Below are 72,089 nucleotides of genomic sequence, written 5' to 3'. Positions count from 1 at the left end.
TCTCCTTATGGAATTTCTATAAGTCAGCGGCTGTTTCTTTTGCTATTATTCATTAAATACCTAATATTTTATTCACTCTTTTCCATTACCTCTCATTTAATGATGTTGTCATTTGGACTGTCTTTGAGGTAACTGACTTCCATTTTCAGCTTCTTTCATTGTCTTACTGAGTTCTATTGTTTTTAGCTTTTTTTTTTCTTTGAATGAATCTTTTTTTATCACCCTTTCTTTGAACTTACTGAATCTTTTCCCAATGATTTCATTACTTCAGTGACTATTGAGAGCATTGTTTTTCTAAAGTCATTCTCAGGCAATGTTTAAATTTATGATGCACTTTCCTTGGCTTCTGACTTCATCAGTTGATTCAGCTAACCCCCTTCATTTTTCAGTTATTACTGGTGATTTGTACAGCTAAAGGTGCATTTACAAGTTCCCGGTGGTCTGGCAGTGGCTTGGTGCTATTCAGACCATCTGGTTTGTATTATTACAAACTACTACCTGGTTTGTAATATCAGGCTAGAATCTGATTTCTACTATGTCTGGAATCTCTCAGTGTTTTGAGATAATTCCTTAAACGCATGCAAGATCAACCTGATGTTTGTGGCTCTGATCTGTGTGTTTCTAGGTGACAACAGCAATGTCACTATTGCTCTCTAGGTGCTATAGCACCAAAGCCAAGCTGACCTGAATTCTGTTCCAGGGTTCATAGTTGCTGGTGTATTGCAGTTGATGTGGTATCACAGTCCATCTGAGTTGTGCAGTGACTGGAGATTATGAGTACATTGGACTGGAGTGATAGCACAGCGGGTAAAGCGTTTGCCTTGCACACAGCTGACCCGGGTTAAATTCCTCTGTCCCTCTCAGAGAGTCTGGCAAACTTCTGAGAGTATCCCGCCCACATGGCAGAGCCTAGCAAGCTACCCATGGTGTACTCAATATGTCAAAAACAGTAACAACAAGTTTCACAATGAGATGTTACTGGTGCCCGCTTGAGCAAATTGATGAAAAACAGGATGACAGTGCTACAGTGTTACAGTGCTATAGTACCCAGTACCCAGTCAAAGTGATTCAAGGAATCATTGAAGTTACAAGAGAACTCTTACATTTGTCACTTCCTATTTGGACATGACTACTCCAAATCATGATTTAGTGGACAGGGCTCACCTCTAGGTTGTCGGCCCTCTGTTGAACCCTTGTAATGTTATCTCCTAGTCACTTTCCTGAGAATGGCTGCTCCCAGCATTGATGTCAAAACATTCCTCCCTGCCTGTGGCAGATTCTGCCACCTCCTGATTTCTTTCTGACACACAGTATACAGGCACAAGACTAAAACATTTTAGATCTATTGCTCAGTGTCTACTGACAGTTGGAGATTAAGTGTGCTGTGTCCACTTTTAGGAACTTCCTTTGGTCCTGAGCTGTCTATGGCTGTAAACTAGCCAGATTGTAAGCAGCTGGCATTGTGAGGTGGAACATATTGAAGTGAAGCTAAGATTATGACCTTGTTGGACCAGGACTCTGACTGGGACCCTGTTTTGGCAGGGTTCCACTTAAAATGGGTCTTCAAAGTCTATGGCAGATGTGGTCACACTTTATGTTGGGTTTCACAAACCCTGAGGGTCTATTATTCCTAAGTATCAGCACAAAACCAAATTCTTTGAGATGCCTGAACACTCAACACCTCAGCATGAGCCTGTCTGTGGAGCCTGGTGGGGCCTGGCGAGCCTTCCAGGGAGAGCTGGAACAACAGCCATCCTGGGCCTGGCCCACCTCAGGGGTGTCTGCTCCCTTTATGAGCAGGACAGTGACCTGAGTCTACTTCTGCAGGTGCCTGGGTAATGTTAATATTCCCTCAGTTTTTTACATTCAGCACAGTTTCAAGCTAGGATAGTATTTTCTCTTCAGTACAAGCCAGCAAGTCTTGCCGGTCCCTTTTCCTTTCCAAGTCTCTGCTCCTTCCCACCCATAACTCTGGGCTTGCCTACTGAGTTTCTTTCAGGGAAAGATCTTATGGGGCCCTGTGCTCCCTTTAGTTATTATGTGTTCTCTGTACTGAAAAAAAACAAGTACTCTTACAAAACTGTTTCTTCTTGGTTCACATAGTATCACCCTTTCTCTAAAAGTGCCCTATCTTCCCCAAAGTTAACAACATGGAAATACATTGTTAGACTATGACCTAAGTTTTGTCTGTATAATAAGGACTAATTGGAGCTAAGAGATAGCACAGTGGTAGGTCATGTGCCATGCATATGGCCAACCTGAATTCTATCCCTAGCACTCCATGTGGTCCCTTGTTTTTTTATTTTGTCCCCTTTGCTAGAATTGATCCCTGAGTGCAGAACTAGGAGTACAGTGGGGGTGTGATCCCTCAAAAACAACAACAAAAAGACTAATATGGAATAGCCATTTAAAAAATTATTAACTGAAATTGAGAAGGTTGTGACATCTGGACTTCCCAGGAGAAGCCTCAGTGGCCAGCTCTGAGCAGTGGCCTCTCTCACTGCCAACAGTTAATTTCCCCTATCATATCCCATTAGAACCACAAATTAGGCACTTCTTTGGAACTCTCTAGTGCAGCTCAACCACCCAGATTTGGCCAATAGTCCAGTAGCCCCTACATCAATATTCATTCCTTCCAAAAAAAAATCTTCTGTGATCAAGAGAATCCAAACTGCAAAGGTCACAATGGTAAAGCAAAGCAAAACCCCACCAGGCATAATGAGCAGAGAAACTAGCCCAAGTGACCCAAAGAGTAATAATGAGCTATATGACCTCTTTGATAAGGAATTTAAATGAACTGTTAATGATGCATAAGGATCTCAAAGAAACAATGGAATGTATCACCAGTAAAATATAGGAGGATATGAAAGCAGAAATGAAGAAGATGCAAATGAAAATACAAGCAGAAATGACAGATCTGAAAAACCCGGTAGGCGAAATGAAAAACTCCCTGGAAGACCTCAGCAGTAGAGTAACACCTGCTGAGGACAGAATCAGTGAGCTCAAAGATAAGGTGCAGAGAATCTCCAGACTATAGAAGAAGATGGAAAAGATCCTCAAAATAAACCTACAGATGGCAAGAGAAAAATCAGGATGAAGTCAAGAGGAACAACATAAGAATCATTGGGCAGGAAGAAACCCTGATGAAGAAACAACCATCAAAGTCATCATTTCTGAGAAGTTCCCAGAGCTGAAGAGTGCACACTCCCAAATTCAGGAGGCCCAAAGGATACCAGATAAAAATAAATCCAAACAAATAGTACCCCAAGACACAGCTAGTCAGAATGACAAAAACCACAGACAGGGATAGAATACTGAAAGCAGCAAGATCAAAGAAGGAAATTGCTTATAAAGGAGCATCCTAAGATTCACAGCAGACTTATCAGACAAAACCCTCCAGACCCGAAGCAGTAGTGAGATTTAGTGAACAAACTCACCAAGAATACTTTACCCAGCCAGACTCTCATTCATATTTGAAGGAACAATACACAGCTTCACAGATAAAGAACTCAGGAACTTCATAGATTCAAAACCGTTGTTTACAAGAACTAAGTGGGCTACTTTAAGACAAGACACACCCCACAAGAACACCAAACTATTACATAAAGATGGTACAAATTCCCATCACAACAATCTCTCTCAATGACAGTGGACTAAATGCATCAACTCAGAGGCACAGAGCGGAAGGATGATTAGAAAATTGAACCCAACATTCAACTGCCTGCAAGGAACACATCTGAACAAAGCAAACATACTTTCAAAGGCTAAAACAATTCTCCAAACAAAAACCCCCTAAAAAGGTTAAAGGTGGCCATACTAGTATCAGACCACATAGACTTTGGGCTGAAGAAGGTTATAAGAGACAGTATAAGGAGGTCATTTTTTAATGATCAAGGGATCAGTACATCAGGAAGAAGTCACACTTCTTAGTGTATATGCATCTATGAGGGACCAGCAAAATACCTAAAACAACTGCTAATAGACATGAAGAAAAACATTAAATCAAGACAATAGTAAATTTGGAGATTTCAATACCTCTTTGTCACCTCTCAATAGATCAATCAGACTAAAGTTCAGCACTGATATACTTTATTTGAGGAAAAACATGGGTGAGAGGGGGGTTAGTAGATATATTTATATAGGAATCTTCATCCACAGAGAGATAAATATATATTCTTTTTCAGTGCACATGGGATATCCTCCAAGATAGACCACAAGCTCAGTCACAAAACATATCTCAATAAAATCAAGAATATAGATATTGTATCAACAATCCTTTCAGACCATGATGCACTGAAAATAGAAGCTAATCACATATGAAAATGGAGAATTAAATCAAACACGCGGAAATTAAACAGATCACTACTGAGCAACCGGTGGGTTAGAGAGGAAATCTAGATTTTTTGAAACAAATGAGAATGAGAACATGATCCACCAGAACTTGTGGGACACAGCTAAATCAGTGTTAAGAGGAAAGATTACAGCTCTGCAAGCATTCATCAGGGAGGAAAGGGTCCAATTCAATAACTTAACTGCATAGCTTAAGCTTTTGGAAAATGAACAACAAATGGTGCCCAAACCAGGCGGGAGGAAAGAAATAATAAAATTTAAAAAAAAGTTCAAAAGATCAAAGAAACTAAAGAAAAAATAAACAGGTTTTTTGAGAAAATAAACAGGATCGATAAACCTCTAGCAAGACTCATAAAAAAAGGGAGAGAGAAAACCCTAATAAACCGAATCAGAAATGAAAAGGGGGACATCACAAGAGAAACTACAGAAATCTGAAGGATCCTCAGATATTACTTTGAGAAGCTTTATGCCACAAAACAAGAAAACCTTGAGGAAATGGGTGAATTCCTAGATTCCTATAGCCTCCTGAGGCTCAACCAAGAAGACTTGGAATACCTGAAGAGACCTATCACCATCAAGAATATTGAAATGGTAATAAAACATCTCCCCAAACATAAAAGTCCTGGACTAAATGGATTCACTAGTGAATTTGTCCAAATCTTTAAAGAGAACTTACTCCCAATCCTCTTTAAGCTTTTCCAGGAAATTAAAGAAACACTTCCAAACAGTATCCAAACAGTTTCTAGGAAGTTTCTATGAAGCAAATATCACTCTGATACTGAAAGCAGACAGAAATACCACGAAGAAAGAGTTACAGGCCAATCTCCCTGACGAACACAGATGCAGATTCTCAACAAAATCCTAGCAAACAGATTCGAATGACTCATCAAAGAGATCAAAAGATGAAGTCATTAAATTTGCATATAAGTGGATAGACATGGAGAGTATCATGTTAAGTGAAATGAGTCAGAAAGAGAGAAACAGACATAGAGGGACTGCACTCATTTGTGGAATATAAAGTAACATAATGGGAGACTAACACCCAAGGATAGTAACTGTAAGAACCAGGAGGATGCTCCATGGCTTGGAAGCCAGCCTCACATGCAAAGGGGAAAGGCAGCTGAGATAGAGAAAGGACTGCCAAGCAAAGGGTATTTTGGAGGACTCAGTCTGGATGGAAGATGCAGACTGAAAGTAGACTATAGACAGAACATGATGGCCACTGATTACCTGCATTTCAAACCACAAAACCTTAAAGGAGAGAGAGAGTAAAAGCGAATGTGCCTGTCTTAGAGGTTGGGGGGATAGTGGGGTGGGGGTGGCGGGAGGGACACTGGGAACATTGGTGGTGGAGAATGGGCACTGGTGAAGAAATGGGTACTCAACCATTCTATGACTGAAATGTAATCACTGAAAGTGTGTAAGTCTGTAATTGTATCTCATGGTGCTTCATTAAAAAATTTTTTTAATTAAAATAAAAATATCATACACCATGACCAAGTAGGATTTATCCCGGGGATGCAAGGATGGTTTAACATTCGCAAGTCAATCAAAATAATTCATAATATCAATAAAATAAACAATAAAAACATATAATCATATCAATAGATATGCATTTGACAAGATCCAGCATGTGTTTATAATGAAAACACTCAGCAAAATGGGCATCTACCACAAGCCCATAGCAAGCATAATTCTCAATGGGGAAAAACTAAAAACCTTTCCTCTAAGATCAGGCATAAGACAAGGTTGCCCTCTCTTGCCACTCCTATTCAATATAGTGCTGGAACTGCTGGCCGTAGCAGTTAGGCAATAAAAAGATATCAAAGACATCCAGATAGGAAAGGAAGAGGTCAAGATATCACTATTTGCAGACAATTTGATACTATACTTAGAAAAACCTAAAGACTCTACAGAAAAGCTCCTAGAAACAATAGGTCTGTATAGTAAAGTGGAAGGCTGAAAAATCAACACCCCAAAATCCATGACTTTCTTATATACAAATAACAAAAGAGAAGAAAAAGACATTTAAAAAGCAACCCTGTTCACAACAGTACCTCAGAAAATCAAGTACCTCAGAATCAGCTTAACCAAAGAGGTGAAGACCTATACAAGGAAAATTATAAAAGACTACTTCAAGAAATAAAAGAGGACACTAGGAAATGCGGACACATCCCCTGCTCATGGATAGGGAGGATTAAAATGATCAAAATGGCCATACTGCCCAAAGCACTATACAGATTTAATGCGGTCCTTATCAGGACACCCATGACATATTTCAAAGAAATAGACAAAACATTCCTGAAATTCATATGGAACAATTAACCCCCACGAATAGCTAAAGCAATCCTTGGGAAAAAGAAGATGGGAGCATCACCTTCCCCAACTTCAAACTGTACTTCAAAGCAGTAGTAATTAAAACAGCATGGTACTGGGGTAGAAACAGACCCACATGCCAATGGAACAGAGTTGAATATTCTGTCACAGACTCTCAAATATATGGCCACTTAATCTTTGACAAAGGAGCAAGAAATGTAAAGTGGAACAAGAAAAGCCTCTTCAAGAAGTGGTGCTGAGAAAACTTGATAGCTACCTGCAAAAAGTGAACTTTGACCTCTGTCTAATGCTAGGCACAGAAGTCAGATCAAAGCGGATTAAAGACCTTAATAGTTGACATGAATCCATAAGGTAAATGGAGGAAAATGTAGGCTGAACCCTCCATGATATTGAAGCTAAAAGCATCTTTAAAGATGAAACACCACTGACCAAACAAGTGGAAACAAACATAAACAAATGAGACTACATCAAACTAAGAAGCTTCTGCACTTGAAAGAAACTAAAAGTAACTAAAATACACAGAGAGCCCACAGAATGGGAAAGAGTATTTATCCAATACCCATCTGATAAGGGATTAATATCCAGGATATACAAGACACTAGTAGAATTATACAAGAAAAAAACCTCCAACCCCATCAAAAGAGACCTCCTCAAAAAAGTAATACAATGGCCAAAAGGAACAAGAAAAATTGCTCCACATTGCTAATAATCAGGGAGATGCAAATCTAAACAACAGTGAGATAACATCTCACACCACAGAGACTGGCACACATTCAAAAGAACAAAAGCAGCCAGTGCTGGCATGGATGTGGGATGCTCTTTCACTGTTGGTGGGAATGCCAACTGGTCCAGCCTTTCTGGAAAACAATACTGACATTGCTTCAAAAACTAGAAATTGAGCTTACCTATGACACCACAATACCATTTCTGTGAATATATCCAGGGGGTGCAAAAAAGCTTAGTAGAAATGATATCGATACCTATGTGTTCATTGCTGCACTGCTCACAATAGCCAAAATCTGGAAACAACCTGAGTGCCCGAGAACAGATGACTGGTTAAAGAAACTTTGGCACACCTACACAATGGAATACTATGCAGTTGTTAGGAGAGATGAAGTTATAAAATTTGCTTATAAGTGAATAGACTTGGATAGTATCATACTAAGTGAAATGAGTCAGAAACAGAGGGACAAACATAGAAGGACTGCACTCATTTGTGGAATATAAATTAGCATAACATGATATGGACACCCAGGTACAGTAGACACAAGGGTCAGGAAGATTGCTCGCTCCATATTTGGAAGCCTGGGGGTGGGGGAAGGCAGCTGGAATAGAGAAGGGATTACTAAGTCAATGATGGTTGGAGGAAGCGTTCGGGATGGGAGATGTACGCTGAAAGTAAATAAAGAACCAAACATGATGGCCTCTCAGTATATGTATTGCATACCATAATGCCCAAAAGTAGAGAAAGTGTATGGGGGAAACTGTCTGCCACAGAAGGCAGGGGTAGGGTGCGAAAGGGGGAGTATACTTGGGACATTGGTGGTGGGGAATGTGCACTGGTGGAGAGTTGGGTGTTTGATCACTGTACAATTGTAACTCAAACATGAAAGCTTAAAACTGTATCTCATGGTGATTCAATAAAATTTTAAAAAGTGCTACATTTTTAATAACTATTGGGATTTTCATTGACACTCCTGTATGATCAATTCATGATTGTCACCTTGTGTAAGTTGATCAACCTACAATGTAGATGCAATATTGTAATTACATTAATTTTGACAAGAATCCATTTAGTGTGGCTTTAATATGAGAACCCTTTTTATCTTTCATTAATTCAATATAAATTCAAAGCTTGCAGATTCAGCAAGATTGCCTACAGTTGCTTAATTGGAAGTGCTGGTCAAGCACATTGATTCTTCTTCACTCACAGAAAGATGAAAGTAACTGCAACAATAGATATTGCATTTGAAGGTCAGTGAGTTGTAGTCAGGCAAGGGAGGAAGATAGTCACAAATATACACACATACACTGAAAGAAATGGAGTTTGAGTGACTTAGGATCTTTTGACCTTGAAATTTCATACATTTCTGTGACTCATAACATTTACTTTTTTGTTTGAGGAAGAAATTGATGCTTTTTAAAGGAGATGCATGTAGACAGATGATTGAAATACATAGAAAGTTTGTACTTGGTGTGATTTATTTGTAGACTTTATGGTAATATGTAAAGACTAGAGTCAATTTTTGATAATTCTGACTTAAATCCACTTTATTAGCTTTTTTCATCTCAAGTTTGCATGTAAAGGTCTGCTGGCTTCCCAATCTTCATTTCCAGCCGTGAGTCACTGGCTGCTTCATTCTCGAGGTGTACTTCACAGTACAGACTCAGTAAACTACTCAGTACCCAATTCATTCCTACCCTTCACACATTCCTATGCCATTTAAATATATTTTTTCAAGCACACTTCCAATGAGACAGCAAGTTTTGGGTATCAAGACTGTACCTTATTCCAGGAAGCAAGAGAACATCACCTATTTTGTATTCTTTTTGTTACAGTCTGTCTCAGGCAAAAAAGAACGGTAATTTGTATTGAGCAGTCATTCTTCAACAAAAAATAAGATCAGTTTGGAAGGAATACTGTGAGTGTTCAATAAAGTAAAAATCAGTCTGTCAGTGAGAAGATGAAAACCAAACGTTTCATATTATAAACATCTCACCAGTACCCCTGAGTCTGCAGAGATTTTCTACAGGGAGTTCAAACATGAATTGCTTTCTCTCTTCTGCCACATACATTAATGGTGATCTTGGAAGCTCATTGTTTCACCCACAATGCCAGAGAGCCTTATAATCAGAAGATTCCCATTGCAAGAGCATTTAAAAAATCAGAGAAATTAGCTTCAGTTTATTTAATGAGATTCTTACCCTCCTTCTGACCCTGTGGTTAACATGAGTGTCTGACAGTTCATTCTCCAGGGGGCTAGTTTATGCTTTCTCCTTTCCCTTTGGCAGTGACTTAAATAACCAAGTTCTTATTGAAATCTTTGGATTTAAAACTGAAATTTGGTCGTGTCTTCTCTGGGCATAGCAAAGAGACTATTCATCCCTAGCCAAATCAACTGTTTCCTCGAGTGACTCATTCCTGAAACGTTGTTCCTACTAACCAGCACAAATATGTATTTTCACTTTATATTTTATTTTACCTCCATTTCACATGTGTTGCTATGTATCATGCAGTTTCCACAAAGATCTGCCATTACATCATCATGTAAAGCATAACATGATGTTTATTTTAATTAAAATTTTACTTTTACTTATGTGATGGCTGAGCTTGAAAGTGTTCTTTATTGTTCTGGGGGTTTTACGCTAGGATACATGCATATATGTGTGTGTGTCTTTGTAGATTTATATATGTGTATGTGTGTGTATTGGGAGGTCTTCCCATTTTGTGAGATAATCCTTTGCCTGTTTCTCTTCATATAACAAGCAAATGCAGACAGAGTGGGAAAAATTGCCAGTGATGTTTTCTGCATGCAAAGATAAGCAAAGTTTACCTCTATCTATTTCAGTTCAAAGGACTACAGCAAAGTGACCTCTCTTTGCCCTTCCAATACACTTTCAGGAGTCTAGGAGAGGCACTGAATAGCAGGAATAAAAAAGCAAGACTGCAGCACCCACTAGGGAGCTTCTATAAACTACAAGAAGGGACAGCAGTATTTTGTAGTTTTTATAACAAGTCCTTTGGTGCTTATTTCAGGTTTTATTGCTTTTGCTTTGTGTTCTACAAATAGTCTATAGTGCAGTGAGCCACTGTCTAGACCAGAAGCAACTCTAGTTTTCTAAGATCCTTTCCACTCTCATCTGCAGGGACACTTTGCTTTTTATTCTATTTCTGGTCTTTAATATTACTGATGGTACATCTGATGAAAACCAGATGTGTGAATATGGCTGAAAGACCTATTGAATATTCTGTGACACCCCCCTCACAGCATGGGGTGGTCTTCTCCCAATGAGTTCCATTATCACTGGGACTGTCACTAAATTGTTTTCTTAAATGAAAGGATAGATGGATTGGTCATATGACCCTTCAGTACTTTTTGTACTCTTCCCTTCTTAAGTAACCACACACAATGCATGATCCCAGGTCAGGGTCTATGACTGAGGACAGAATTTCACTGTGTAGAATTTTCCACAGGAGTCATTTGCACTGAGCTGTATAATAGACCAAACATGGCTGCCATTTTTCTTACTACAATAGGATCATCCAGGCATAAGCTTCAAAAAGTATGTGTGGGATTCTCTAGTAGGTTGGGAAGCTTCTAACACATTCCCTGTCCTATCACAGCTGCCAAGCACAACATCCTGTCTGGTTCTGTATTGGCCTCTTTCTTGTTTGCTCAGCTATTCTGCTGCATCTGTGGTCTGTCATTTCTAAAACATATTCCCAAGAAGTTAAGGATGAAGGCAATTTTTACAGAAACAGTTAAGTCAATGGTAGAGGCAGATTCCTGCAAGATACTGTAGTTTACTATAAAAAACAAAAGCAACTGATGATTCAGTGTTAGGTTACAAAAATATCTTGCAAGTTCAAAGTACTACTGTAAAATGTGCTCATGTATTTCATAGTAGTACTTTGTATTTTAGGGAAAGAGTATTTTTTAAATGAGTCTATGTGGAAAAATGCTTATTTGGTGAAGAATAAAGCAATATGAGGATAAAATAAAAGAACAGATATAAGATGGAAAACAACACATAAAGAACAAAAAACGTAAAAGACATGAAATGCATAAACACATAAAACACAAAATGTGAAGACTGACCTTGATGTGTCATATCATGACTGGAGCCAGAGAGATGCCTCAAGATATTTTTTTGTTCTCTGAACTTGTGTAAAAATGAATATAATGTTGAGATTATTCTTTCTTTTTTTGTTTATATTCTGAACGTTTGCCCTTTTTCCTTCTCTAAATGTAGGAAATATTATTCAGTCAAAAGACTGTGTCATGTGACTGTCCTAAAAAGAGATCAGGAAGAAGAAAATAGTCTCATCAGTAGACAAGAAAACTGATTCTAACTTGTGAGCCAGGAACTTGATGGAAAATTCTATAAATTACCTACATATTAAGTATTTACCATGATTTAACCTCATCATTCCTGCAAAGCAATAAGTTTAGAAGCTAAATAGCTAGTAAATTTACTTGAACAATTTTTATTTGAATCAAAGAATCTATCTCCATTAACCCTGTTTGAGGTACTATCCTATGAGCCACCATGTGAATGATGCATTTGCATTTGCAAGTAGGGCTTAGTAAAAATATAAATGGAAAATGTCTGTTTCCAGGACTCTGAATTAATGCCCCTCATTCCTTGACTTGTTCTTTTTATTTTTTAAACTGGAGGAGAGAATGAAGAAAAGATGAGTAAGTGTTTATAATGCAAAGCCAAGATGTCAAAAATGACATTTTGACTAAGGTCCTAGTGGGTTCATCTCACCCATGAGATGAATATGTCATGTTTAAAGTAGAAAGCTCAGAACCATTCAGGACTCCCCATTTACCCACACAAACTGGTAATGATAGAAGCAATTCGAAGGAGAATTCCATTGGTAAGAATCACTGGTATGTTTCTAACCTAGAATCGCCCTTTCCACAACCCTTATTCTAAGAGAAAAGAATAAGAGATATTCCTCCAACACTCTAAAGCAAGTATGGAAGGTTCCTGTTCTCTCAGAGGTCTTAATGTTACCATGACAGGATATGATTGTGCCACCATATTGCCACTGGATCTAAACCAGCCAGGAAGAGAGGATATTGAGAGCAAACCAGAATTTAGTAAGTAAAATTGATTTGGCAGTTTTCCGAAATAGTGTCTACTGGATTTAATTGCACATTAAGATGAGCATAATTTGTCACTAAAGAGATGTTACTAGTCATTTCACAAGCCAGTGTGCTTTTCTGAAAAGTAGCTGATATTTACTCTTGGCATTAAGCTAAGATGCGCAGTGCTATTGATCTATATTTATTGAAAGGAAAAGTGAAACTCAGACATGAGGAACCACACAATTAATATCTTGCTAATTGAATGTTACCACTGGGGAACCCTGGAAGTCACTGGGTTCACAGATGAGGAATCTGTGCTGAGAGAAGCAAGTTCCTCTTTTAAAAGCCCAGTGTAACCCAAGAGAGGTCTTTTACAGTTGGAAAGCCAGTACTCCTTTCATTAGTCTTGATTTCAGGAATACCAAGAAGATTCAGGTCCTCAAATAACTCCCTATATCTTCGTATATCAGAGCCATAAGTGCTGAACTTAGATAACGATGTTATCTAAAGTATAATAAAGGTTTCTTTTTTAATATTTTTATTTTATAAGGTAGTTCACAATATTTGATTGCATTTAATATTCAAACACCAATCCAACCACCAATACACCTTCCCACCATCATATTTGGGATGCTCCCATCTCAGTCCCAAACCCTGTCCCAAAGCACAACTGAAATAATAACTTGTATCACTTGTCATCCCATTGCTCATTGATTTGCTTGAGTGCGTGCCAGTAACGTCTCCATTCATCCCTGTCATGTGCTAGTGTAGCCCAATGGCATCTGCTCATTCCAGGAGCATGAAGAACATGAAACCATTCATTCAGGGTCTTGACGAAAAAGACCAACCATCTTGTAGGTGGGCGGCCAGGTGTTCTTTTGACACCCCATGGAATCCAGTCGGTAACAGATCTAGTCCAGCAGTTGTCTCCAAATCACATTCTGTGTCCAGCCCATCTGATTGCGACACCTTGGCAAATGAGGCAGCGTCCCTGATTCTTGATTGTCAATGGAGCTTATTTTATCGATAAGATAAATATCAATACCGATAAAATTATGGTAATATTTTTTATTACCAAAGAAATAGCTCTGGATTTCTTCTCTCACTTGAGTGAAATGTGATACTCCAAGTATAGCTCCTTTGATTCCTCCTTGGGAGACCCAACTAGTGTTCTCATCCTGTTTTCATAGGGCCCAGGTCTCTGAGGCATATGTTAGTGCAGGAAGAATGGTGGAGTCGAAAAAATGTGCCCAGAGCCAGAGGTTCTTCATCCTCTTAACATCTTTTCAACACTCTCGAAAGTGTTTCAGGCCACTCTCTTCCTCCTGCGCAGCTCTGGTGCCAAGTCATTCATCATGTTGAGTTCTTGACCCAGGTACACATATCTGCTGTATTTGGAGATGTTCATTTCATTGAGAGCAAATAGAACATCAGGAACTACCTCATTTCTTGTGAACATTGTCTTCAAGAGATTCCATCCCTCTTGTCTCTCTGTCCCTCTTGAAGAGCCTGGCAAGCTACCAAAGGTATCCCACCCGCATGGCAGAGCCTGGCAAGCTACCTGTGGCATATTCAGTATGCCAAAAACAGTAACAAAAAATGGACCTCATTCCCCTGACCCTGGAAGAACCCCAAATATGGCAACATTAAGAAGGACGAGCAAGAAGAAGCTGCTAAATTCTCAGGACCAGACTAGGCTGCCAAAATGAAGAAAGACTAAAAGGACTGTCTGCACTTTTAATGCATGTATGCTGGCATCGGAAGCATCCATCAAGAACCTGATGGTGCAAGCGCACAAGATCAAGCATGAAAGCTTCAATCACATCATGCTGTTTTCAACACTGGAGAAAAACTGTTCCTCGAAACATGTGATAGTAGAGGCAGCGGTGGTGTTGGTGTCCTCGTCAACACGAACTTGGCCATGGGCATTGATTCATTAGAATGCCTAACAATCTGAATTGAATGCTTACATTTGAATAGATGTGGCTCATTTCGGCAGTTTCTATCTTCATCATCTACATACCAACACCTAACTATGACAAAGAAGAAATTGAGAAGTTCCACATGGAGCTGGAGAAGTTCTATAAAGAAGACCACACCTTCTAAAGGTCATTGTCAGTGATTTTTAATGCCAAGATAGAACCGAGAAGATTGCCTGAAGAACTCCACATTGGGACACAGAGCATATAACAGAAAGAACAGGGTGAGAAATTGTCTGAGTTCATCATGTCGACCAAGAACATCCATGGTAACTCGCAGTTCCAGAAGGCCGACTCTAAGTGTTAGATATGGGAGTCTCCCAGTGGACAGTTCCACAACAAAATTGACCACATCATATTCAATTGACAGTTTTGCCTGACCAATGTCGCTGTTGTCCCAAAATTCCAAATGGGATCAGACCACCATCTTCTTCGTGTGAAATTCTACTTCATGGAGCAAGGAGAAAGAGCTGCAAAGTTTAAGAAGAGAACTTCCAGAATGACCACCAACTGGGAGCTCTTTGGCACTACTGTGGCAACTTGGGAAGATGCTATCATTGACAACATTGATTGTCATTGTCAAGGAATACAATTGAATGGTTCAGCACCTCCATGATTGTGTGAGGAATGCAGAGAGTGAGAAAGCCATAAAAAGATGCCTGTCTTCAGAAACTCTCAAGCTCATTCACCAACGTAGTTTGGTGTGAGCCTGAGGCAATCACAAGCTAATTTCCAACCTTGCAAAGCTGTGCAGAGAAATGATAAAGGAAGACCTCAAAGAGAAAAGAGTAGCAGTGTTGGCTGATGTGGCAGAAGCTGAGGAAAAAATTCTCAATGCCTGCCTGTCCTTTGCCAACAATAAGACTAAGATGACTGCCCTCCAATGTCCTGATGGATCTATCACATCTTCCAGAATGGCAATGGAACAGGTTTTCCATGATTTCTACTCAGATCTCTTTGATAGTTATATCCACATAGCAAATTCTGCAGGATGGATATGCCGTTCCCAGCATTTTCCCTCCCAAAATCTGGCACACCATTTTTTTGGTAAAGAAGCATACAGCACCTGGTCCAGACAAGGTCAGACCCGGACACCTGAAGAATCTCCCACCAGGACTTGTCAACACACTGGCTCGGCTCTTCACATGCTATCTGTCTGAATGCAAGTTTCCATCCCAATGGAAAACTAGCAGGACCATACTATTATACAAAAAGGGAGACATCCAAGACATCAGCAACTATTGCCCAATCTGACTGTTGTCCATCGTCTACAAGTCATTCACTTCAGTCATCCTGAATAGGAGTGGCAGACAAAAGATAACCATGTGAGCAAGCCAGGTTCTGAAAAGGATTCAGCATGATAGACCATATTAACATGGTGACCAAGCTCATTGAGGTTTCTCGAGAGTTGAAGATACTTCTTTGTCTGATGTTCATTGATTTAAAGAAGGCCTTTGATTATGCTGAGATTGAAGTGGTCTTAGAAGCCCTAACCAAGCAGGGCATTCAAACTCAGTACATCAGGATCCTTCTAGAGCTGTATTATGGATTCACCATAATCACCAGGATCTCACCATTCTACGAGGAAGTGATCATTGATGTAAAGAGAGGGGTTTGGCAGGTGATACCTGAAGAGACCAAAACTCTTCAGTGCCACCCTTGAGAATATTATGCGTTGACTGGAATGGGAAGGAATGGGAGTGAAGATAGAGGGTCGGCAACTCCACCACCTCCACTTCGCTGATGACATCATTCTAATAACACCAAACATTAGCCAAGCAGCACGAATGCTGGCCAACTTCGACCATGAGTGTGGAAAGGTTGGGCTGCAACCGAACTAATATATTTTGTATTATTTGTTATGAAAAACTGCTGAAAAGTGCTACAAAATAGTATTTATGGGTAAACAATGTGAAGATTGTTCTATTTTAGTAGAAGCCATTAAGACATTTTAGTTAGGATATCACTAACATGTTGTTAAAGGTTGAGTGATGTGAGCTTTCGTATATACATCTGAAACTATGTATGTATGCATATATATATATAATGTATATGTAAAAGAATGGGTTGGGAGTGTCTTATGATTTGTAGAAATACATTCACTTGGCCCGGGCATGTGGAAAGCGGCCTTGAGCGTGGCAGTGGTTGGGATTTGGAGGTTTTCAGTTGCCAGGGCTGGGTCCCTTGGTGTGGGGAGGGCTCTCAACTGCCCCCTCTGGGCTGCCCTGAGTGAAACAGCCTGGCATTGGTTCCGGTGGCATGGCTATGGTGGCCATCATGTTGCTCCCTTCCAGGAGAAAAAGTCATGTGATCTGGATGGTGGTGGATGGAGAGATTATCTGGCACAATAAAGATTATTTTTAAATATTAAAAACCAACCAAAACAACGGAACATCTCCTATAGAGCAGAAATCATGCTTTGTTTTGCTGTTGTTGTTTGTTTGCATACTTGTCCCACTGTACACTGTCTTTTGTTGTTTGAAGTGTGTCTTCTGGCCCTTCTTGATGTGTCTCTCACTAAAATGATGTCATCTGTTACATATTAACCTAATCAAATATTAAATGATATGTTTGATGAAAACATGGGCTAAGAGTGGAAAAGTCTTCCCCAAGCCCAGGAATGAAAGGCTTATGTGAATAGGAGAAGGAGCAGTGTGAAGGCATAGAGGAAAGGTCAAAGAAATTGGATATGACAACCTGACTGATCATTTGGATAGAGCAGTGAGACACTGGTAACATTCAACATTGTTGGCAGGAAGGGGGATTTCAGGAGGATTTGTAGAAGGTTATACAGAAGCTTTACAATAACATAAAAAGTCAAAACAAAACAATAGCCAAACAATTGCACTGGAATAGGGATCCACCAGTCACCACAATTTGTTTAGAAGAGTTTTATGAGAATTTTAAATGAAAGGAATTCAGAGTTTGTAGTTATAACAGTGTTTAATAGAAATATTATGCAAACTATGTAGGTGATTTGAAATGTCCTAATATTTTTATTTATTTATATTTAAATAGTAAAATCAGACAGATTAATTTTGCTAACATTTTATCTCAAGTAATTTATCTGATATTACCATGTCAATGAGTAACTAATATTGAAGTATTAGTGAGGTATTCCACATTCCTTTTTTCATAAAGTATGTCTCTGTTTCTTGAAACTATGTATTCAAAATCTGGTGTGCATTTGGCACTTCCAGCTCATCTTACTTTGCATGGGTCACATTTCAAATACACAGTGCCACATGTGTTTGCCTGTACTTTTGTTAGGCAGTAAGTGCTAAGCAACTTCTTTTTCATTTTCATGTTTTTGTCTTTTATTTAGTAAACAAAACCACTTTTATTTGAAATTTCAAAATAAGTAAAACTAAAAATAATTGTCTAGTAATGAAAGTAGGTGGCAAAGTTAGAGTGAAATGCAGGACTACAGTTCCTTTATCCCACGGGAAATATACCCTAAACTTAGAAGAAACAAAGAAGAAACTAAAATACGACCCAACTCTATCACTTCTAAAAGTTTTTGTGTCTTTTTTTTTTAGTTTCTGTGTCTATTTAAGAAGTAAGTAGCCAAACAGTGAAATACAGTCCTGATAGTCAAGGTGGGACAGGAAAGAGCCTCTATTATGGTCTTACTTTTCCACTCAGGCATAAAACTACAAAAAAGTATCTGAGGAAAGAAAGTGGGAGCACTAGGTACATCAGAGGAAGGAGCTAATGTGAACTCCTGGCCAAGACTGATGCTGGCCATTCCCATGAGAGAACATCCTAAAGGAAGAAAGAGCAATTAAGAACATTGACATTTTTTTTCTTCTTTAAGACATGAACTTAACCAATTTACTGGAATTTTTAAAAGAATTTACTAGAAAAAACAACAGCATGTCAATAACTTCACAAACCATTAGGTACTCAGGGTTTCTGGAAGGACAGCCCTAAGTGCATGATCTGTGTCCAATTTACACTGTCATTTTGGAATAGGAAGACCATGGGAATGACAACTGAGATTGAAAAGCTGTTAAAAGCCAGAGAAATAATGTCTGTCTAATCCATAAATGGAAAACTGTCAGTCCTTCATGTCTCTAGAAAACTTGGCTTGATGGTAATTCAAACAAAACTTCTGAGTTTTCAACCAGTCTCTAATGGTGATGAAAAAAAGAGTCCTAAGCAGGGTTGGACGCCTGGGTTCAGTGTGCGCAGAGTAGATGTGAAGATAATTTACTAAGAGGAAAGAAAATCAGGACAATAAGATTGTGTATTGTGTCAAGGAAAATCCCTTTGATTTATGATGACATTTATGGAATGGGAATTCATAGATAATAAAAACTCTCCTGTAATAGGAATATAGCACCCTACGACCTCTATCCCAGCAGACCCTTCTCAGTCATTAAGGGCCAGTCTGTGAGTCCTTAAGCTAAGCAAATTTTTTCAAGCTGGGGTTTCCAGGGCTTTTCTCTCTTCCTGCTGAATTCTGAACCACCCCCCCCCCCATGAAGTCTAAATGGCAGCTGGAGATTGTCAGTTATGTTGGAGGAAAGCCTCAGAGAAACACAGAATGTGTAAAAGCCACTGCACCATGGAAGTCTGTAGATTTCCTCTGACTCCTGGTGTGAGCACTCCAGGAACCCTGCTGCTGTGCCAGCAAAACAACTGCAAACAGCAAGCCTGGGGACACAGATGCATACCGCCAACTCAGGCGGATCTGAGTGACATGGGGTTTTGAATGTTCTGGGAAATGTTTCCTTCTGAGTAGTTTTAAGTGCTACCCCAAGTAGATCAGAGAGTTCTTTTCTTCTGCATTTATCTCAATACAGCCTTAACAGTGTAGTAGGGGTTGTTGCAGCCTAGAAAGTGGGCCTACTCCATCAAGTTTTGGGAGGCTTTGCTCCATTTATTTTTCATTTATTGGCATCCCACCTTCCTTCCCTCCTGCTTGTATTAAAGATTCATATTCTTCACAGCTGCAAAGATACTTGTGGGCCACAGCAAACCATGTCAAAGGCTCATAGACTGGTAGTGTGATAAATGGCATTGGTGAGGGAGTGCTCTGATATTGGGTGTGGTACTACTGAATTGAATGGCCCTGGGGAAGTCTCAACAATATTCAGGGGTTCAGAGAAGAGTACCAGGTTGAGGTAGTACTGAAAGATTATGGCTGGGCTCAAGGGGTTTTACTTAAGACCAATGATTATTGGATATAGGGACAGAGAGGGACCTCCTAGAGTTTTCTACCCCTTACCAAGATTTGAACCAATGTCAGAAACATGCAAGGAAAGCACTTTAATTAACACTTGTGCTATCTCTCTGGCTCAGGGACAAGTTTCACTTTGATAGATCAATTGTTTTATAACTGAAATCCCCTAGAAATTTGTAAATAAAGGGGTATGAGACAAATCACTTAACTGGATAATTTCCCACCTAGAAAATTCTGATTTTTAATTTTTCCACCATGTGTAAGATTTTGGATATTTTGAAAATCATCTATTAAGGATTCCTTATTGATGTACATTTTTTCAATGAAATGTATTAGAGAAAATACATAGGCATATGGTGATTTTTGCTATTTCTTCTAAAGGGATGAAATCGCAGTGGCTAGCTGATTAACATATAATTAGAACTTGAGTCTAGTCATGACTGTCACAAACTATGAATTTAAATACATTCTTCACTTTTTTGTGAAGAGGCAGTATATGATATGATAGGAGCTTGAGAAGTAGAACAGAACTGTCTGAATTAAAATCCCACATCTGCCACTTTCTAGTTAAGTGCTTTGGACATACTTATTCATTTCTCTTTAGTTTCAATCTTGTCTTCTAAAATGGGGTAATATTTCTTACTTCATTGGGTTATTATGAGCATTAAATAAATTATTCCATAAGAAGTGCTTAGATGAAAGCTTGTACACATTACATTTCCAACACTCTATGATTATTGGGTTCATTATTGTCTGTGTATTACAAAGGGATTGGTTAATATGATTAACAAATTTATTATGTCATTCACTTAGGTTCACTGCTATATTATCAGGGCCTAGAAGAAAGCCCAGCAGATAGGCTATCAACCTATGCTTGTTACCTGAATAACTAAGATTCGGCATTCTTCCTTGTTAAAGCTGTTTAAGAATACATATGCAGATATCTGTTATGCAGAGATGTTACCTCATAAAATTTTAAATATCCACATTCTATGATGATTACATTGGCTTTATGGGAGCATAATTCTTGCAGTCTGAGTTCAGTCAGAAAAATTAATGAGTTAAAATCAAACAGTTCAATAGAGGCCTATGAAAATGGGAAGCTGTTTAAAAAGTTGTATCACTGTATCACTGTATCTCTGTCATACCGTTGCTCATTGATTGGCTCAAGTGGGCACCAGTAACATCTCCATTATGAGACCTGTTGTTACTGTTTTTGGCATATTGAGTACGCCACGGGTAGCTTGCCAGTTTCTGCTTTGTGAGCAAGATACTCTCGGTAGCTTACCAGGCTCTCCGAGAGGGGCAGAGGAATTGAACCCAGGTCAGCTGTGTGCAAGGCAAACACCCTATCTGCTGTGCTATCGCTCTTCCCCGTGGCGTATTCAATATGCCAAAAACAGTAACAATAAGTCTCACAATGGAGACATTACTGGTGCCCACTCGAGCAAATCGATGAGCAATGGAATGACAGTGACAATGATACAAAGGTGTAAAAACTGGAAAACCAGCAGGAATATGAATCATCCGAGAGACTAGCCACTGCCATGGCAAATGGACAGAAAGAGTAGAGAGGAAGAAGGTGCTATGGGACCTAGATGCAGAGGCACCCAGGAGCTGAAATATGAGGCCTTGCATTGACAATCTTATAACAGCTCTAACTACTTTGTCAGATTTGACGGTTGAACAGAGAACTCCCACTACCCTTCTATTACTCATGACACCCATTGGCGAGGTGTATTCAAAAGCCAGCTGGATGTCAATAGTCACTGTAGAGGTCAGTTTCCTGTAATTCAGGGAATAACACACAGGACTTTAAACAGATTTGAGGGGAGTAGGTCCATATCTGGAACCATAACCAGGCAATATACCCGGCACATTCACTAGGAGGAGGTGGCAAAATATTGCCCTTGGGTCATATTCAGACCAATAATTTTTTAAAAATAAAATTTTATTATTATACAACCTCATGCATTCATGTATGTGCTGTCTTTGGCTGCTTTTGACTATGGTCATCTAAGATAGAATCATATTATCTGCATATTTTAAAAATTGGTCTAGAATTATAGCACAGTGGGTAAGGCATTTGCCTTGCATGAGGCTGACCCAAGTTCGGTTCCTCCATCCCTGTCAGAGAGCCCATCAAGCTACCAAGAGTGTCTCTCCTGCATGGCAGAGCCTGGCAAGCTACCCATGGTGTATTCAATATGCCAAAAACAATAGCAGCAAGTCTCACAATGGAGACATTACTGGTGCCTGCTCAAGCAAATTGATGACGAATGGGATGACAGTGCTACAGTGATACATCTTAAAAATTTATCTGGTCTGATGCCAGAGTGATAGTGATAATCAGGTAGGACATTTGCTTTGCATGTGGCCAAATAATTATGGTTCTGTGATTGTTGTCAGGAGATCATCCCTGAAAGCAGAGTCAGGGACTCCCTGAGCACTGACAGGTACCCCTGTTTGTCAATTTAAAAAAAGTGGCCTTCACTCAATACCTCTATTGCAAACAATAACACCCAAAAGGAGAGAGAACAAAAGGGAATGCCCTGCCACAGAGGCAGGGTGGAGTGGTGAGGGATTGGGTGGGGGTGGTAGGAGGGATACTGGGAACACTGGTGGAGGAGAATGGGCACTGGTGAAGGGATGGGTAAACAATCACTGTGTGACTAAAATGCAAACATGAAAGCTCATACGTTTGTAACTGTACCTCACAGTGATTCACTAATAAAAAATTTTTTTAAATGACCTTTTACAGATAAACTGGAAAATTACCTGTCTAATTCTCACAACTACCTACCTGCAAAATAGTTTTTGCCCTTTAACAAATGAAGAAACAGACTCAGAGAATATACCTGACTGGACTGACATACCTAATGTGATAAGTATGCTAAGCCTTAGTGAAGTCTTCATTTGATGTTCATCCAATTTCACCAAAGTAATACCCATGAACCTTTTTAAGCTAACCCATTGAATATGCCACAGATTACACCTTACACTCCAATGGATCACCCTCAATTTCTGGATATTTTTACAAGAAAACTGTGTTGTAATTTGGTATCTTTGCCTGACCTGGCAGTTCACTGCATAATCTTGACATGAAATTCCTGGTTCAGTTGAGTCTCAAACATTGCCTTAGGTGAAAAGGACTTTGATCAATTTACAGGACACAAGGAGACATATTCTTGGGTTTGAACACCCTTATCTGTTAAATTGTCTTTTCCAGTTAATCAGCTGGTTCTGATTAAGTTTACTGTATCTTACTTCCTAGTCATCATAATTAAGTACTAATAACAGAGGATTTGAAAGATGTAGCAGAGAGATAGTAAAGTGGGTAGGGCATTTGCTTTGCATGAGGCCTACCTAAGTTCCATTCTTGACCAAGCCAAAAGAGTTCCTAGTACAGAGCCAGGAGTAAGCCCTGAGCACTGTTGGCAGGGCAAAACAAAAACAACAACAAAAACAACAACCCCCGAACAAAAACAACAACAAAAAGACTTGGGAGAACGATATGACATAATGGAAGTCAATGTTAAAATGAGATTTGTTTTAAAGAATTTATATATAACAACACTGAAAAGTACCTTTCCTCCAAAACTAATAACAAAGGACAATAAAAACTCCCTAAAATTGGAGTATTATTGCCAGTATTTTAAATACATTGCAGATGTATGAGAGTCATCTTAGTAGACTCTATGAGTCAAGCAGTGTTGTTTTTATATATACAAAAACAGCAAGAAAGAGCTATTGAAATTCATACACATGAATTTAGATTTCCTGGAAATTCCAAGCAACTATGAAGTACACATTGTTTGTCTTTGTTTTGTTGACACAAAGGTTCAGGTTCACTAAAAAGTGCAAACTAAGTGCATGTGACATTAGTTAAATTAGGACTAGTAGGCAATGGTACCCAAAAAGGACAGCTATGGCTGTAGCTTATCATTTAGCCAACAAGGGGGTTTTGTTTGTTTTGGGGATCACACCCAGCAGTTCTCAATGCTAACTTCTGGCTCTATGTTCAAGGACTATTCTTGGTAGTGCTCAAGGAACCATATGTGGATTGCATACAGGTTGGGTGTATGCCTGCTGCTCTATGTCTCTCACACAGCACAGGTATGTTTATAATGTAATTGTTCTCTCACTTTCATAAAACCTAAGGCTTAACCTACCCCTCATATAAAATTATAAGTGAAACCAGTTGTGTTTTCAAAGTCATAGCAACTCAATCACCTACACTCTCCCCTACCTACCATTCTTCATTCCGTTCTCCGATTTTCAGATAATTACTTAGCTTTATTCCCAGGAACTGGTGAGGGGGATGAGGTCATATGAGGTATCGCTGGTGTCCCTATTGCTCTGATGGAGGTAGCAGACATTTACTTATAAGTTCATCTGAAGCTTAGGGATCTTTTACCATCTTGGGGGTCCTGTGCAGATTGGTAACCCTCAATATGTCAAGGTTCACAGTTATTCATAAGAAGGCAGTATTTATTCATAGAAGATGGTGGAGGGGAAACTTGAACTTCAGAGACTGAAAGAGCAGATTTAAATCTATTCATTAATTTCATGAATCTGCTCCCTTCACTAGGCTTGAGAGGAATTTAGAGGTATTTCTGTGACAAGTTGAGTAATACTCACCTTGTAATGTAATTATGTAATGCTGAGTATGTGGAAAGGGTTTTGTGAATGTATTGTTGCCAGTTGCTTGGTAAAGTGGCAGGGGGAAGGAGATATATTGAGAAAAGAGTACTTCCACCTCTATGTTTGACTCATCTCCACCACCAGTGCTTGGGGAAATGCCTGGCTTGGGTCAGAACTAGTAAAAGTTTGAAGTGAGCATCTGGCCAGCAGGGTCACTCCTATCTCACTAACTCCATGAGATAGCCAGGATGTACCTGAAGCCTACTTTTTCTGAATGGTGTGGGAAATGATCCTTATCACCCAATTTTTCTGAGAGCCAAGAACTCAAGTTGGAGAGAAGAATTGCTCTTTATAGGAAAGTAAAATGAATCCTTCTTAGCATAAGGGTTATTGGTTCATTGCCTTTCCCTCAAAGAAAATAATTTCAGGACGAGGCAAAACAGTGAAGCAAAGTAGTTTTGATTGAATGAAATTTGCTTAGAAAGATGTAATAGGAAAGAACAAGGGAAAATGTGCTTAAGAGAGAATGCGGGCTTCTCAAGAGTGGAAATAAGCAAAGAAACGTACAGACAAACAAAACAGTTATGGGTTTAAGGGACAATATGAGCTTGAAGAGCAAGCCTAAATGTATAAAAATACTTCATACATTTTTTTCCAAATGAGCTTTTTATGGAGTTTTACATAAATAAAAGTTAATCTGTGTGTTGTCATAGGCAAGCCTTACACTTTGATGATCTTATAATTTCATCCTGTGCACTATTGATGGCCTTTTTATAACTTAATAGAATCTTTTGTAGAGTTTCATTTACTGAGAGGTTCACCATTCTCTGAGTGGAGCTCTGAATTTCTACATCTTAGTGGTGTCTCAATTTCTCTTCTCCAAACAGTTTAGGATTTGTATCAAAGGGATGTAAACTTCATGCCTTTGGTCTACTTCAGGACTAGAGAATCTCTTCTTAAGTTTTATTATTTCCCAAGAGTACATTACTCACCCCCACACCCTATCTTCCTATAATCATTGTCATTATCATCCCATTGCTCATCAATTTTCTCGAATGGGCACCAGTAACGTCTCCATTGTGAGACTTATTGTTACTGTTTTTGGTATATCGGATATGCCATGGGTAGCTTGCCAGGCTCTGTCATGTGGACGGATACGGATACTCTTCCTCCATCATCAAAATGAGAAATATCCCATTCTTCCTTAATTATCACATTGCTTTCCCCTCTTCTATGTCAATTCTCTCTGCTTCCTTTAAAAATTTTTTTATTAAAAAAGTCTTTTTCACCTACAAACCTATAAATAAAGGTTTCTCATAGGAATAATTCTGACACCACACCCATCACCAGTGTACCCTTCTCCCTCGCCTCACTCTCCAACACTTTTCCTCTCACTCCTCAATTCAGTTGTGTGGGTCGTTTCCCCCATTATGTTGCCTTCGGATCTTTGTTGCTACCTTGCTGTCTATCTTTAAGTCCCACATACAAGAGAGATAATTCTGCATCTATTCCTTTTGTTCTGACTTATTTCACTCAGCATATTTTAATTCTATACATGTTGCTGCAAGTTGCATAATGTGTTTCTTTCTTAAAGTTGCATAGTGCACCACTGTTTCTCGATCCATTCTTTTGTAGTTGGGTACTTTTGTTATTTCCATATCTTGGCTGTTGTACGAAGTGTAGTGATGAACATATATCTTTTTAAATTAATGATTTTATGTTTAGGGGATATAAGCCAAGATATAGTATTGCTGGATCATCTCTGCCTCTTTTCAAGTATTCTTATGGTTACTTTTAGAAGAGCCAAATTTATCAGGATAATCTCCTGATCTTAAAATCCTTACATTATTTTTCTTTAACTTTTACCTAAAATCTTTTATTTTATTTTTAATTTTACTTTATCTTATAAAGTTGTTGCAATAATTTGTTACATTTAATATCCCAGCACCAATCCCATCACCATTACACCTACCTACCACCATATTTCAAATGTTTTCACCCTCATCCCCAGACTCTGCCCCCAAAGCAGACCTAAAAAATGTATTTTGTATTGCTTGTTATGAATATTCCAATAAAAATGTCCCTGGTAACAACCAGAGGAGCAAAAGTATGTTGTCTCAGGTAATTGCCAAGAGAACAGAGGTCATAATTTGATTATTATGATATTTTAATACATGGAATAATGCCTACCAGTGCATGACAGTTTAGTTAGCATGACAATCCATATCTGGCCAAATATGACCAGAATTTTAGGCCCCAGGTATTCCCACATTTTTAGGGAGGAGATGGAAGGGCATTGGAAAGTCAGAAGTATAATTAAAATAAGAATTTTAAGTCTCGGGCCGGGGCCGGTGCCAGCTCGAGCTCTGCCGAGATTCGACCCGGGTGGCCATGCCTTTGCACAGCCGCTTTGCTGCTGAACGAGGAGGATCCAGAGCCAGCTATATGACTTGGGGTTCCAGAGAGTGCTTGCAGCCATGTTTCCAGACTGTGAACTAAGCTTTTGCCCCACTCCTGCTAATGGAGTAAATATCCTTCTTCCTTGGTTTTTCTTCCCTCCAGGAGGAAGAGGTGTGGTGTCCGCCATTTTATGGGACTTTTAAGCAGGTATGAACTTGGTGGTACGGGAACAACAACAAAAAAGTGCTTTGAACTTGAAACAGTGGGACGCCTGGGCAGTCTCGGGCCGGGCCTGGTGCTGGCTCGAGCTCCACCGAGATTCGACCCAGGGGGCCATGCCTTTGCACAGCCGCTTTGCTGCTGAACAAGCAGGATCCAGAGACAGTTATATTACTTGGGGTCCCAGCGAGTGCTTGCAGCCATGTCTCCAGACTGTGAACTAAGCTTTTGCTCCATGCTGCCCCAGGAAGGGAAATGATTCAATTTCCAACTTAAATCTCCCTGGACTTAATTACTAAAATACAGAAATCCTAAAACTACGCGGCCACAGTAGCAGCCCTGCAACTTCATATCTCTTTGTTCTCATCAGTGGAAAACTAATTATCAAATATTTCCCTGTCAATAGGGCCGTATTCTTGAGGGATAAATTCCAACAAGAATAGTGATTTCTGTGTTGAAACTCCCACAACAATAGTGAGTTTTGTGTTGAAATATGGAATGTAATCAAGATAAAGAGAAAAGGAAGTGAAATTTTTCAGTTATGCAGGGGGGGGTGGTTGGGGCGTGGGGCGTGGGATGTATACTGGGTTTTTTTGTTTTGTTTTGTTTTGTTTCTTTTTGGTGGTGGAATATGGGCACTGGTGAAAGGACGGGTGTTTGAGCATTGTATAACTGAGACATAAGCCTGAGAACTTTGTAACTTTCCACATGGTGATTCAATAAAAGAAATTAAAAAAAAATAAAGGGTTATATTCTCATAAAAAAAGTAATTCCTATTTTTTGGCAAAAAATAAGAATTTTAAATATAACCATTAAATATATATTTAATCAATAAACATATATATTTTATATAATATATAATATATTTAATCATATATATATATAAGCTCAGAAGGCTCAACTTTTAACAACATCTGGTTGTTGTTAACAGGGGAGAGATCTGGCAGGTTGGGATTTTCTTCTTGTGTAAATTGGTTTTGGTGTCTCTCTGCCAGACATTTGGTTTAAGTACCAGAAAAGCCTACTTCACAATTCTCTATTTTCACTCATACTCTCATGTCCTTAGACATGATATTCACTACTTCCGTAACATTGTATATACCTTGACTTTAACCCAGTGAAACTGCGTTTGGACTTCTGTCCTTCAGAACTATTAAAAAAATAAAAGATGCTTGCTATTTTAGGCACTAATTTTGTGGTAGTTGTTTGGAGTCTGTCTGTCATAGGAAATGGATAGTTATCCACCATAGCTTTGAGGAAGAATCTTTCTTGAGAAATTATCAGAAAATTATGTCCAAAATCAAGAGTGTCTGAAGTGACTAGACATTTAGTTTAGTGTCTAGGATTAAACCCACTGCTCCCTCATGTTTAGACTGGAGCAAGAAGTTTCTTCTGGAATGAACATGGAATCTCTGGTGTGGAATTGGCCCACTATCCCTTGTGTCCAATCTCCTTGCTACTTTCCTGTTTGATCTTACTTATATCGCATCCTTCTCACCTGCTTCACATAGATGTCACTTGCATCAGCCCATAATCAAGTTCTGGGATGGTGGTGAAGGACACACCTCTGAATCTCACATTTTTCCTTGGTTAGACTAGCTCTTTCCTAGTCTTCCCTTTCCTCCTGGAGATTGTGACTTAGAGCTGGTGTATGGGAGGTAGATGCATGATTTTTAGGCAGGAGACTCATCAGTAGTATATGATGATTCAGTGAGAAGAAAAAACTGTGATGGATCTATTGAACTCATGCAGCCTCAAGCTTTGACTATGAACTAAAGAAAGCCACTGATTTGCTCTATGTTACCTAATGGATTCAGAAGACATCTACCATGAAGAAGTCTTCAGCTAGGACCAGGGGCTCCACATCCTGCAGAAGCAAGAATACGGTGAGAGGTTGTGATGGGTCATAAGATTCCTCTATGCATAGTCTAAATGGCCAGTGTTAATACCAACTTAGAGTGTTTGGAGTGTTAGCAGAAGGTTACACTACACATATGCCCCAGAGCTGCTTGGTGTGCTGCCTTCAGAATCACTGAGTATAGAGCTCCTTAAAGCCATCAGCATGATTAAAAACAACAAATGACCAAAGGCAACATAAACTGAGAACTGATCTACATAACTGAGTTTATCACTGTGGGCTGGGCAGCACTCTGGGAAGGCTGTATTGCTAGAACATTGTATGTAACATTGGAAGTATGCTAAATGATAGTACTTTGATTATTTCAAAAAATTAAAAGAACAACAGTCACCACCAAAGCAGAAAAAGCTGAGTTTTCTCAAAAAATGGGGAGAGTAGATAAACAAAAATGTCCTCAAAGAAGAAATACAAATGACTAGAAGGCATACCCCCAAATGCTCCATATCACTAATCATCAGTATTTGCATATCCAAACAGTGAGATACCACCTCACACTGAAGGGCTGGCGTGAGGCAGATCAAGAAGCCATGCCAGGCTGCACTTCAAGCAAGCAGTAGGCCTAAGTTTCTGTTTCCTGAAGACCAATGTTCCTGTTTCCCCAAATGTTTGTGATTAGAGTTACTGAAAATACCCCCCTGCCCCTACCCATTTACATTAATCAGTAAGTGACACATCCTATTGTCCTATCCTGTAGCCTGTTACTTACTAGAAAAACCCACAATGCGTAATCGTTGGCACCTCTAACTATGCTCACGTGATCGAAGTTGGCACCTGTTAACTATGCTTATATGATTAAGGATATGAGATCCTGCTGTAATAAGGGCTCAGGGTCCTTGTAAAGACTCCACTGTGTTGGATGAGACTTGGAGCCTAGCTTGAGCTAGCAATAAGGATTCTTTGCTTTTGCATTCTCACATATGGAACTGGTCTCTCTGTGAATGGGAAACCCCAAACACCACAGAGACTGGCACACATCAAAGAGAATAACAACAAACAGTGTTAGTGAGTTTATTGGGAAAAGGAGACCCTCATTTACTATTGGTGAGAATGTTGGCTAATCCAGTATTTTTGGGAGTCAATATCATCATCACTCAGAAAGTTAGCAACTGAGTTTCCATATGACCTAGCAATCCCAATCCTTGGATTATATGCCAAGGGTCCAAAACCACAATCCAGAAAAATAATCTGCACTCCTATGTTCATTGTAGCACTATTAACAATAGCCAAAAAGTAGAAAAAACCCAAGTGCTCAAGAACAGATAACTGAGTAAAGAAACTATAGTACATGTACAAAATGGTATACTATTCAACAGTAAGAAAAGATAAAGTCAAGCCAGAGCAATTGTACATTGGGTAGCACATTTGTCTTGTATATATGACTGACCCAGATTTGCTCTTCAGCATCCCATATGCTCCCTTGACCACCATCAGGAGTGATTCCTGACTGCAGAGCCAGGAATATCCCCTGAGCATCACCAGGTGTGACCCTCCAAAAAAAGCAAAAAAAAAAAAAAGATAAAGTCATGCAATTTGCTGCTCCATGCATGGATCTGGATCTGGAGACTGTCATGTTGAATTGTTAATCAGAGGGAGAGGGACAATCTTCCTGGTATGTGTGATTTAAAGAAACTGTAAGAAAATAACAAAGCCCCAAAGGCAATAGGAACAAAGAGCCCAAGAATTGTTCTTTAGTAGAAAGTTTGACATTAAAATGGGGTGGGAGGGATAAGCTAGAGAAGGGAACACCAGGAGAATGGTGAAGGGGAAAAGTGCGTGCTCCTGACACAGGCTTGAGGGTGGGAGGGAAACCAGGGTCATAGGTGGAGGGAAGTGGGCACTCGTGAAGGTATTGGTGTTGGAACATTGTACGACTGAAACTTAATAATGAATAGCTTTGTAACTGTAATTAGTTGTGATTTAAAACTGAGTTTTCTGCCTTCCAGAAAGTGTAGGGTTAAAGACCTTGTCAAGCAACTTTGGTGATTCAGTCATTTTCTCAATGATTTTAGTGCTTTGCATATGAAATAAAGAGCATGCCCAAAAGAACACAGGCAAAAGTGAAGGGAATTAGCAGAATAAGCCATACCCAGAACATGGGCCAGTCTGAGTGTGACAGACGTTTGAAACATAGTTTTCTCTTGTCCCAGTCTGGAAGCAGAAGCTGGAGGAAGGATGAGTCAGGAAAAGTGTCTAGCATTCCTATAAAACTGTAGCAAAGGCTCTTTCCTGTACAGCACCTACCACTCCCCAGTATATTCAAAACAATTTCTCTAGGTTATACTGGGGAGATTCATTGTCGTTAATCTGTTTTTTTGTTATGTCTGAACTGGGGCACTGCAAAATGATCATCAGCTCAAGTATAGGTAGTTATGACTGTTATTTGGACATTTAAGTTCTCCTACTATTAGATTTGATGGTACTAAATGTTAGGACAATTTTCCCCATATATATACATATATATGTATATATATTTATATTTAGTATATATATATATATATATATATATATATATATATATATATATATATATAGGCCACACTCACCTTTGCTCAAGGCTTATTGGTGACTCTGTGCTCAGGGATTACTCCTGGTGAATCAGGGGCCTAATTAGCGTTTTGGGGATATAACTTGGGTGATGCATGAAAAAGTAAATCCACTGTTCTATCTTTCTTGTACCTTAGGGCTTTCTTAATTACATCTGTCCACCTAAACAATCCAGGGCAATTTCCCATTAAAGATTCCTATTTTAATCTTAATTGCAAAATCTCTTTGGCTAAATATGGAAATGTTTTTACATGTTCTGAGGCACCTTGGGGACAATTATTTTATGAGGACAACATTGGCTCAAGTTGAAAGTTTAATAAATGTATTCTATCAACTTCGGCTGCGGGGGGCTCTGCTTGGCATGCTCAAGGCCACTCTCCATACGCTCGGATGAGCCTCATGCATGAAGGAATTGACAGAGAAAACCAAGTGTGTGGGACCCGGGGCGGAGATCTCCAAGCCTGCTTGGATCAGGACTGGGCCTCCTCCACCCAGATCCCCCATTTTCCAGTAGCTAGGCAATCACTCCCACAAACTGCCCCTGGCGCCTCGTAATCCAATCAACGGCCAAGATCCAGAAACTATAAAACAGAGCTCTTAGAATTGACCTCTTATTGTCTAGCTATTCCTCTTAGAGAACCCAGCAAGCTACTGAGAGTATCCTGCCCTCACAGCAGAGCCTGGTAAGCTCCTCATGGTGTATTCAATATGCCAAAAACAGTAACAATGATGGGTCTCATTCCCCTGACCCTGAAAGAGCCTCTAATGCGGCACCATTGGGAAGTATGAGTAAAGAAAGGCTGCTAAAATCTCAGGGCTACGATGAATGGAGACGTTACTGGCATCAGCTCGAGCAAATCGATGAACAAAGGGATGATAGTGATACTGTGATGTCATCACACACATTTTTATAGACCTCAACTAAATATAAAATAACAAATGAAAAAACAACCTTCTCTTTTATTCTAGACACCACTGAACATTGATGCATTGAACATAATAAAATACCAAAGAGGCTGTGAAGATTCAATGACAGGATGTTTGGGGGTCAGAAGTGGGGAAGCTGGGCTAAAATTTTTTTAATTGAATTACTATGAGATACACATCTACAAATTTGTTCATGACTGGGTTTCAGTCATATAATGTTCATCTTCACCAGTCATGCATCCTATTACCAGTGCATATTTCCGACCATCAATGTCCCCAACCCCAATTTCCCCCAGGTGTCCCTTCCCCACCCACCCAGCCTGCCTTTATTGCAGGCATTTCTCTCTCTCTTTCTATCTCTCTCTCTCTAGCATGCCAAAACTTATCAAAAATCTTTTGTAAGGGCTAGTCCTTCAGTTGTAGAGGTGGATAAGATTGACAGATCAAATACAGATTAGTGGGGCTTTGAAGACACTAGAAGGGAATGCCTCTTCCAAGATTAGCTCATTACCAGAATTATCAAGAAATTTACTCAGGCAAGTGACTTTTATTTGCAAACCACCAAACTGAGGTCCATATTCCATCTTAATTTTTTTTCTAATCTTGCTTTCTGGGACTCTACAACCAGACAACCTCCTTTTGTCCCAATTACCACAGAGTCACGTTCAGTCAACACTAGGCAGCTTTTCCTCTCCAAAGCCCAGTGAAATTAGACAAATTCACAATTTGCAGCCTATTTATCCTGTATTGATCATTTCTTTCCTGGGAAATCATCATGAAGGCTTGTTTTCATCATTTTTCCTCACTGTCACCAGTATCCTGACTGATCCTGTACTATCCCACATGGTCCAGCATGGCAGGACAAATCCTGTCCTCATGGGAACTTTGAATTTCATTGATTTCCTAATACATTGGTCTCGTCAGGACTGAATAATAATAAAAATCATACTTGAACAATATGTTTCCTAAACTAAACCCTGTACTGGTATGTCTCAAGAAAGCCAAGTTAAACAAACTGATCTCCCAGTCCACTGGTAAGTGCCCTGGAGGATTTCAGAAGACATTTGACCTCATTCCCCCATTTTCTTCCCTTTCCTTGATGGTGACCCCATTGTCTTGCACCAGATGCTCTAATCTTTCCCAGAAGCCTCACTGCTCTCATCTCATGCTGGCATCACTCCTCTTCCCAGAGAGCTGTCTCAGCATTCCTCTCTGCTGCCTGTCCCACTTTGAGAAGCTGAGGTCACGGTATAGTTGGTACATCAGCATTTGTACTGCTCAAGCAGTGTTGTCAGCTCTGAGATTGCACTTTGTATCCACCTGCCATCAGCAATCTGTCAATACCCTGATGCTGAAAACAGCATGTTCTGCCTCTTGAACTTGGTCCAGACGTTGCACAGATGAACTCTAAGGCCAATTTACAATCCCTTCATTGGGAGAAGTTCTGTAAATGATTATCCAGTTTTATTATTTTGTTTATCTCTCCCTTTCTATCCCTGCCCCCAATTCCTCTTCTCAGTTTTGTACTTACTTCTTGATTTTTGTCACTTATTAGTACTTCATCCAGAAAAGGTGTCCTGAAGAAAGGGTTGTCTTCATTGATTTCCCCAAAAGCACAATATAAAACAGGTCTTTAATTTGAGAGTGATTCTTAGAAACTGGTGTGTAGGGGTGGGAAAGTAGACTTGTCCTTCTAATGAGGGTAGCCTAGGATGTTTTACTCCTATTACTGTGACCCATTGGTAGAAGTTGGCCTTGGAAGTATTAGTTTTTCTCTACTTCTGAGATGATCCTGAGACTAGGTGAATGACCCTCCAAAGTTTAGGAGAAAGACCGGAGACAAGAATCAAGGGAGGCCCTTGAGATTATATGCAGGTTAGGAACTAGCAGTGTTTACAGACCTGTCTACTTCAGGTATGCTAAAGATTGAAAAAAAATTAAAGTCAGTCTGAACAATATTTAGTTAAAAAGGTTTTAATGCTAAGATAAAAATTAATAGTCTAAATTACTAATCTCAAAATTGCCCTTTTACTGGGCAATTACTGTTTTCTCTCTTGACCTGCTTACCACCAAGATTAATTTAGGATGGATATTAATGCTTTGAATTTACTTATTCTCTCTCTAGATATCCTGGAATAATAATTATTATTTTTATAATATGATACATTAATTTATTCCCAGGTGAACCAAGTTAATATCTTGAGATGTGAATGCATTTGGTGTTCCTTCTTGGCTTTTCTTCAATATGAAGGAATTAACATTTATTCTTAATTTTCTTTGAGAAAGCTATGCTTAGAACTGTAAGCAGTAGAAGCCAGTACAATTTTTGACTTTTTAGACTGGATAGTTGGTATAAGGGTTAAAACACTTGTCTTGTGCATAGTCGACCCCAGTTTGATCCTGACATCACAATAATCCCTGAGCACTTAGCCAGGAATAAGCCTGAGCACCACCAGGTGAGACAAATTGTCCCTACCTATTGTTTGTTTTTGTTTTATAAACATAGAGCCCTTAGAAGCTTAGAGGATTTACAGAGGAAGCAAAAGGTGAAGGAGTTGATGACTTAAACCCCGATTTTAGCTTTACCCACTTCAGATCCCTTTTAGCTTGTAAAATGCCACATGGGTAATGATGGTAGAAATAAGCTTGAATTTATTGTGTTTGATTTTGATTTAATTATTTGTCATTGCACATTCAAAAACTTCTTCCTATTGCCAATTTTTTATCACTCCAAACTTTCAGTTACTTGTTGGGTCATGATGCATAATTTAGGATGCTAAGATTTAGACATTACGTGGAGAATATCCTTCCCCCCACCAAAAAAAAAAAAAAAACCCTACAAGTGGTTCTTACTTATAGTGCCAGAATAAGCAAAAAAAGAAAATCCGTGGCTCAGAAATGTACAGAGTCAAAGCCCTGCTCTTTGTAAAGGATCCCCAAGATTAGAGATTAACAAAGTTTCTTTAGAGAAATGTTGAGTGATGTATTTAATTTATAAATCACGAGTTTGGAGCAGTCGGTTGTTGATGTACTTTTTAGAAATGGAGAAGAACAATGAAGGAAGTACTAAGGGTAGGTTTTCTGCCAGTCTGGTGAAATAGTGTAAAGCTTGAACTTGGTATTTACTTTGATTTAGTTAAAAATGCAGTTTTTTAGACTTAGATAATCCCACACAAACATTTATTGTTTACTATGTAGAAGATAGTATGCATACAAAAGCCTTATTTCAATGAGTTGAGCAAGCCAGAAGAGAGATTTCACACATGCATCTGATTATAAATTACAGAATACAACTGGAAAGAAAAGGCTTTGAGTCTCCTCCTACAGGCAGTGATACTGTTGTGTTGCCAAGGCAACAGATCAGATCATGGCAGTGCATTACCCAGAAAATGAGAAACCACCGACCATACTCTGGACTTCCAGCTTCCTTCAGTGAATTCCTTTATAAAAAAGCCTTTGGAGAAATTTTAAACAACAATGAGGTATCAAAACAACAGTGAGATATCACCTCACACCACCTAAATGGGTACATGTGAAAATGAACTAAACAATCAGTGCTGATGCGGCCTTTGGGGAACAGGATTTCTCATCCACTGTTATGGGAACTTTGACTAGTTCAACCTCTTTGGAAAACAATATGGACACTTCTCAGAAAACTGGGTAGGTTCCATACTACGCAGCAGTTCCGATTCTTAACATCTTCCCCAACTGACTAAAAACTATTTCAAAGACTTTTATACTCCAGGTTCATTTCAACAATATTCACAATAAGTAAAACCATTCTTTCCAATTGCTCAAGAATAAATGACTGATATAAATAAATTGTAGATTATATATACATAATGAAAGAATACTTGGCTATATGAAAAAACAAAAATCATACAATTTGCCACTCTATGGGTGTATCTAGAAGGCATAATGTAAAAAAGAAAGTAAGAAAGAAACAAAGAAACAAAGAGAGGATGGAAGGAAGGAAGAAAGGAAGGAAGGAAGGAAGGAAGGAAGGAAGGAAGGAAGGAAGGAAGGAAGGAAGGAAGGAAGGAAGGAAGGAAGGAAGGAAGGAAGGAAAAAGTTGTGTGAAGACAGTTGAGCCTTGTTCTCAAAAAAGATGACTTTCGAATTAAACCTTAAGAGTAGATTAGGACTTATTTTGGGATTTAAATAGGCATCAAAAATGGTGTCAGGGTAAGGTTAGAAAGGCATTAATTTTTTTATGATTGCATAAAAATCACCATAAACCTAGCATCTTATTCTTACATGTGAAATTTTATCTCATAGTATCTTTGGGTCAGGACTCTAGGAAAAAGTTGCCAGATTCTCTGCTTTAGGGTCTTACCCAGCTTTGCAAAACACAATAAGGTAATTTTTATGGTTCAATAGTGACAGATACTATCAAAAGTTCTGTAATATATCATCTCTGGAGCCTCTTTTTTGATCAATAGCCTGGCAAATTTACTCTTCTTATCTTCCTTCCACACACAACAGAAAATGTATTTGAGTGTCACTTTTTGGTTTGAAAATAGGTAGCTTTTAGTATATTGCATAACCGATCTTGGAAACAATATCATCATTAATTTCTTTTTTTATGAGGTTTTAAACATTTCCATCTGAACAATAATCCTCTGGATCTAATGTTGACATGTTTCCAAGAAATGATGAATATGAACAATACCTCAAGAGTATAGATTTTTGAAAAAGTTGTATTTGATGATTTTACATCTTAAAAAGTTAGAATTTCCAGATGAGGTGTTGGAACCAAAAGAATTCTGTATTTAACTGGCACTTATTTATGACCTTTCCTGTTCACTGATTTCAAAGAGATTCAGTGTTGAAATAGGTTATTGTTCACATATAACTCATAGATTATTAATGTCTTTCAATTAATTATCCCAGGTTATTTCTGGAAATATGGTTAGTTCTGGAAATATCCAAATATCCAATGTGCTATTGTAATCTTGGGGTACAATTGTCCTAATATTTGATGTACTTAGTATTTAAGAAAAGAGCACTGAGGTCACTGTTATTCTAGATCCCATTATTCTGTAACTGCTTCAAGAGCTCTGTGAATTCTTTAGCAGTAAATTGTGCTTTTATGTATTGAAAGTATGTTAGAAAAAAGGACCTGAGTCACAATTTAAAGGTTTACCAGAAAAGTATTCATTTTATTGTACCTTTCAAGCTTACCATCACCAAGGTCCAAAGGCTATTCTCTAGATAATCTATTATAATTTATTATGTTCTTTTTATATATGTTTCTCAGTAGTAATTTTATTTTATTATTGTTATTTTGTTCTGGGAAGCTTCTGGAAATGCTTGAAGGAAAGTGTAGTATCAGAGATAAACGTAGGGTTTGTGAATTCAGTTTACTTTCAATCCATTGAACTATTTCTCTAACCCTCAATACATATAATATTAATTTTTCTTCATTAAAGTCCTTTCTATTACCTCTTTTATATTAATGGTCTCATATGCTTTGTCATCAAGGTCACTAATTTAATTATTGACCTTTCCCATTGGGATTCTATATCCTGCTACTATATTCGTTAGCACTTTAATTTGTTTTAATACATTTTTCATCAATATTTTTCACGTTTATTCTATGTCTTTCCCAACAACTTTCTCACTTCAGTGAACATTGGGGGGGATTGTTTGTTTGAAGTCATCCTTACTCAGTGCAGAAAGCTCTAATGTAATTTATTAATACTGCTGAATTCCTTCACTTTTCAATTATTCCTGGTGACTTGTAGTGGCTAAGGGTAGAGTTTTGAGTTTCAGATGGCCAGAGCTGCCATCCAAATCCCCCATTTAATATCAAGCTTGTGCCTGTGATTCTATTTTTTTTCAGCCATGTGCAACTGTGCAGATTTCGTAAATGCTGGAATGTTAGAGCTGGGGCCCATGATTATAATTTGTGTATATCTAGATGATAACATTGGAAGCAATTTTCTAGAGCTGCTATAAAACCAAAGTCTAGTTAGTTGGCTAGGATTCTTGCCCAAGGGTCACAGTTGCTAGAGTTTGCAGTTGATGTATCATCATAGTCCATTGACTTGGACAGTAACTGGTGATTATGGTCATATGAACACAATAAGAACTATTAAGAAAGCTGATTTTTATAGCAGTGAGCAGATTTTTGGGTTTTTTATTTCATTTTTTCATACCAGTTTAGGAATTTCTTCTCCAAACCATGATCTGAGGGGCAAGGCTCATATCCAGGATGTTTTTTTCCTACTGTTACCCCTGGGACTTAATATTCTCATTACATTTTTGATAATAACTATTCCCAGCTGTGTGTGAGGAGACCATTCCCCTCTCACAGCTGGGTCTTCCAATTCCCAGGTTTTTTAAAAAAATTCAAATGATACAGTAATACGCAGAAAACTGAACATTTGTGGAGTCTTGGCACTTAGTGTCCTCTGTCATAGGTTGAAATCTAAGTATGGTGTTCCCCCATTTGGGGGAACTTTCATTGATTACGATCTGGTTGTAGTTACAAGCCTGTCAGATTGTTTGACAGCTTACACTTGTGTGAAAGGATACAGGGGGTGGGGGTGGAGTGGGGCTGAGGTTGTGACACTGTCAGGGTGGAACTGAGGCCGTGAACCTGTCAAACAGATCTGAAACTGAACTGTGTCTCAACACTACTGAGTAAGGATCAACTTAAAAATAGCTGCCCGTAACCTGGGTCAGGTGTAGTCACATCATTTATTGAGCTTTAGTCCTAAGACACTACATCTCAGTTTAAGTACAAAACTCATATCTGGAAAACTTTTGTTGTTCAGAACCTTAGTATGAACTTGTCAACTTGGTGGGGCTGTCTTCTCAGACAGTGAGGCTATCGGGGTGAGCCAGGGCGTTAACCACATTAGGTAAGACTCACCTTAGGAACTGCAGCTCCCAGCTCATGCCAGGAGTGGCTATTGTTTGTTTTCAACTTTGTGTCAGCACAAAGCTGATGTTCTTTAGTCATTTGCATTCAGCACTTGTGCTGGAATATTATGTCTCTTGTCATCTCTGTCCCCTGTCATCACACCTTGGGGAGACACTAAAAAACTTCTCCTCAACACTGTGTTTCTCAGAATAAAGTCACTCTGAAATGATGGTTAATGCCAAAGGAGTTACCACAGAACTTTTCCCTTTTGGTAATTTTGCTCCTACCCTCCTCTTTTACTAATTTAGGTAAATTCTATATATCTTTACTTTTAGCCTTTGATTGAAGGCTACTTAAAATAATGGTGATATAATTGTAGCACTGTCACACTGTCATCCCGTTGTTATGATTTGTTCGAGTGGGCACCAGTAACATCTCTAACATCTCCATTGGGAGACTTGTTGTTACTGTTTTTGGCATATTGAATATGTCATGGGGGCTTGTCAGGCTCTGCCGTGCAGGTAAGATACTATTGGTAGCTTGCCAGGCTCTCAGAGAGGGACAGAGGAATTGAAACTGGGTCGGCTGCATGCAAGGCAAATGCCCTACCTGCTGTGACTATCGCTACAGTCCAGAAACTAAAAAAATCAATTTCCAGTCTGAGGAAATCCTAATAAATTTGAAGGGATGTAGAAAGAAAAATCATTTATAGAAATAATATGGAGAAAATACAGGTTTCTGTAGATAAATAAGACAATCAGAAGAAGGTAGAGAAAAGACAAATGGACTAAAAAAAAAAAAAGAATGACAGTTAATCTGCTGCTTCGTAATAACATTCATGGAAACAAAGAGTAATATCTTTAAGTGCCCAATTTAAATTTATTTGGTATCTATTAACTATACTATAGTTAATAAAACTGCTTCAAAGTTAAGATAATTTCACCCACATACAAGAAAATTATTTTTTCCACCCACATATGCTTGTGAAGGAAATGTCTATTTCAGAAAAACTAAAAATAATCCCAGATTTAAAAATCTGAGACATTGGAAGGAAAGGAAGCCATGCAAATGAATCAGTTTAAAACTTATTATTAAACACAAAATGAATGAAACTATATAATTATGTCTGAGTTGTGAATAAAAGTAATATATTTCAAAATAACTGATTTTGAATGACATATCAATACTTGTAGAGGTGATTAATGTTAAATTGTTCTAGAGTTCTTAGATTCTTTGTGAAAAAGATGAGGTACTGATAAATTTTAGATTACTTTAGATGAAACTTGCATGTTAAAAATTTTAGGAAAACTGCCATCTCTCAAGATAGAGAGAAAATATGTGTAATTTCCAAATTGCAGAAGCAAAAAATTGGAATAAAAATATGAAGTCATAAAAATATGTGTCAAGAAAGGAAAGAAGCAAGACAAAAACATAAAATTAAAAGATTTATAGCATGGCTGGACTGGAGTGGTAGCACAGTGGGTAGGGTGTTTGACTTGCATGTGGCCAACCTGGGTTTGATTACTCCATCCCTCTTGGAGAGCCGGGCAAGCTACCGAGAGTATCCGGGCAAGCTACCGAGAGTATCCTGCCCTCCTGGCAGAGCCTGGCAAGCTACCCATGGTGTATTCAATATGCCAAAAACAGCAAAAAGTCTCACAATGGAGACGTTACTAGTGTGCGCTCGAGCAAATTGATAAACAATGGGAGGACAGTGCTACAACATGGTTGAAGATACAGCTTCATGGTAGGACATTTGCTTTGCATGTGTGCAGCCCTGGGCTTTATTTATAACATTGAAAAAGGAGAGACTGACAAGTTATAAAAACATAGAATTTAACCTATTTGACCAGCAAAGTGTTTTTCTGGTGGCAATGTACCACAGTAAAACCAATTGGGAGGGCATTTCGGACCTCCATCCAGCAGGGTTTGTCACGGTTTGAGACAACCAACACACAAGGAAACAAACACACAAGGACTATGCAGTTTTAGGGTCTCATGGACACCCACCAGGGAGCTCTTAGGCTGGCCATATATTCAATAGAATATCGCTTCCCCACCTGGGCTCCCTACTTGTGAGACATTATTTAAGTAGACAGAGACATTAAGGACAGTTAACCTCTCCGCACCTGTACTGCAGACCATAATGGCCAAAAGGAGAGAAAGAAAGGAAGAAGAAAAGTGCCCACAATAGAGGCAGGCTGGGGGCCAGTCAGAGGGAGGGAAACTGGGGACAGTGGTGGTGGTAAATATACATTGGTGGACAGATGGATGTTGGAACAGTGTATGACTGAAACCCAACCTTGAACAACTTTGTAACTGTGTATCTCATGGTGATTCAATAAAAATAAATAAATAAAAACTTAAAAAATTCAATTGGTAGGAGAGAGGCTGGGATGTTTCACATAGCCATTCAGAGGCACCCTTAAAGTACCGAGTAAAGTCCTGACAATTTCTTATTCTATTTTTGTCCATGTTGCCCTCTATATCTAAAGGACTCTAAGCTGTTTTATTCTATTCTTTACTGGACACACATTTGATTGAACTGATCAATTCTATTCTTTCCTGGGTTTTCCTGTGAATGTATATTCCCATGCCTGATAAATTCAAAATCATATGTAGGTATATACATACACACATATGTGTGACTTTATATATAATTATATATCACATATATGATCTATCAAGGTATGTATATTTATAAACATATATAGATGCCAATTGAAATTTATTTATTTTTTTTTTTTATTTTAAAGAAATATTTTATTGAACCACAGTGAAAACAAAAAAATACAAAGCTTTCAGGTTTAAGTCACAGTCAAATACTGATTAAACCACCATCCCTTCACCAGTGCACCTGTTCCACCACCAAGAACCCCAATACACCCCCCTTCCACCCCTCCCCCCATCTAAGTAGCTGATGATATTCCCATTATTCTCTCTATATATTGAGTACATTTCATATTTCCATACAGAACTCACTATTGTTGATTGGAAATTTTCCCCAACAATCAGGCCTGCTGAATAAGCATCATCTAATAATTTCTCTTCCTTGGTAAAGGTGAAGACTTTGAGTCCGCGCGGCCGCGATCGCGGCCGCGCGGTTTTGGGTTTCTAATATTTTAGCTCAGTTCACAGTCAAAATGGATGGCTGCAAGAATCTGCTCTGGTGCCAAAATGGGTTAGGAGACCTCAGGATCACAGTCAGTAGGCGGGAGGCTCTGCTTCTCGTGCCGCGGCTCTTGGTTCATCTCTGGGCGGAAGGCGCGCCGGGAACACCTCCCCTCCCAGGATCACCTACGGGCTACGTCACTAAAGAAAGTCCTACCTCCTGGTGTAGGGGTCTTAGAGGGTGGCTCTCACCACGTGGCTGCTGCCGCTGCCGCCATTTTCGCTCAGAAAAATGGGGTGGAGAGGGAAAAAAAATCCCTTCCCGGGCTGCACGAGGTTGTAGTTCAGTTCGCAGTCGAAATGCATGGCTGCAAGAATCTGCTCTGGTGCCAAAATGGGTTAGGAGACCTCAGGATCACAGTCAGTAGGCGGGAGGCTCTGCTTCTCGTGCCGCGGCTCTTGGTTCATCCTGCCAATTGAAATTTAAAATACAAATAGCTAAGGAGAATCAAGGAAGCCAAAAGAGAACTCATATAAATTTTAGTAAGATTAGAGGAATTCTGGCAGTAGGAACAAGAAAAAAATGGATTCATTGGGAATTTCAAAGATAGTGAGGAAAAAACTATGCATCAACTTTACGGCTACAGAAGTTGAAAGGCTAGATGAAGGGTTTAACAAAATATATAAATTATTGAAAGTGCTTCAAGAATAAAACATCAGACTAATCCTATATTTATAAACCAATAGCTTGAAAATCTTCCTCATAAAAGATAACATTCTCAGATCATGTGATAGGTAAGAGCTCCCTATAATCATGTAACAGATCATTTCAATTTTATGCATATGGTCCCAAAGAATATAGAAATGGAATAACATTTAAAGAAAATAACATAATTTGGAAGCTGACAAAGGATGCTTTTCGAGAATAATGATTATATCCCTTGATTTACTGATGTTCCTAGTGTAAATTGCTTTCATCACTTTGCAAACACAATTATATGTTATATACTAATTTGAAAGTGCACAACCAGATTCAGTTATTTTATACTAAGCCATATAATCTAGCCATATAATCTAGAAAAACGTTTTACAAATAAGCATTGAGAGGTCATTTAAAAATACCTTTGTAATAGTATTGGGGTGTGTCTCTCCCTCAACCAGCCACTTTGGTGAGGAGGCTTTAAGGCATGACCAGCTGAAGCCAAACTTAGAGCTGGGACCTGAGTTGATCTATTCCACCCATTGCCTATGGCTTCTCCACTGCGAGAGTAAACATGAGCCAATGTGATACACACCAGCGCACAGACTCTGGCTGAAAGCACTGTGGCACCTGGAGGCTTCCCAATTAACATTTGAGTAAAAGACCCTCCATAGACTGTCACAGCTCTACACATTAGCACCAAGTAGGGTTAGAGCAACTGAGTCAGAGGAGGCCAACCCCAAATGTCACAGCTCCTGGTCTGTTTACTCTTCATCCTTTACTCCTTTACCCTTCTCCTGACCTGAGGGAAAGTCCTGAGGGATGTGTCCAGATGAGTTCAGTTAACTTCCTTCCAGGTTTTGCCAACAGGAGTCATTGCCAGAGATGGAAAGTTAGAACCAAGTGTTCTCTTTCCTCTCTACCTCGTATGCCTCAGGCAGCACCCAGCAATGCAAATATCTTGTCTGAGTTCATGATTCTAAATTCCTTTTGTGGTTCCAGACCTGGCGTGGTTCTAGAATCCTCCCAACATACCTGTGCCTTGCCTCTGTGTCCTGGTACCACTTCACTTCTCCTCTTCCATCTAGCCACTGTTTTGGGACAACTTTATGCAGTCACCCAAGTCTGATTGCACTCCCACTCTGATGGGACTTCTCAGTTTCCATTCCTATCTAGGCCCCGTGTTACAGAATTCCAGTACTTAATTGCTTCTGTTTTTAAATAAGACATCTATAAAATATGCAGTATTTTGTTGAGTAATAGCTATATAGTATAGCTAAAAATATTAGATTCTGAACTTTTCTGTCTCCGCACTGTATCACTGTGTCACTGTCATCCCGTTGTGCATCGATTTGCTCGAGCGGGCACCAGTAACATCTCATTGTGAGACTTATTGTTACTGTTTTTGGCATATCAAATATGCCATGAGTACTTTGCCAGGCTCTGCCGTGCAGGCAGAATACCCTCGGTAACTTGCCAGGCTCTTTGAGAAGGACAGAGGAATGGAACCCAGGTCAGCAGCGTGCAAAGCAAATGCCCTACCCATCTCTACAAGTTGCAAATTGAAATAAAAATTTCACGTTTTAGGTGTTTGCTTTGGAAGCACATTACTAAACTTGGAAGTAAAACTCAAATTTCAGGTGATTTACATTGTAAAACAGCAACGAATAAATTTATCATTACTTTTTTTAATTTAAAAAATTTTATAAATTTTTTTTAAATTTTTTATTAGTGAATCACCGTGGGGGTACAAGAGAACCTAAAAGAAATGGATGGATTCCTTGATTCCTACAATCTCCCAAGACTGAACAAAGAAGACTTGGAATACCTGAATAGACCCATCAATGTTAAGGAAATTGAAACTGTAATCAAAAACTTCCCCCAAAACAAAAGCCCAGGCCCAGATGGTTTCACTGGCGAATTCTTCCAAACATTTAAAGAAGACCTGTTGCCTGTTTTCCTCAAACTTTTCCAGGAAATTGAAAAAACAGGAACTCTCCCAAACAGTTTCTATGAAGCACACATCTCCCTAATACCAAAAGCAAACAAAGACACCACTAAGAAAGAAAATTAGAGACCAATATCCCTGATGAACACAGATGCGAAGATCTTCAACAAAATACTAGCAAATAGGATGCAACAACTCATCAAATTTTATAAATTTTTAAAAATATATATTTATTTATGAATAAATTGTTTAAATAAATAATAAATCTGTTCTGAAATATAAATTTATAGAGATCCCTTTCATAAAAGAAACATTGAGATGAGATAATTAATGAAAGACTTTGTCTGAAATTAATAAAATCCTAGATTTAATTATACTGTAGTTGAATATGTTAAATTTTTCGATGACTTTTTTATTTATGAGAACTCTTAAAGATGGATGTGAGTTATAGGTGAGTTGGTTTCTACAGTAAGAATGTATGTACATTCATAACATATGGCTGTAAAAGTAGATGCTTGTAAATAAATCATATTAGACACAAAATATAAATAATTCCCTGGATAAAAGTCACTGGAAATAAGGAATATAGAACATTATTGTAGACACTCACGTTTCTTTCAAATGCAGTAATTAATAATGCACTCCAATAAGAAGTGTTTTCTTTATAGGGCTTATGGCATTGGAAGTTACAACTTTGGATAGAATTCTTTGCATGATAAAAATAATAATAACCCCTGACCCCGCCAAATAAAAAAGGATATTTGTGGGAGGAAAACTCCAAATTTATAGACACTTTAAGCTACTTTTTGGACTTTATATCAACTTTTATGTTAAAAAATACAGTTTGTGAAGAAGCTAGCACAGTTAAAATGGCTTTTTATCACTGTGTCACTGTATCTCTGTCATCCCATTGATCATCAATTTGCTTGAGCGGGTGCCAGTAATGTCTCCATTTGTCCTAGCCCTGAGAATTTAGCAGCCTGTCTTTGCTTGTTCTTCCCAGTGGTGCCACATTGGAAGCTCTTTCAGGGTAAGGGGAACGAGACTCATCATTGTTACTGTATTTGGCATCTCGAATACACCATGGAGAGCTTGCCAGGCTCTGCCATGCAAGCAGGATGCTGCCGGTACCTTGCTAGGTTCTCTGAGAGGGAGAACTAGGCTATAAGAACTAGGCTTCTGGGAGTGTTGTTTTATAGCCTCTGTATCTTGGTCATTGATGGGATTACATGGTGCTGGGGGCAGTTTGTGGGTGTGGCTCCCAAACTACTGATAAATGGAGGGTCTGGGTAGAGGAGGCCCACTCCCAATCCGAGCAGGCTTGGAGATCTCAGCCCTGGGTCCCACACACCTGGGTTCCTCTGACGGTTGCTTCATGGGAGGCTTGTCCGAACGTGTGGAGAGTGGTCTTGAGCATGACTGTGGCTGGGTTCTGGAGGTCTTTGACTGCTGAGGCTCTGCTCAGGGTGGGGAGGGAAACTCGACCCACCCCGCTTCAAGGGGCCCCAGTGAAGACAGCCAGGCATGGGGGCAAGAGACTCGGCTTTTATATCACTGATGAAACACGGACACATAATGCATACTTTATAGCACAAAACCAACAACTACCAATATTTTCCTGCATTGATAAATTATTTTATCCTAATTCAAATGGGAGCAGAGGAGTTTTAGTGTATGTGTGCATGCACACACACAAATGCACACACACATACATCATACACAGATGCGCGCACACACACACACACACACACACTGCTATCAATGCATGACAAACTATCACAAACTAAGCAGTATCCCAAATTGTAAAAAACTAAAGCTCGCTGAGGGGCGTGAGCACTCGCGGGCTCTCCGGGTGGCTCTGTCTCACCGCCCGCGTTCGGTGCTCTGGAACCGCTGTGTATGGGCTGGATCGGGACGGCCAGTGGTTAAGGACAGGCGAAGGAAGAACGAGGACCTAGCTGGTTGCTGATTAGTTACCATTTATTCAATCTTCCATCTTCCTCATCTCCCGCACTCCCAGCTCCTCTCTCTGGATCTACTGCAGCCCCCTGGCATCTCTGTCCTCCCCTTTTCCTCACTGGCCCTTGCCCCTAGGTTACACACTGCCAGGTAGCAAAATCAACATAAGAAAGCCCTTCCTGAGGGCTGTCAGGTTCAAAGGGAACACAACGTAGGGGCATTCCAAAGTCCTTCCTGACTGCCAGTAGGCAAGATACCTCTTAAGGGTTTTTTTTTCCTCTCCTTATTCCAAACACTCATTAACATCTTAATATTAGTTATTTTTGTATGGACATAGCAAGAGATACATTGAGGCTTGCAAGGCAGCTCTCCTGGCAACATCTTGCCACAGACTCAGACCACAGCACTCAGGCCAGATTAATCATTCCTAACCCTAGCAGGGTCCAAATCTAGTTATCACTGTTTGGATCATGACAACATTTGTCCATGACCAAGCTCTTAACTTATAGTTAAGCATTAGGCACTTTGGCCAGGCCCATCTCGATGCCAGGGTAGCACACAACTCACCGCTTGCCCTGGGTCCGTCTTGTCCCTCGTCGGGACCCTGCTTTTGGGGGTGCTAGGAAGTAAGGGCAGCCGAGGCTTAGGTGGAGAGAACAGATACCCAGGAGGAAAATATCAGGTAGAGTCAAATGACATAAGGTTACAAAAGCATAGCATTTTCTAAGTCTTCCTGTGCCCATACAAAAAGGACATTGCTCTGAATAAACTATGCAAAGGACTCAAGGAGAAGAGAAAAACAATATTTACAAGTCAACAGAACACTAAGAAAGAAGCTACAAATAAACACAGAAGAATGGGAGCATTGTGATGGGAGTAACCCAATAAACCTAAACTAGCTGAGGCTATGTAATCCTACACCAAATCATTATCCATAAGATTTTTACACAAGTAGAATACAAACAGATTGAATTTTTTTGGTAAAAGGCAAGAGTGTTCATTTTTCTATCTCTGCTGAATTCATTTATCTTCTTAAGGCTTTCACAGAAAGCACTATTTTATGAACAGGTAATTCAGTATGCAGAGTTTGACTGGAGACCATCAGGATTGAAGTACTATGTAGTTAATAAGAACCCAATAAAAAGCCAACTTTATTTATTCAAAATAAAGCCGACTATATACAATGAATGAAGTGTTCAGAAGTTCCCATCTTGCATTCTACAGAGTACTAAAGTTGTGGGGAAAGCATCTGGGAACAAAACGAACATCCTTATTGTACTTTAATTCCATCTTGTTATATGGGTGAAAACAGTTTTGCAGGCTACAATGTCTCCTCCTGATTATTTACTGTCAAATCTTTACATCTTGGCAATCAACTATTGTGGCAAGTGTCTTTCAGATTCTCGGAGCTGTAAGTCTAGAGGCTGGATTATGGGCCCAGCCTTCTGAATCAGTTTCAAAACTGCTAGTAGACATTCATCATTATCCCATGAATTATATAATACAATTGGATGTAAACGTTTGCCCTGCACAACCTCAGGCATATCTTCTCATGAAATCTCATCAGGTATCATGTTGCAACACAGCAATTGGTACTCTCTACTATCCCTGTGCTCATACAAGGATGAACTATTTCCCAGATGATCAGACCAAAGCTACAGATGTCAGCATTGTTTGGGGCTGGAAATGTTTTTTATTTGGGTTTTCATCTAAACACTTATGGAACCACGTAAAGTTTGGTACCCACTCTGATATTCAAAGATACATCAACTTCATTCATTATCACTCTTGAATTTAACAGCCAGGCTCGTATCAGCAATATAACAACTTCCATTTTACTTGATGAGTATGTTTTTGTCTTTAAATCTCAATCAGTAATTGTAGGCTTTCCATGGGCCTCATATATCCAATGGCAAAGACCACAGGCAGCTGCAATACGTTGACTTGAGCAGAGCTCTGGTATTTAGTATAGCACATTTCAGAAAATCATAGAGAGGCCATTTTCATGGTAGTAAATAATAGTAAATAGAGCTGTGCCCAGGAGTCCTGCCCTTAATGACTGCTGCTATGAAACCAAGCATATGTTCATAGCACTTCAGCAGTTTGATAGATTTCAGTTTCCTGAAACCAGCTAGCTACTTCAGTGGTAAATAAAAACCACTTTGACTGCCACTATTTTTTACCACTCCATTCACCCATCTCCAAACGCCTTTATATCCACCTTTACCAAGTTGTTGAACCATCTGAATCTATTTGGCAATAGTTTGCTGAACCAATAAAGGTAATTCAGATCCACTATCAGAGCTTTGTAACTGGTCAATAAGGCCTTTAATGATTCACCACTGGGAATCTTAAATGCTTCAACCTGTCCCAAAGTAGGATCTTAACAATGCCTGCTTGAGCTGCTCTTGTCATAATGTTTGTAACAAAAGCAGCTGCAAAAGATGATCAGAGAAATTCCGCAGAAATCATAGAAATAAGCACAACCAGCGAATGAATGCTACCATCAAAAGGTAGACCTATAACAATAGGGGGGCAATATAGGCTGTAAATACTGATTACATAAATTACTCTGACAACATTCTATTGTCCTTCACCGTCACTGTGACTGTCATTCCATTGCTCATTGATTTGCTCGAGCGGGCACCAGTAACATCACTGTTTTGGGACTTGTTGTTACTGCTTTTGGCATATTGAATATCCCATAGGTAGCTAGCCAGGCTCTGCCATGCGGGCAAGATACTCTCGGTAGCTTGCCAGACTCTCCAAGAGGGGTGAAGGAATCGAACCCAGGTTGGCCGCGTGCAAGGCAAATGCCCTACAACTGTGCTATCCCTCCAGCCCATTCTATTGTCCTTAGCACTAAAAATTAAATCGTATATATTTCATACACCCTGATACTAATGCGGTTTCTCCCTGGTCCTCTTCTGTGGTGGCAAAGCAATGCCTTAGTTATGCATCTGTATTGATAACATTGTCTGGGCAGTGTCCTGAGCAATAGCACTTGCACAAAAGGCATGATATCTTCTGGGATTAAGGTCATTCCATTTTCTGCCTTTTTCTGGTCCAAGTCTGATTTAATTCAGTTCCGTAGAGCATACTATCTAGATTTTGTCCTTGAACATGAGAAATGATGACCAAGCATGCTCCCAATAATCTGATGTAAATATACAGAAGAATCATTGTTCAATTTGAACTTTTCCAATACAGTAACCTTAGTGACCTTGTTATAGCAACCTTTAATAGTGACCTTGTTATGTCACTAATTACAAAGACATTTATTGGATGGGATTTTCCTATAAAAGATTTCACTCATCTGACAGTGAACTTCAACTTCCACCTCTTTTTCCTGACTCCTCTGAGAGGTGGCTTGATAAAACTATATTTCCAATTTGTTCTGCACAACTTTGACCTAAGCTTTCATCTCAGGAATTCCAAGACAATATTAAACTGGTGCATATTTCCATAAAGCAGATCATATGAAATCTTCACATAGGCCAAGGAACTGTGCTTTTGGCTTTGTTATGGGAAAATCCTTAGATGCTGCTGATGCTGGTGCTTACCACCAGTGGGTCACTTGGACCCTGGAGAACTCATCCTCTGGCCATCTGCACTGAGCAGTGTGAGCAAGGGAAGGTGCAGCAATGTGCAGGGGTGCCATGGTGAGGAGGAGCAGGAGCCCAGCAAGGCACGACCTCTGGGCATACAGTCAGCTTGTGTGGGGCTTGAGATTTTCCCCTAGCTTGTATCAACAAAAGGATGCACTGGAGCCCAGAGTCTTCCTGACCACTCTTGCCTTCTCCTATGTTCAGCTCCAGTAGTCAGATTCTGTTGTTGTTGTTGTTGTTTCATTTGGTTGGGGGTTCACATTCAGCTGTGCTCAGAGCTTACTCCTGGTTCTGTGTTCAGTTGGGCTCAGAGGACCATAAGTGGTGCTGGGGATTGAATCCTGGTCTGCGGTGTGCAGGGCAAACACTGCCCATGCTTCTATCACTCTGGCACCAGTTGCCTCTGCTTTAAATATAGTAGAGTAGTCTCTCTTTTCTCAATTGTTCCAAACCAAATTCTGGAATGTTTTACAAGTTGATGTGCTCTGGGGAAGCAAGGGCTACATGTTGAAGGGAATGAAGCACAGACCTCCTGGGTGTTACCAATCCACCTCAACACTTCAGAAAGTAGCTCATAGTTCAAAATTAAAATATGCTTCCTTTTTTCTTTCCCCATCTCTGGAGTCAGGGCTGAGGGGGTGGTGTCCTTGGGGATAAAGTATTGTGATCTTCGATAGTGGAAATGACAACTGATGGAATATTTAGATCTGATTTACAATTAATGCTAGATTTGCATTAGTATGGTAGGTTTAAAATAACTTCCATGCATTAGATGATATTCAGATTTAATGGAAAAATAATGACCGCATTAAATCAGGTTTTATTGTTGTGGAGGGTTTTAATTTGGCAGGAGGATTTTTGTTTAGTGATACAGAAAGGGCTCAATTGAGAAAGCCAGGGCTTTCACACTGTTTATTGACCTATATCCATTCAGTACTAACCCAGAAATAATCAAATCCTTTAAACAAGTTAACCTTCTCTTTCTTTCTCTCTTTCTCTCTCTCTTTCTCTCTCTCTCTTTCTTTCTTTCTTTCTTTCTTTCTTTCTTTCTTTCTTTCTTTCTTTCTTTCTTTCTTTCTTTCTTTCTTTCTTTCTTTCTTTCTTTCTTTCTTTTCTTATTTCTTTCTCTCCTCCTCCTCCTCCTCCTCCTCCTCCTTCTTCTTCTTCTTCTTCATCATCATCTTCTTCTTCTTCATCATCATCTTCTTCTTCTTCTTCTTCTTCTTCTTCTTCTTCTTCTTCTTCTTCTTCTTCTTCTTCTTTTTCTTCTTCTTTTCTTCTTCTTCTTCTTCTTCCTCTTCCAGAAGCTGTTTTATATCACTTCTTAAAACCATACAGATTAATTTAAAGGTAATAAAAATTAAACAGAATTCATTGTTCTTCCTTGATTTATGAAATGAAGTTTGATTGTGGGGTTTTTTTTTAAGAAGAGGAAATACATCATTAAAGTCCTTGCATTATTTATCAGAGAAGCTAATAAGATCATAACTGCAGTAATGGGATACACACAAAAAAGCACTGTTCTGAAACATTGCCTATAAAAACCCAGTTATGTACAGGATCAGTGATTGTTTTTCACATCTCAGTTCATGAAACCACAAACATTACAGTGTTTGTATAAAGTCACAAAATTCTTGACTTATTGAGGTAAGAAAGTCACTGTTATGGAATAATGATTAAATATATTCAGAATTGTTGATCTTGTTAGGAAAAAAACAGTAACCTTTATTTTATTTTATTATGTTCTTTTGCAGTGCCAGCCTTGGAGGAGTCCCGCGCTGAGAGGATGGGCGATGCTGGACCCGGAGTGAACTGGAGTGACAGCACAGCAGGTAGGGCGATTACCTTGCATTTGACCAACCCGGGTTTGATTCCTCCATCCTTCTCAGAGAGTTCGGCAAGCTACCAAGAGTATTTTGCCCGTACAGCAGAGCCTGGCAAGCTACCTGTGGCATATTAGATATGCCAAAAACAGTAACAACAGGTCTCACAATGGTGCCCGTTAGAGCAAATGGATGAGCAATGGGAAGGCACTGCAACACTGCAGACAGTTCTTTTGCAGCACCAAGAGTTGAACTCAATATCTTACAATGCAAAGTATGTGGCCTACTACTAGCTGCAGATTTTAATGGAATCACAAAAGATGTTTGAACGGTTGCCTCCTCCTTCTTGTATTTTGTCTCAATAATACCTGTCAATTTACTGGTGTTCTCTCCTGCCTGTGTCTACTTATAATATAGGTAAGAGTGACCATTTGTCACTCTTCAGTGAGAAGCAGTCATGGAGATCAGTCTATAACTTTTCAAGGATGAAGGTGAAGCTAAGGATGTTAGTAAGTTGCTAAGAGCAGAAAAATAGCCCAGATTTTTGGGTAATCCTGTATGTAACTTACCCTGTGGCACGTGGTATGCCTGCACACCATTTCTGGAGGTTCTGACAAGTGTTGGGAGTTGCTCAGGGACAGGAATGGAAAGAAACAGTCCATCCACAGCCTTGTCTGCTCCTGTGTCCGCAGCAAGTCCACCCCGACCACCAGGCTAACAACCCTCTAACCCACTTGTGCTGATCTGTCATTTCCTCTCAGCTTCTCCAGTCAGCTCTTTCCCTTTAGAAAGGAAAGTATAGCTTGGCATTGAAACTTTGGAAAGTGGGCTTGCATGGGCTTGCATGTAAATCAGAGTTATTTGCCAATTCCCTTAAAGTAAGTGTATTCAGACTGCTGGCAATCTGGCTAGTGGTTGATATCTGATGGGCTGATGTCTCAGTGCCTGCACCAAGCGGCATTAGTGGAACCCTTATTGACATATTTTTCACAGGGGGAATAAGGTATCCAGAGCTCCAGGGTTCCTACTGATAATTTTTAGGCCATCTAGGCAGACTGCTCAATGCAAGGGTCAGAAAATGTGAGGCTGCCTGGACCTCACAGTGCTGGATATGACTGGCTACTTTGGCAATGCCAGGGTCATTCTTGATGGTGTTTTGGGGCCTTCATTTGGTAATGCTTGCGAGACCTTGTGTAGCCAGGAATCCAACGACTGATATCCAGGGCTCTCATTGGCATAGGATTATTCTACAAAAGCATGTGCTAACTTAATGCTACCCAGAGGTTCTTGAAAACTGACCTCAAGCCAAATAACATATAATGAAAGCAAGTCCTCAAATAATGTCATTTTCTTCAATGTTTGCAGAGATTGTTTGCTGTTTTTTTCTTTCATTTTTGGTATTATGAACAATTTCTTATTGACAACAGATGGTGAATTTATACAAATTAAGACTAGAACACAATGAATAGAAAATCTATCCGGATAATGACTTGGAAGGCATTACTTACAAAAGTAAATCTGATTCAAGTGGCTAAAGAACGTATGCCTTCATTATAACATTGGCCATGATTGTTTCTCATCATGTGATTTGGAAGCCACATTTCGTTAAATGACATACTGGAAGTATCTGAAACATCAAGAAAAAGGGCACCAAATCATTCATAGTCTTGGAACCACTGTTTAGTTTATTCTTAGCTCTCTTCTAATTCCTGTGTCAATCCTTAACCTTGGGGATTAATAGCCCTGGTATCTCATCCACTCTATCTTCTTCCTTCAATGCCACTGGTAGTACCCTCCTAAGGTCCTGTGCTGACATCTGACCTTAGCTGTAATAAGAAGAGTCTTTTAGGTTATTTCGACTTTGGACTTATCTAAGATTTTGACACTTTACGTAGTTAATAAAACCATAGATATACAATTGAAAGCTATTGATGAGCTTGTTTAAAAAGTCACTAAAAGAGATAAAGAAGTTAGTACAGAGGTTAAGGATTTGCCTTGTCAAACACCACTGGGTGTGGCTTTAAAATCACCCCGCACCCCAAAAAAGAGGAAAAGAATGAAGCTGGTTGATGGAGGCAAATAGTTCTGAGGTTGTCAGTATGCTGGTTCCCGTTGCTCCAGAGACCCAGTGGGAAACACCTGCCTTGATTGCAGTTTGAGAGCAGCACTTTCCTAATTCTGCATGTTTAAAATTCTCTGTACCTACTTTTCTCCATAATCTAAGATTTTTATCTTTTCTGTTTGGTTTTGTATTTTTGTGCCACACCTTGAAGTGCTCAGGATTTACTCTTGGCTCTATGGTCAGGGATGACTTCTGGACCATATGGAATGCTAAGGACTGAACCCAGGTCAGCCGTGTGCTAAGCAAATGCCCTACTCCCTGTACTATTTCTCCAGCCCCAAGATTGTTATCTCTGTCCCTACAAAGAACCTTAACTTTACATCAGTTTGTTGTTTAATGGCTTGTTTCATTCGAGCATATATATTTACTCCAAAATGTTGATCAATTATTTACTAAGTATTACCCTCTCTTGAACTTGCTTATGTTATCATTCATCCTTTTCTCTATGTTGTCATTTTGGTGTATTGTTTTGTCCACATTGGCTAGGGAAATAATGATTTTAATAGTTATTTAAATTTAGATAGAATGGAATAAATAGAAGTTTATAATGGGCCTTAAGAAATAAGATTTTTCCAAAGTAAAGTGAAAGTAAAGTGAAATTTATCAGTTACACAGGCAGGGTGGGGGGTTGGGGAGGTGGGGGGTGGGGAGGAGGTAACTGTGATTCTTGGTGGTGGAATATGTGTACTTGTCAAGGGATGGGTGTTTGAGCATTGTATAACTGGGACTTAAACCTGAAAACTTTGTAACTTTCCACATGGTGATTCAATAAAAGAATAAATTTTTAAAAAAAGAAATAAGATTTTCCTATGGCTTGAACATTTTTTCACTAAGCTTCATTGCCATTTCTGTTATTCACTGGATACTACCAAAAAAAGAGACGTCATATTTCTTGTTTCTGAGATGTCTTTTATAAAGGATGTGAGGAAGGCACAAAATAAGTGTCTAATAATCAGGAAGGGAAATGTCTGTAAGAGAAGATTATTTGGAAATGTCTGCAAGAGAAGATTATAAATATAACAAGTACTTGCATGCTCCTGCTTAAAAGATAATAGTGTACTTTAAAAAACACTTCTCATTCATGAAGCTCAAGGTATATTAGTTTACCATCATTCATTATTCCTTTGGGTAACAGAGATTTCAAATAGCAAATAAACCATACAGGCCAAAGGGATGGGAAACATACTTGATAGAAATTCTAGGGAGAGATAAGTAATCATTATCATTATCATCATCCCGTTGATTGTCGATTTTCTCGAGTGGTTTCAGTAACGTTATAGTCTCTGGATGTTGCCCACTGATGGGATTACATGGCACCGGCGGGGGGGAGGGGCAGTTTCTGGGTGTGACCGCCTAGCTACTGGAAAATGGAGAATCTGGGCGGAAGAGGCCCAGTTCTGATCCAAGTAGGCTTGGAGATCTCAGTCCCAGCTTTCATACACCTGGGTTCCTCTGGCGGTTCGAGATAAGTAAGTAGAATATAATTATTGGTACTGGGCCAGAATAATAGAAATGCATCTATATCAACTTTTGATCTAAGGTGATGATAACATCATTCTGTTAGCTCAAAAATAAGAAGTACAGGGTAAGTTTCATTATTTATCTCACTACATACATTTCTTACACTGAAATGTCTTATTTAAATATAAGATCCGTGTTTTATCTTGTAGCTTGCAGTGTTTTACTCTTGAATTTCTCAAAATAACTATTTCCACGTGAGCTACTTCCTGCCATACTCACGTTGAACCTATTTCTCTCACATCATCTACAACCTTTCCTCTTGCTTGTTATTCCTGACCTTTTCCTTTTGCTCTGAAGTTGCATAAGTGATGAACAAAAGACTGTCCCCATTGGGGAGTTCAGAGAAGATGGATGATGCTGCATACTTCTTTGTGTTCTTCCATTTCCCTTCTTCCCTCATTTCCGAATTGGCCTTTTCATAACTTTTCCAGGTGCTGCCTTGTGCCATAATGTCTTTTCCCAGATCTTTTCTTCCTTTCCCAGTTCAACAATCTCTGAAGATTTGAGATTTAAAGGTTAATCAGAAACACCATGTTTAATTACATTTTGCTCAGAAAACTAGTTCTGGTAAGAAAGTGCATGTAAGTAAAATGGATATAAATATCACAATTCTCAAGATCAGATAAGTGAAATAGAGTAATTTTTGTTAATTTGTGTTTGGACCCTGGAGTCATTTTTTATTAACAAAATTTTTATTTCTGCCCTTGGGATTCTATTTTACCTAATACAAAAATGTGTTAGTTTTATTTATACATTATTTTCTATTTTACTTCTGAAATTTAGGCACTGATTTGTGAAGAAACTTGTTTGTAATAGAGTTTCAGGTACACAATGTTTCAACACCAATCTCATTATTAGTGCCAACTTCCTCTATCAATTCCCCATTTTCCTCTCACACACCCCAGTCCACCTCTTTGACAGGCACATTAAGAAATTTGGATGGTTTCACACCACAGAGACTAGCACACATCCAAAAGAACAAAAGCAACCGCTGTTGGAGAGGATGTGGGGAGAAAGGGACCCTTCTTCACTGCTGGTGGGAATGCCGACTGGTTCAGCCCTTCTGGAAAACAATTTGGACGACTCTCAAAAAATTAGATATTGAATTCCCATTTGACCCAGCAATACCACTGCTGGGAATATATCCCAGAGAGGCAAAAAAGTACAATCGAAACAACATCTGCACATGTATGTTCATCGCAGCACTGTTTACAATAGCCAGAATCTGGAAAAAACCCGAATGCCCCAGAACGGATGACTGGTTGAGGAAACTTTGGTACATCTATACAATGGAATACTATGCAGCTGTTAGAAAAAAGGAGGTCAAGAATTTTGTAGTTAAGTGGATGGGCATGAAAAGTTTCATGCTGAGTGAAATGAGTCAGAAAGAGAGAGACAGACATAGAAAGATTGCACTCATCTATGGTATATAGAATAACAGAGTGGGAGACTAACACCCAAGAACTGTAGAAATAAGTACCAGGAGGTTGACTCCATGGCTTCGAGGCTGGCCTCACGTTCCGGGGAAAGGGCAACTCAGAGAAGCGATCACCAACTACATTGTAGTCGAAGGCCATGTGGGGGAAGGGAGTTGCGGGCTGAATGAGGGCTAGAGACTGAGCACAGCGGCCACTCAACACCTTTATTGCAAACCACAACAGCTAATTAGAGAGAGAAAACAGAAGGGAATGCCTTGCCACAGTGGCAGGGTGGGGTGGGGGGGGAGATGGGATTGGGGAGGGTGGGAGGGACACTGGGTTTACGGGTGGTGGAGAATGGGCACTGGTGAAGGGATGGGTTCCCAAACTTTGTATGAGGGAAGTATAAGCACAAAAGTGTATAAATCTGTAACTGTACCCTCACGGTGATTCTCTAATTAAAAATAAATAAATTTAAAAAAAAAAAAAAGAAATTTGGATGGTTTGGTCTAAGTCTCATGATTATATGATTCCATGGTTCTGTGATTTATATATATCCCACAGATAGGTATAAGGAACCTGACCCTTATCATTTGCCTCTTCTTACTTTCCCTCTTGATTATTTCCTTTTCTGTCCTCCTCATTTCTATACTTGAAGATCAAGGGTAATCTCTTTATTTCACTTTGATATCTAGTATTCCATTTTTGTCCTTTTTAAAATATATATATCACAGACAAGTGAGATTATTTGGTATTTTTCCTTCTTCTTGACATTATATACTTCAGTGCCATCAAACTTTTGTAAGGAATTCCATGATTTTATCATTCCTTGTAGCAGCATAGTTCCAAAATATAGGTTATTTTTACTTTTCCATAAACCCAGTCAACTTTCATAATTTCTTAATCAGATTAAAACTACCTATGTTTTGAAGCTGTTTTTTGTTTTTCTTTCACACTTCACTTTGTTTTTTGGTTGGTGCAGGGATGCTTTGGGTCAAACATGGCAATGCTCAGGGAATAACTCCTGGTGATACTCGGGGCACCATATGTGATGCTGGGGATCGAAACCAGGCTGGTCACTTACAAGGTAAGCACTTTACTCATTATATTATATATAGCTCATGCCCTACAACTTTTTTTCTTAATAATCTCATTGTCTCCCACTTAAATGTGTTAAGTAGTATTAAGCTTAGAAAATGGCTGTTTAATCAAAAGTTGTTTGATTACTCCTGGGTAGCTATCTGATCTTTGTTGCCTTGGAGATATACTTTGTAATGCCTTATCCTTAGAGATGGCGGATTCTTTTACTTGTCCTGTGAAGCTATACTTTGGCTTGCTAGATCTTTGGTGGATAAGTGAAAGGGAGAAACTCCAGTTCTGACTTACATATCTGTTTTCTAATTCTCTTTATTTTAAATACTCAAAGTCCTACCTTTTAAGCTTTTCGCTTAATAATTGGATACCTTTGTGTTGTTTTTATTCTGACTCCCTAAACGCTTTCCATCACCCTTGGAAAAATTACGTATGTGTGTTGGCAACTCAAGGAAGGTGGAAAAAAAGGAAAGAAAAAAATTTCTTAGTTAATATCTGAAAGATTGAATCTTCAAATAACTTGAAATCCTTACTCACAGTTTAAATTAAAAGTAAAAAAAATCCTAAGACCTTGGCAGAAGTGTTTGCTTTAGTCAATGCTTTAAATGTGGCACAACATAGAACTATAATTTATTTAAAAGAACAAATAGAATGTGTAGGTTCAGGAGCTACCTGTGTGCTGATGACAAATAATTTCCTTCAGAATGAAAAAATACTGTTTAATTTATTATTAGTACAGTATCACTAGATGAAATGCTAGATGAACCTAAGAGAATTAATGACATAGAATGTTATCAGATTTGATGATGAAATATTTGGAACAGATATTAAGTACCATAGGAAGAAAAATGTCAAATTTCCCCTCATGCTGTGCCTTTATTAGGTAGACATGTGTAATATTATTTTTGCCAACTAGAAGAGTAGAGAGCAAATCTCCAGGGCTATTATCTTTATGTTCCTAGAGTTCAGTCCTTACTGGAAGATTTCAACTCCTCCATTAAGGTGAACCATGAAAACTTGGTTCCTCTTCCAAGCAAACTTGGTCTAATATGTATTTTCTGGAACTTCAGAATTTTTAAATTAAAGGATTTAAAATCTGTTTACTGAAAGATCATCCTGCACAACTTTTATTTCATCTTAATTTTACAGTCTCTATAATCAAAACAAAATTCACAGTATTTTCTGCCATGATAGGAGTAGATCATATTAAAACAAAAAGAAAATTAATACCAAATAATTGTATAATGAGGGGGGTTGAGGACAACAGATCATAGTCAAATCAGAATAATAAGATAATATATACAAAACTCCTAATAAATGATGCATGAGATACTAGTTTAAATTCTTTCTGTGACATTTCTTTCCCCATTCACTGCATGCATAAAAAAAAAATAGGGGTAGAGTATTGGGTCACATCTGGCAGTGCTCAGGGCCCACTCCTGGCTAAGTATTCAGGGGTAACTCCTGGTAATTCTAGAGGAACCATATGCAGTTCCAGGGATCAAACCAGGGTCTGCCACATGACAAGCAAGTGCCCTACCTGCTGCATTTTGACCCCATGATATAAATATTTTTAGAATTTTTATAAAATATGTTCAGTGGAGGTATAAAGTCAAGATAGATATATAAAGTCAAGATAGACAAAAAAGACACATAATTTTACTATGCTATCATCTTAGCATCATATGTATGATATTTATCATTTATATAATCTATATTAATACACACAAGGTTGGTTCTTCACATAAGAATGCAGCATGTTCTAAACCAGTTCTACTAAATGTTAAACTAGTTTCCAGATGTTGAAGGACAAGTAATGTCAAAACTCTCATATATAGGCAACAGAAAATGACCAAACTTAGGTAACTTACATGGGAAAAGAAGGATATTTGAATTCACAATCATAACAGAAAGTCTGGAGAGCAGTTTGAGGAAATGGTTGGGAGTCTACAGAAATATGGAAGCTGGAATCACAGTCAGAGCAAACCATGGACAGCCCAAAGGGGCCATTTCTGCCATCCCTGTAGATAACTCCTGTAGATAACTACTGCTGTAGATATCTTTCCTGTAGATAAGGACCCCTGTAAATATCTATCAATGGTTTTGAACCTTGTTCCTATCAGAGACAACAGAATTAGTCTCTACTGCTGCTATTTCTCTGCCATTTACTCAGTCAAAATCTTGGGTAAACATACGTTTGGTCTCTGTAGGACTTGGACTGCTCTAGTTTCCAGAAAGTTAGGCAGAGTACTCTTCAGTGGTGAGAGAAAGGCCTGATCTTCCAGAAAGATACACAATTGAGAATTGTCTAAATAAAAAAGATGCTTCAGATGATTAGAAACCAAAAGAATAAAAATAAAAATATAAAATAAACATTAATAGTACATAATACAGGAAAAGTTTCCAGACTCACTTTATGTTGAGAAATGGAAGTTTTAACAGATTTCTTTTCTATAAGCACTTGCAATGTGATTGCAAGTATGCTAACTTCCAGGAGGAATTATAGCAATCCCTCCTTTTATATTTTCTATGAGTGCTTTATGGAATACATTTCATGAAGCACTACTTTAACAAGTACAACTGTTTTTTCCTCACATGTAACCCCAGAAAACAGTCTCTTTATGGAATAATTCCTTATTTCTAGGTGTGCGATCAAGAATTGTCATTTGTAAACTTTACTGCTGCCTTATGGTTGGTTGATTTTTTTGTGACAAAGAGAATATCATATTATATGTTAGCAACAACTACCCTAGTCTTTTTCCCTTCTTGAGTTTCAAGGCCTTGGCTTTGTTTTATAGACGTATCATTGCTAAACACTTTTCCTTGCTGAAGCATCTCCATTTGTTCTTGGCACACTGTCCAGCTTGCCTGAAGCAGTTAATACAGCTTTAGAAAATGTCTAAGAGAATAGCTTATGTCTGAGAGACCTTGGCTCTGCATATAGCAGAGGTGGAGGCTGCCAAGATTCAAATTCTCTGATAACTCAAAACAAATGTTTCCCTATTTTTATAGTGCAACAATGTAAGAACACATAATTCAACAACCAAACAATGAGTGACCTTTAAGTAATGTTCAACATAGGAAATTATTCCTATCTGGATTTATAAATGGTATCTAAAGTTTAGAATCATATTTTATTTGAAGATTGGTAAACTGAAGATGATATCTTCATGTACAAATCCTAGCTGTATCTGCATAGGCAGTGAAGGAAAATTCAAGTTATGTGCTTGACCTAAATTTACATGGAAGATTGAGTTTAAAAATATTCGATCTGGGGTCAGAGGGCTCAAAGGGCTGAGCACATGCTTTGCATGGAAAATGCTGGTTCAATCCCTGGCACCACACAATCCCACAGAACAATGCAGGTTGTAGCCTCTGAGAAACACTGTTTATAACCCCAACACACACACACACAAATCCATTGTTTAAAGTTTGTCAAACCCCCCACTTGCTAAATTCTTATTATCTTTCTACATTATAAAATTACAAAACTAACACTATGCCACAGACTCATTCCCTCAAGTGCTTATTTTGGATAGTCCCTGTGAAAAGCCTTGTACTATTCTCTTAGAAATTTTATAAATCTGCACTAACTGCTTCTGACAAGCTGGACAGCATGCCAGGAACAAATGGAGATGCTTCTGCAAGGAAAGTACACAGCAATAATCCCTCTTAACATTCAACCCTTTAAAAGATTACATGATTTGATTATTATTTTGAAAGAGTCTTTGAAAATCTGTTATAATCCATGCAAAGGATATAACAGTGAACAGGAAGTTTAGGTTTCTATTCTTTGGAATCCTTAGAGTGGCTGACATTAAGCCACATACTGCCATGTTTTGTCGAGTCATGTTTGTCATCAGAGCTACACAGGATTAATTCAGAATGCTGAGGACATGATAGACTATGTTCTCTGTAGAAGTAGCCTGAGTGCTGTAAGATGAACTGGAAGAAACTTGATGGCCACATGAATATGGGTTTGAGAGTAAAAATTGACTGGAGCAAGACAGCTTTCAAGGTACCAGTGAAAGAGAGAAAAAAAAAATTGATATGGAAGTGAATAAGACTTGACAAGGCAGGACATGGAAGAACTTTGGTTTATATGCTTAGTGCAATGGGAAGAAATAATAGAGATTTCATCAGGGGAGGGAGATGATTGAATACGCCAACAGAGTGACAGGTACCAACAGAGTGACAGATCATTCTAATATATATATATATATATATATATATATATATATATATATATTAGTGAATCACCATGAGGTACAGTTACAGACTTACAACATTTCGTGTTTAAGTTTCAGTCATACAAAGATCGAATAACCATCCTTCCACCAGAGCACATTCTCCACCACCAATGATCCCAGGAGCCCCGAACTCCCCATCCCATCCCATTCCACTCTCCACTCCCCCACCCACCCTGCCTCTGTGGCAGGGCATTCCCTTTTGTTCTTGCTCTCCTTTTGGGTGTTGTGATTTGCAATAGAGATATATTGGCTGGTTTTTAAGGGTATTAATAGTAGCAGAAATACCATTTTAAAGGTTATTTCTTTAATCTAGCTGTCAAGTAATGAAAGGTTGAGCTAGAATAGAGGTGGAAGTTATAGTGGCAAGAGCTAATAGATATATATGAGAGATATTAAAATGTCTTAAACAGTAGGACTCAATGCTTAATTGGACAGCGGAACACTTTAAGAGAAAGTCAAGTAAACTTCCAAATGCATCATGGTGGGTCAAATGCTATAATTTCTATAATCTCTTCTGGCCAGTCACTGAATAAATATAGAAATAATAAAAATGAAAGAGGTAGTTGTGGAAGAGAACCTGGGAACATTAGTGGAGGGAAGTTGATAGTGGTGGATTAGTGATGGAACAATGCACGTCTAAACCTCAGCTAGAAATAACTCTGTAAATCATGATGATTTGATAAAATGTTTTTTTAAAAAATAAAGATAAAACACTGTATATGAACAAAAAGAAAAGTCTAGATAAATACTGAAAAGTTTGCTCGAAGCCAAGACAATAAATACCAAACATTGGGCTGGCAAGTAAGTTTTGGAGCATAGGTTTGTAAGCAGCAATGGGATTGAAGAATTTCTGAAAATAAGAATGAGGAATGCTTGTTCACCTGGATCATCTTGTGAGTCTCTTGTAATTGGAAAGTTCAAGTTCTACTTTTCTAAGACCTTCTTCATTTCTATATATGGAAATAAATGTATTATATTATATATATATTTACAAAGCTATATCTCAGATTTGTAAATGGCATATAATATTGTGTAGTTTTAAGATATATAGTTTGCTAATTTGATGTACATATACATTTTATATTGTGAAGTGATCATCTCCATAGTGGAAATACTTCCATCTTGTAATAAACATATGTGTGGTTTGAACATTTTATATCTAAACATTTATAAACTTGCAAGTATATAAATACATTATTAGCATAATCACCATGTTTTAATTAAATCCTCAGAACTGTAGCTCACATTAAACCCTTTGACTGACATCTCCCACATTTTCATAATTCCCAGATTTGGCAACCATCATTCTACTTTTCATTGCTAGTAATTCCATTTTGTAAGAGTCTATTTATAAGTGAGATATGAATTTTCCTTTCTTTCTCTCTGACTTCATATGCCCCATTTATGTCCTATATGGCAAGATTTACTTCTTACTCATGCTAAATTATATAAACACATACATATATATCTACATACACACTGTATCTTTCTTATCCATCCACATATTGATATATATCATCACAGATTTATCCATATCTTGGTTATTATAGATTATACTGCAATAAATATAAAAATGCAGATATTTCTCTGAGATTACATTTTTTACTACCTTTGACTTGTACACAGATAAGTGATTTCTAAATTATATGATAGTTCTTTCTATGATATTTTGAGGAATCTCCTTTTGGTGTTCCAATGTGGTGTAAGTTGGTGCACTAGAGTTCCCTTTTCAGTACATACCAGAATTTACTATTTTTTTTCCTTTTTAATGGCAGTCTTCCTAATATGTGTGAGGTGGCAGTTTATGTGATTTTGATTCACATGCTTTTTTGTTTCTAATAATCAGCGATGTTGAGGTTCCTTTCCTTTATTTTAATGGTTATTTGTTAAATTTTCTTGGGAAACTGTCTATTCCAATTCTTTGGCAATTATAGAAAACTCTCACCAAAATGAGTATAATAGGAACCTTCCTCAATATAGTCAAAGCCGTTTATCACAAGCCTACGACAAGCATCATCCTCAATGGAGAAAAACTGAGAGTCTTCCCTCTGAGAACAGGGACGAGACAAGGATGCCCACTCTCTCCACTTCTATTCAATATAGTACTGGAAGTATTTGCAATAGTGATTAGGCAAGAGAAAGATAGTAAGGGCATTCAGGGAGGAAAGAAAGAAATCAAGCTCTCACTATCTGCAGATGATATAATACTATACTTAGATAACCCTAAAACCTCTACCAAGAAACTCCTAGAAATGATAGACTCATATAGTAAAGTTGCAGGCTATAAAACCAATACCAAAAAGTCCATGACTTTCTTATATGCAAATAATGAGAGAGAAGAAAGTGACATGATAAAAGCAATCCCGTTCACAACTGTGCCTCAAAAAATCAAGTACCTCAGAATCAGCTTAACTAAGGGGTAAAGGACTTGTTTAATGAAAACTACAAAACACTACTTGAGGAAATAAAAGAGGACACGAGGAGATGGAAAGACATCCCCTGCTCATGGATTGGGAGAATTAATATTGTCAAAATGGCAATACTCCCCAAAGCATTGTACAAATTCAATGTGATCCCTATAGAGATACCCTTGACATTCTTCAAAGAAATGGAGCAAGTGCTCCTGAAATTCATACAGAACAATAAGCCCCCACGAATGGGTAAAGGAATTCTTGGGAAAAAGAAAATGGGAGGAATCAACCTCTCCAACTTCCAACTCTACTACAAAGTGGTAATAATAAAAACAGCATGGTACTGGAACAAAGGCAGAGCTGCAGATCAATGGAACAGGGTTGAATACACTGACACACACCCCCAAATATACGATCATCTAATCTTCGATAAGGGAGCAAGAAATGTGAAGTGGTGCAAGGAAAGCATGTTTAACAAACTGTGCTGGCAAAACTGGACAGCTACATGCAAAAAAATGGGCTTAGACATCCACCTATCACCATGTACAAAAGTCAGATCAAAATAGATTAAAGACCTCAACATCAGACCAGAATCCCTAAGGTACATTGAAGACAAGGTCGGCAAAATCCTCTACGACATTGAAGCCAACGGTATCTTTAAAGCTGACATGCCAAGGCCAAGCAAATGAAAACAAAGATAAATAAATGGGACTATCTCAAACTAAGAAGTTTCTGCACCTCAAGAGAAACAGTGGCCAAAATACAAAGACAATCTACAGAATGGGAAAGGATATTTATGCAGTACCCATCCGATAAAGGGTTGATATCAAGGGTATACAATGCACTGGTTGAACTCCACAAGAAGAAAACTGCCAACCCAATCAAAGAATGGGGTGATGAAATGAACAGAAACTTTCCCAAAGACGAAATCTGAATGGCTGAGAGGCACATGAGAAAATGTTTAACATCACTAATCATCAGGGAGGTACAGATCAAAACAACAATGAGATATCATCTCACACCACAGAGATTGCCCCACATCCCAAAAAACAAAAGCAACTGGTGTTGGTGTGGATGTGGGGAGAAAGGGACTCTCCTTCACTGCTGGTGGGAATGCCGACTGGTTCAGCCCTTCTGGAAAACAATATGGACAATTCTCAAAAAGTTAGAAATTGAGCTCCCATTTGACCCAGCAATACCACTCCTGGGAATATATCCCAGAGGGGCAAAAAGGTATAGTAGAAATGACATCTGCATTTCTATGTTCATTGCAGTACTGTTTACAATAGCCACAATCTGGAAAAAAACAGAGTGCCCCAAAACAGATGACTGGTTAAAGAAACTCTGGTACATCTACACAATGGAATACTATGTAGCTGTCAGAAAACAGGAAGTCATGAAACTTGCATATAAGTGGATCAACATGAAAAGTATAATGCTGAGTGAAATGAGTCAGAAAGAAAGAGACAGACATAAAAAGATTGCACTCATATGTGGAATATGAAATAACTGAGAGGTACAAGCTTACAATGATACAATTTCTGGCAGATATTTCTTTGGACTTAGTTACTTAAATACTAAAATACAGAAATCCAAAACCGTGCGGCCGCTAGTGCAGCAACTTGACCTTATATCTCTTCATTCTCAGCAATGGAAAACAAATTATCAAATGCTTCCTTTTCAGCAGGTCCAACTTTAGGGGGGAGAAACTCCAAATAATAATAGTGAGTTTGTTGTTGAAATATTTAATGTAATCAAAGTAAAGTGAAAGTAAAGTGAAATTTATCAGTTACAGAGGCAGGGTGGGGGGCTGGGGAGGTGGGGGAGGGGGAGGTATAATGTGCTTCTTGGTGGTGGAATATGTGCACTGGTGAAGGGATGGGAGTTCGAGCATTATATGACTGAGACTTAAACCTGAAAGCTTTGTAACTTTCCACATGGTGATTCAATAAAAGAATAAATTAATTTTAAAAAATCAGATCGCTTTGCTTTTCCTAGTAAATTGTAAGAGATTTTTTTAAAGATATATATTTGAAATTAGCTTACCAGATCTGCAATATTTTTTTCTCTTCCATTGGTTATCTTTTCAACTTATTAGTCATTTCTTTTTTGTTCAGACTGCTTTTAGATTTATGGAACAAAAGTAATATAAGAATACTCACCCTGATTTTTTTTAAATTTTATTTTATTATATTGAATCACTGTTAAAAAATACAAAGCTTTCAGGTTTAAGTCTCAGTCATATGATGATTGAACCCCCATCCCTTCACCAGTGCACATGTTCCATTACCAAGAACCCCAATATACCCCCTCCAACCCATCCCCCAACTAAGTAGCTAATGATCTTCATTTTATTCTCTCTATACTTTGAATACATTCAATATTTCAATATAGAACTCACAATTATTGTTTGAAATTTTCCCCCAACAATCAGGCCTGCTGAAAAGCATTATTTAATAATTTCTTTTCATTGCTGAGAATGAAGATTCTATGAGCTCACGTGCGGTTTTGGATTTCTGATGTTTTAGTTCAGTTCACAGTCTAGATGCCTTTCTGTAAGAAGCCGCTCTGGGTGTCAAAATGTGTTAGGAGACCTCTTGGATCATAGTCTTTAGGAGCAGAGGGTCTGTTTCTTGAGCAGCAGCTCCGGATCTTCTCAAAACTTTTTTAAGAGTTTGGTCCAATTGGTTTTCTCTTATAAATGCTTGGTAGACTTCTGCAATGATCTATCTGGCCTTGGTTTTTCTTTGTTGAGAAGTTTTAAATGACTAACTTCATCTCCTTATTTATTATTGGTAAACTTCAGATTTTTATTCTTGGTTTAGATTGTAAGTTTTAAGGAATTTATCCATTTCTTTTAGTTACTCAATTTATTGGTGTATAATTGTTTTTTATTGTCTCTTAAGAGCCTTTGTATTTCTGTGGTAGTGTTTCCTCTTCATTTCTGATATTATTTATGTCCTCTTGCTTCCTCTCTTCTTGTTTGTTCTAATAAAAGATTTGCAATGTTTAGAAAAACTAAACGGTGCAATTCCTCGTTGCATCTACGAGGAATATGATCGACTGGTTCAGCACCTCCATGACTGCGCGAAGAATGCTGAGAGTGGGAAAGCCTGTCTTTGGAAACTCTCGAGCTCATTTGCTCATGTGGTTTGGCACGAGCCTCAGGCAACCACAAGCTAACGTCTGAGTTCTCAAAGCTGTGCAAAGAAGTGATAAAGGAAGACCTGAAAGAGAGAAGAGCAGCAGTGTTGGCCAATGTGGCAGAAGATGGGAAAAGTATTTACAATTCTCGCCTGTCCTTCACCAACTACAAGACCAAGATGATTGCCTTTGATGTCCTGATGGATCTATCATATCTTTCAGAAGGGCAAGGATCATATCTTTCAGAAGGGCAAGGATTATTCACGACTTCTACTCGGATCTCTTTGACAGCCACATCCACCTGCCCACATACCAAATTCTGAAGGATGGATATGTCGTTCCAAACGTCCTCCCTTCCAAATTCTGACATGCCATTTCGTTGGTAAAAACACGCACAGCACCCGGTCCAGACAAGGTCAGACCCGAACACCTGAAGAATCTGCTGAGAGTACTCGTCAATACACTGGCTCGGCTCTTCACACGCTACCTGTCTGAATGCAAGGTTCCATCCCAACGGAAAACCAACAGGACCATTCTGTTCTACAAGAAGGGAGAAATCCACGACATTGGCAACTATCGCCAATCTGCCTCTTGTCCGTTGTCTACAAATTGCTCACTTGAGTCATCCTGAATATAATAGGCAGAACACTAGATGAAGGACAACCATGCCAGCAAGCTGAGTTCCAAAAAGGACTCAGCACAATCAACAATATCTACACAGTGACTAAGCTCATTGAAATTTCGTGAGAGTTCAAGATGCCTCTCTGTCTAACATTCATCGATTTAAAGAAGGCCTTTGATTCTGTTGAGACTGAAGCGGTCATCAAAGCTTTAGCCAAACAAGGCGTTCAAGCTCAGTACATTAAGATCCTCCTCAAGCTGTATTACGGATTCACCACCAGCATCTCACCATTCTACAAGGAAGTGATCATTGATGTAAAGAGAGGGGTTCAATAGGGTGATACCATTTCACCAAAACTCTTCAGTGTCACCCTCGAGAACGTCATGCAATGACTGGAATAGGAAGGAATAGGAGTGAATATAGATGGTCGGCAACTACACCACCTTTGCTTCACTGATGACATCGTTCTAATAACAGCAAACATTAGCCAAGCGGCACAAATGCTGGCTGACTTCAACTGCGAGTGTGAAGGTTGACACAAATTCACACTCAGACTGCAACTGAATCTCAGCAAAACAATGTTCATGAAAAATGAACTAGTTCCTGATGTTCCATTTGCTCTCAACAGAACAAACATCTCCAAATGAAGCAGGTATGTGTACCTGGGTCGAGAACTCAACATAAGGTACAACTTGGCGACAGAACTGCGCAGGAGGAAGAGAGCAGTGTGGAACGCCTTCAAGAGTGTCAAAGAAGTGGTTAAAAGGACAAAGAACCTCTGGTTCCTGGCACATCTTTTCAACTCTGCCATTCTATCTGCACTAACATACGCCTCAGAGACCTGGGTCCTACAAAAACAGGATGAGAATGCTATTCAGGTATCCCAAAGGGGAATCGAAAGAGTTATGCTTGGAGTATCACGTTTCACTCAAGTGAGAGAAGGAATCCAGAGTTCCGAACTCTGTTGGAGATCGAGAATCAGGGACACTGTCTCGTTTGCCAAGGCATCAAAAATCAGATGGGCCCGACACATAATTCGATTCAGAGACGACCGCTGGACCTAGAGCTGGACTCCACAGGGCATCAAAAGACCGCATGGCCGCCCGCCTATGAGATTGTCAGCTTCTTCGTCAAAACCCTGAGTGAACGATTTGAGGCTCTTCCTGTTTCTTGATCAAGCAGATACCATTGTGCTACACTAGCACACGACAGGGACAAATGGGAGACAGGGACTGGTGCCAACTCGATCAAATCAAAGATCAACAGGATAACAAATGACAAGTGACAAGTTTTTCTTCAAACAAGCAAACACAAACAAAGCAGCTTGGTTTTGTTTGAAATGTGACATTCAGAGTGGCTTTTCTTGACAATTTGGCTTTTGTGATCTTGACCCTTGTATCTCACTTTTTTCTATCATCGGCTCTGTGCTTCCTGTTATGTTGTTAAACACAACTTGCAAACATTGCTAATTTATTATCTACGTTGCTTTTTGTGTGTCACTTCTTTAAATTCTCAATTTTATATAGTGACTAGTTGGGACTTTGTACTACTTGGATAAGAAGGTGTGATGTCTACGTAATAGGCATAAGTGGGAAACACAGATGAGAAATGAAGACAGATCCTGGAACATTCACTGAGAAAATATATGGTTCATTTTAGTTTTATCAGGCAATTCCTGATCTCTTTGAAAACACATGTATATGAAAAACAACCCCTTCAACATTTTCATAACCTCTAAGTTTAACACCCCTTGTTAAAGATTCTTCTTGGAGTAAGGTTATGCAAATATTTGGGATGTCCAAAGTGTGAATATTTAGAATGTTTAAAACAGTTTCTAACTATCATTTTATGAGGTACTTCTGCTTTCACATTCAACTTTTCCATTTATTTTTTAGTTATTAACTCTTCCATATGATCTAAAATTAGGTCTTATTGAACACTGCAAATATGTGGAAATTATATCCTGGTTTGCAGAATTCATGAAATCCAGGGATCAAGCTACCTGTGAGGCAACTTATTATTTTATTCTATTTCCACTGCTCTTGTTCCTGGGCATAGCTCCAACCTTAGATTCTGAGTTCTACCATGCTAGGAAAGGAGGGTAAGTTTACTCTCAAGACCAGAGGCTGGGGCTGGAGTGATAGCACCGTGGGCAGGGCGTTTACCTTTCACATGGCCGACCTGGGTTCAATTCTCAGCATCCTCTATGGTTGCCTCAGCATCGCCAGGGGTAATTCTTGAGTGCAGAGCCAGGAGTAACCCCTGTGCATCACCGGGTGTGACCCAAAAAGCAAAAAAAAGAAAAGAAAAGAAAAGACCAAAGGCTATGCCACCTCTAATATGTGAGACCAAAGTGTGAGATACGCATAGATAGCTCCAGAAGACTGTATTTAACTGTATAATTGCTAGTGTAGGGGCTGGAGCAATAGCACAGCGGGTAGGGCATTTGCCTTGCATGCGGCCGACCTGGGTTCGATCCCCAGCATCCCATATGGTCCCCCAAGCACCGCCAGGAGTAATTCCTGAGTGCAAAGCCAGGAATAACCCCTGAGCATCGCTGGGTGTGACCCAAAAATGCAAAAAAAAATGCTAGTGTATAATTGTTGCACCCTGTTCTAGTCACTAATACAAACACAAATTTTTTTCAAAAGCTTCATGTATTGGTTGTGCCCTATTTTTGCTAATTACTGAGTACATAATGAGTACATTTGAGGCAATTATGTAGTAAACTATGGTATATATTAGTGCTGCAAATGTGAAGGATATTTCTGGGCCTTATACTCTGAGCATCTAGCAGCTAGTTAATTAAACTCACATATGACTAAACTAACTTCTCTTGCAAGTAGGGTGACCTTGGCAACTTACTCAACCTCTCAATATCTTGATATTTCATCTGATAAAGTGGAACAATTATTGTTGGACTTACAACGAGTATGAGTATTGTGAGGGTTAAATGGGATAAAATGTGTAAATTCCTAATAAAACTTACTGACATGCAGTACATGCTTAATAAATGTTACCAGTTATTGTTTTTCTAGCCTAAGTATATAAGACTAATGCCTACAGAGTTCCTTTAGCTAAATCAGCAGTATTTACTGAAACCTATATTTTGTTCATATACCTTGAAATTTTTATCCAGACTCTGTTGGTGTATCTGCTTCTCT

At 38.8% G+C, this 72,089-nt stretch overlaps 1 pseudogene; it reads right to left on the bottom strand.

Moving 5' to 3' along the window:
- Positions 1-48,264: 48,264 nt before the first annotated feature.
- Positions 48,265-50,097, bottom strand: LOC101554433 (bone morphogenetic protein receptor type-1A-like; annotated as a pseudogene).
- Between the last annotated feature and the right edge of the window lie 21,992 nt (positions 50,098-72,089).

The sequence above is a fragment of the Sorex araneus genome, chromosome 1 (assembly GCF_027595985.1).
Source record: "Sorex araneus isolate mSorAra2 chromosome 1, mSorAra2.pri, whole genome shotgun sequence".
Lineage (NCBI taxonomy): Eukaryota > Metazoa > Chordata > Mammalia > Eulipotyphla > Soricidae > Sorex > Sorex araneus.
Note: the sequence above shows the minus strand (reverse complement) of the source record. Positions and strands in the feature narration are given on the sequence as shown.